This window comes from Cervus canadensis, chromosome 17, assembly GCF_019320065.1.
Source record: "Cervus canadensis isolate Bull #8, Minnesota chromosome 17, ASM1932006v1, whole genome shotgun sequence".
NCBI lineage: Eukaryota > Metazoa > Chordata > Mammalia > Artiodactyla > Cervidae > Cervus > Cervus canadensis.
In genome coordinates, this window is record NC_057402.1 from 2690574 (window position 1) to 2760577 (window position 70004).

The 70004-nt window shown below is 54.2% G+C and overlaps 2 protein-coding genes across 3 annotated transcripts in view; both read left to right on the forward strand.

The window, feature by feature from the left end:
- Window positions 1-1162: 1162 nt before the first annotated feature.
- On the forward strand, window positions 1163-29873 carry LOC122419692 (cholesterol 24-hydroxylase). Its single transcript, XM_043434470.1, has 15 exons — window positions 1163-1537; window positions 8910-8990; window positions 9713-9794; window positions 12467-12540; window positions 13001-13087; window positions 17179-17317; window positions 18057-18167; window positions 20205-20355; window positions 20482-20544; window positions 21740-21812; window positions 25082-25166; window positions 25811-25921; window positions 28127-28215; window positions 28894-28960; window positions 29139-29873. Exons 1-15 carry the CDS (start codon window positions 1371-1373, stop codon window positions 29307-29309), a joined length of 1551 nt encoding a protein of 516 aa, XP_043290405.1. The 5' UTR covers window positions 1163-1370; the 3' UTR covers window positions 29310-29873.
- Window positions 29874-38923: 9050 nt separating this feature from the next.
- EML1 (EMAP like 1) overlaps window positions 38924-70004 on the forward strand; it is a 192849-nt gene continuing 161768 nt past the window's right edge. Inside the window, exon 1 of one of the 2 annotated variants that reach the window (XM_043489494.1) lies at window positions 38924-39108. In XM_043489494.1, coding sequence (XP_043345429.1) covers window positions 39081-39108 — 28 coding nt within the window. In that variant the 5' untranslated portion in view covers window positions 38924-39080. The remainder of the gene's footprint in view (window positions 39109-70004) is intronic. The other variant, XM_043489498.1, reaches the window with a different exon arrangement.

Here is a 70004-nt window from a genome sequence, read left to right on the forward strand (position 1 = left end):
TGGGGGCTCTCCTCTATGCCTGACCCAGCTCTTAAACCTTGACTGTCTCTGGCACCCTGTATCCCACACACCTTGAACACACCCATGTTCACAATTCACATGAATCATGCCCATGGGGGGGACTGTCCGCGGCTGTACCTGGGAAGGAGGTATACCGGCTTTCTCTATTTTTCCCAAATCTGGCACACGAGTGGGGGGGGGGGGAATGCCCTTTTCTCAGAAACCCAGCAACATCTAAACTCTCTGGACGCCTCCTCCCCGGACTGGAAGATCTTTATCTGGAAGAGAACGGGGGCGGGGGCGGGGGGTTGGCGGGGTGGGGAGGCACACCTGGCCCTTTCCATCTATTTCTTTCATCCTGGGTCGCTCCTAAGTATAAAAATCGGGAGCTAAAAAGCCCCAGATGGAAGAGCTGGGCTCTTCTTGTCATACCTGGATCGGTAAGAAGAAACAGGTTATAAAAGGGAAGGAGGTCTTGGTTATTAGTTCAAAGATACCCTTTGGCCACCCTGGGCACACTTTCCGTTCTCCCGCTTGACCGAGACTTTCCGCACGAAGATTTTCAACCACTCCAACTCTAGCTCCTTCGAACCTGGATCAAGGCCTGGGACATTGCACCCGCGGTCCCCCACTGGGGCTTCCCCTTGGTCTGGGTGGCAGCCTCGGGTCCAGCCGTGTGCTCTTCACTCGCAGACACAGGCCTCCCTGTGTGCCCAGGGTCCTCTTCACCTGCCCCGTGAAGGGGACACCCGTTTTGGAGGTTGGGGCTTCCAGAGAGAGGTCTGGGAACAATCGGCATAATATAGAAATTTGGAGGCTGGGATGGGGTTTCCAGGAAGATTTAGGGAGAAAAGAAGGGGCCTGGGACTGCGCGCGGAAGAAGGCCATTATTCGCCAAGGAGGGCGGACAAGCCAGCAGGATTTAGCGCCGCCGCCAGGGCAGCGGGAGAGGAGGAATTAAGGTTGCCAGGGACAACGCGTTCTGGGCGGAGCTGCTGTTGGGGTGGAGCTTGAGGGGTGTGGGCGGAGCCTTGGGAGGCGGGGAGAGGGCGGAGCTGAGGGGGTCTGGGCCAGAAGCTCAGTTGTGATTGGTGAAGACCACGTGCTCTGGGCGTGGCCTAGGAACTGGGCGGGGTAGTGTTGCTGTTGGGGCGGAGCTTAAGGGTGGGCGGGGCAAATCTGGGGCCGGCCCCGAGAGCTGGAACCGGAGGCGGAGACGTGGTTGGCGGGGACCAAACGCCCTGGGAGGGGTCGGAGCTGGCGGGGGCGGAGCCGAGCGGACGGGGGCGGTGCTGGGTCGCGCCGGGCCTGGGGCCGAGGCGGCGCGCGGCTCTGACAGCTGAGTCGGCTCGCGGCCTCCCGCCCCCTCCATGCCCGGCCCCGACCCCGACCCCGGCCAGGCCGGCCCGGGAGCCATGAGCCCCGGGCTGCTGATGCTGCTTGGCAGCGCCGTCCTGGTCGTCTTCGGCCTCTGCTGCACCTTCGTGCACCGCGCTCGCAGCCGCTACGAGCACATCCCCGGGCCGCCGCGGCCCAGGTGAGCGGGGGGGGGGTGGGGGGTGGGGGGTGGGGGCGGGGGCCTGGATGGGGAGCTGGAATGGGGGGGTCGGGGAACCGCGTCCAAGCTGGCATCCGGGATGGGGGTCCAACCTTGCCACTGCGCGCGGCCGCTTGGAAACGGCGGCCAGGAGAGGGGCGCTAACTATTCTTAGTAACAAATTACTCACAGCCGCAGCAGCTGCTCGGCGCCCACCGCGCTCTGCTGGGCCCCGACAACGTGATGGTAGCGACAACCCTGTTAGGTGGGCGCTATTGTTACCCCATCGTTCAGACGAGGAGACTGAGGCGCGCAGAGGCAAAGTCACCTGCCCAAGGTCACACAGTTGGTAAGCCTAGATTTAAACCCAGGTCAGCCTGGCTCTTAAAGTGGGCCCTCTTAACTTTGGGACTTGGATGAGGTCACTCAACCTGGATTGGGATACACTGTACTTTGGTCACATTACCCCTCCTTTTTTTTTTGTCTCCCCTATTTCTGTCCTGGTATCTCCTTTTTGTCTTCTCCTTAGCAGTTCCATTCCATCCTCGGCTCTCACCCCCATTCACGTTCCCTCCCCACTCCCCACCAGAAGCTTACCTTTCAGAAGCTTAAATCAAACGGGTTGTTTCTTTGCTCCAGAAGCTTCCCATCACTTTAGAACTAAATCTAAATCAAGTCCATTCTGTGGCCAGCAAGGCCCCTGCTGAGCTCTCAGAACCTGCTCTCCACTGCTCTCTCCCCTTGCTTGCTCACTGCTGTCCCCAGTCTTTCTGCACCCACCCACCCCAGCTGCATCCCTCCTCCAGGGTCCTCCTGTTCCCCCAAGCCCACCTCCTAGCTCCAGACTACTCAATGGGGCCCTCAACCCCGAACTTACCTCCTTTTCACCTGTTGACTATTCACCTGTTGACTGTCTGTCTCCCCCTTTAGAATGTGAGCCCCAGGAGGGCAGGGATCCTGTGTGTTCACATGTGTATCCCCAGTGCCTGGCACTTTGTGGATGCTCAATAAATATTTGTTGACTGAATGAATAAACCATGGTATTAGAACACCCTTTGGAAAACCTCTGGACATCAACATTCTGGAAGGCACCCACCTCCAGTGCAAAGCGGATGCCCTGCCATGAGAAGCCTGAGTCCCTGTTTGGGGGGGTTCAGGAAAGATCTCTGTGACTGCGGACCCAGGGAGGCAGCTGTTCTCCCTGGCGCCTCTGTCCTCCCAGGTGCCCTCTCCCAGCCTTTTCCCTTACTTCACAGCTGTGTTTTCCCCTCCTTCTAGACGATTCTTCCCCAGCCTTCTAGGCTTGGCTTAAATGCCAACTGTTCAGGGAGGCCCTACCTATTCCCACAGCCAAATACATTATGATCATTTTATAAAGTCACCCAAATGGTGGCAACCTCTTGTTAAGTGTCTGTCTCTCCCATGGGCCTGTGTCTGTCTTGTTCTCTGCTGTGTCCCTGACACCTCACTCAGTAGCACCTGGTCCATGCACAGTAGACCCTGGATAAACTCTGATTCAAGATGGATGGTAAAAGTCTCTTGCCAGTTTGGTTAGGTACACTGTCACCCTTTCAGGTTTTCAAATCAGCCATCAACAGCTTGGAACTGTGAATTTTGCACTCATTCAGATAGGCCTCCTCCTGGCTTGACCTTCTTATAAACCTAAGTGCTTCAAACACTGCAGGCCTGGGCCAGTGTCTGTGTCTTGAGAAGACAGAACTTAAATCAAGCCCCTTTCTGCTACTCTCCCCCCATCAATTTTTTGAAATTGCTATTTTAAAAAATAAAATTAGGTATGCTGTAACATGTACCCCTTTAAAGTGTACAATTCAGTGCTTCTTAGTATAGTGACAGAGTTATGCAACCACCACTGCTAGCTCCAGAACATTTTCATCATCACCGAAAGAAACCCCATACCCGTTAGCTGTCACTCCTCATCCCCCCAAACTCCCTGACAACCACTAATTTGCCTTCTGTCTCCATAGATTTGCCTGTTTTGGACATTTCATATAAATGAACTCATACAATATGTGACCTTTGTGTCTGGCTTCTTTAGCTTAGCAGAATGTTTTCCAGGGTCATCCACGTAGTAACATGTGTCCGTGTTTCTTTCCCCTTTATGCCTGGATTCTCCCTGAGATCTTACACTGCAGAATTGACATGTGACCTACAGGGATGCAGGTGGCTGGGTGGAGGAGTGGGAGGAGGCTGAATATAATGTGGGTTGGGGTCTTTATTCTAATGAGGTCAACTGAACAGTGCATGTGCAAAAGGTTTTGGATTAAAAATAGGTTGCTGGTCAAATACAAAGCTGCACTAAAGGAAAGTTCTGGAACTTCTTTTTAGTACAAATCAGATGCTTTGGCATTGAAAGTTTGGGTCCCTAAGCCATGACTGGCAACATCACGGTTGACAAGAAATCTGTGTGTATTGAGTTTCCAGTAGTGGCATTCGCCCCTTGTGCTTTGGGGCTCTGCCAGCTTGCAGGCAGGGAACCCTCTTCCCTGCAAGAGGCAGCTGCTGTGTTCTCCCAGCCCGACTCCTCATCCTCTTTATTCTGCAGGAGTCACCAGGATGCCCCCTCCTCCACGATGCCCTCCCTGATTGCCCCACTTCTGTGCGCTCATTACAAACAACATCCTACTGCAACAATCCATGTGACATCTGAAAACACAGACCTCATGTTCAGATCCCACAGAGACACTGTAGCTTCTGTATTGTCACTGCTCTGAACTTCCTTATCAGCCCCGCATCCTCCCCACCCCCCAGCCCCCGAGTGTGGGATGAATGTAAACTTGACAATGAAAAGTCTCTCTCTCAGTTTTTATTTTGTAATAATTTTTTTTTCAAAACTCCTGGGCAGCATTGGTTCTCTCTGCCCTGTCCTCCTTGCCAAGGTGCCAGGCGTGGGGGCGGTCTGACAGTTGCTGGAGGGTTCCCGGCAATGGTGGAGACCCATGGCTGGCTCTGTTGGGGGGTGCATCCAGTGGACTTGGGGTGCCCAGCTGAGCACTCACCCCACCCCCATCCCTCTGGCAGGAGGCAAATTCATGGCCCCTCACCCTCACTTCCAGTGGGTGGCCCACCCCTGGACCATTTCGTGGGCTCCCTGCACCCCTCTGGGTGGCCTCACAGTGGGCCCTCCAGATAACTTCTGCTTCAGTAACTGTCCCACACTTTTCTCTGCCCACTGGAAACCTCAGATTCCCACGGTGCCCATCGCGGGATTGTCAGAAACTAGGCTTGTTGGGCACCAGGCGGTGGGGGTGGGGGGTGCCTTTTTGCCCGCCCCTCCCTCCCTCTCTGGGCTGCTCTGCCATATGCCGTCTGCTACCAGAGGCACACAGAGGTGTGTGCCCACCTCTGCTACAGAGGTGGGCTTCTGTCTGCCCGTCCCCGTGCCAGGCGTCTCCCGGCCGCTCTTTCCTTCCTCCTCACCTGCTTGTTTCTAACGCCCGGTCTTAGCGCTCCGTCTTCGCCTCCCCAGCGCCCCCTGTAGGAACAAGGAGGAACGGGCCTTAGACGGACGCCTTCCTTGCCTGGCCGTGGGCACCCCAAGCCACTCCATGCCTTTTACCTTCTTGAGGTGTCGCTCATCTTCCGGCCCAGGTGGCTCTGGACCCTGTTGCTTAGGATAGAGACTCTCAGACAGGTCTGGGGAGGTGAGGAGGGTCTAGACTCTGTTCTCACTCACTGTTTGGGGGGACTCAAAGATGAAAACATTCTCCCCAACATGCCACTTTGGGGAGTGTCCAGGGATGCTGGATTATTCTGGAAATGAAGCCAGTCGTGTGTGATGTCCACAGTCCATCTTGCTGCAGGTGGCATGGTGTAAGTTCAAAGCCACTCACCTCGAGTGGGTTTGGCGGCCCGCTGAACTCCCTTCCGCTCAGCCACTCGCACCGAGTCCTCAGCCCCTCATCTCCCTCCTCCAGCCAACACACACTTAGCCTTTATTCTCGCCTCCTAGTTTCTTGAGCAAATGAGCAGCCTGACCAAACTTCCTTCCAGGGTTCTGCCATCACAGCGGCCTCCTGCCCTGCACCCCCTTCGCTGGGACCCCGATGCTCCTGGCCAAGGGCGCCCTCCACCTCCACCGCTCAGCGACCGCTGCATTGCCCCCCCTCTCATCTCTCATCCCTCTTCCTTCTCTTCTGCATCGTTCCTATTTTTATATAATAGGCTATAAAACAAACTTCTTCCCCCTCATTCCCTCTAGCTGCCGCCCCCTCCCCAGATCCTGGCTTTGCACCCCCGCAGCAACACCCCCTCCAAAGCCTGCCTGTTTAGGGTCCCCCGTTCACCCCTCCCCTTCTCGAATCCCCCACCCCATGGGCTCTGACCCCCACCTCTCCACCCAGTGGGTTCTGGTCAAGGCCCCAGTGACCTCCGTGGAGCTAGGCAGCTCGGTCAGTGCTCGGGGCCCATCTTGCCTGGCCCCTCAGCAGCCCGGGACGGGGCCAGTCCCTTCCTACCTCTTGGATCTTGTCTTCACAGGTTTCCCCTCTCTGTCACTGGCCTCCCCACTTGGCAACTCCTGCCCAGTCTCCCTGGATCATTGTCCCCTTCCTACCTGTCCCCCCAACAGCGGCTCACTCTTGGGGCCTCTTCTCTGCACCCACGGCTTGTGGTCTACCTGTCTGGAAGCCCCACTTCTTTGCTGAGGACTCACACTGACAGCTCTAGCCAGGAGCCCTTCACTCAACTGCAGCCTCAGGGGACTGCCTGCCTGCATCCCTTCCACGTGAGACAGGCAGCGCACACCCAGCAGTTCCAAGGCTGGCTCCCAGTCTCATCCGCTTGTCTCAGGCTGGCTGCCAGATGCCCATCCTGAGACGAGAACTGACATGTAAGCAGTCTGGGGAAGGTGATCCTGGTGGGGTTGGACAGAGAAGGTCAGTTCAGTTCAGTTCAGTCACTCAGTCGTGTCCGACTCTTTGCGACCCCATGAACCGCAGCATGCCAGGCCTCCCTGTCCATCACCATCTCCCGGAGTCCACCCAAACCTGTGTCCATCAAGTTGGTGATGCCATCCAGCCATCTCATCCTCTGTCGTCCCCTTCTTCTCCTGCACTCAGTCTTTCCCAGCATCAGGGTCTTTTCCAATGAGTCAACTCTTTGCATGAGGTGGCCAAAGTACTGGAATTTCAGCTTCAACATCAGTCCTTCCCAGAACACCCAGGACTGATCTCCTTTAGGATGGACTGGTTGGATCTCCTTGCAGTCCAAGGGACTCTCAAGAGTCTTCTCCAACACCACAGCTCAAAAGCATCAATTCTTCAGTGATCAGCTTTCTTCACAGTCCAACTTTCACATCCATACATGACCACTGGAAAAACCATAGCCTTGACTAGACAGACCTTTGTTGGCGAAGTAACGTTTCTGCTTTTTAATATGCTGTCTAGGTTGGTCATAACTTTTCTAAGGTCAGGTCAGAAGCCTAATAAAGCAAGTTACCTCTGGGTGCAACTGAGATGCAACCCCCCTGGGGAACTCTGGGACCCGATGGTCCCTGCCTGGAGGTGGAGGGAGAGGGGGTCACTGATGGAGGGCTGGTTTAGGGGCTGTTGGGCTGGGGTTTCCAGCCTGCCCCTCCCGCAGGCAGAGCCAAGAGAGCACAGAGTAGGGTCTCGGATGCTGGCCTTCTGAAGCCCCCACCTGCAAAAACAAGGGCAGGGGGCAGGCATGCAGTGTTTGCTGCCGCCAGCAGGCCCCACCCCCCAGTCCTCCTCACCTTGGTGAATGGCAGCTCCAGCCAGCCTCCCAGTGGCGCAGGGCAAAAGCCCCAGGGTCGTCCCTGACCCCTCTCTCATGCCCCACGTCCAGTCCATCAGCAGGTCCCCTTGGCTCCACACACCTTCATGCATTCAGCGTCTGACGTCTCATCTCCACTTACAGCCCCTCACTGCTGCCCCTGTGTCCACCTCTGCCTGCCCTGTTTACTCTCCGCCTTGTAGCAGTGAGGATGGTTCATTTAAAACCCAAGCCGGAAAAAAAAAAAAAAAAACCCAAGCCGGATCCCGTCTCTGGTTCTGCTCAAAACCCTCCCGTGGCCTCCACCTCAACAAGGTCAAAGCAAAAGTTTGGATAACAGTCCACAGGGCCGCACATGATCTGAACCCCATCCTTGGCGAGCCCATCGCGTACCACTTTCCCTCAAGCACTCTGCTGCAGCCACACTACCTCCTCGCTGTTCCTTGCGCTCACCAAGCACGCTCCCACCTCAGGGCCTTTGCACCTGCTCTTCCCTTTGCCTGACATGCTCTTCCCCCAGATACCTGTGTGGCTGAGTTCCTCACTCCTTGCAGCTCACATGTCACCTTCTTAAAGTGATGTCACCTGTTTAAAATAACCCTTCTACCTCCATCCCCAGCTCTCTTTATTTCCCCCAACTCTGATTTTTCTCCCAGCTGACTTCCTGTTTACGTACTTATTTGTTTGTTCATTCTGTCTCCCCCACCAGGAGAATGTGAGTTCCATGACCCAGAAAACCCCAATTGCAGTTTTATCGTCACCCATTCTGGAAGCTATAGTAAGTGAGCTTGACGGGAATAAAGTTAAACAGGAAACAGGAAGTCACCGGTACCTTGAAATGTGCCTAAAGCGACACCAAACAGGCCTGTTTACAATCTGGTTATCACACTGCTGAGTTAGCATGCCCAAAATATGCCCTGGTGAGAAGGGCTGTGGGGCACCCGGGTACCAGCCACATACCTGGGGCCAGGTGACTTCCTTTTCCCATGTTCAGTTGCCCTGCCTATTAACTGGGTCAGTAATAGACCTGCTTCTAGGAGGTGTGAGGAGTTCAGATGGGGTCAGGCTCAGCATGGTGCCCGGCATTTAATAAATGCTCAGTGAATGTCTCAGGTTATTTCCCACCGTGATTCAGTTGCTCAGTCGTGTCCGACTGTTTGCGACCCCGTGGACGACAGCATGCCAGGCTTCTCTGTCCTTCACTATCTCCCAGAGTTTGCTCAGATTCATGTCCATTGAGTCAGTGATGCTACCCAACCATCTCATCCCCTGCTGCCTTCTCTTTTTACCTTCAGTCTTTCCCAGCATCAGGGTCTTATCCAATGAGTTGGCTCTTTGCATCAGGTGGCCAAAGTATTATTCCTCATGCCAGCCCCCAACTGCTGCACCAGGGAGATGGTTTTATTCTTCTCCATCTTTCTAAGAAAACTTCTGGAGCCAGTCAGACTGGGATTCGCATCCTGCCTGGTGACCCTGAGCCAGGGCTGTACCTCTCCGTGCCTCAGTCCTCGCATCTGTGAAATGGGTCTGATAACACCGCCTCCACAAGGTCCTATGGGGAAGGGAGCACTCTTTGAAGGTGACTTCCAGAGACCTTAATGTTTCCCATTTCTTCTAGTTTCCTTCTAGGACACCTCCCCTACTTTTGGAAAAAGGATGAGGTTTGTGGCCGCGTGCTCCAAGATGTGTTTTTGGATTGGTGGGTCCTAACTTGGTATTTGTTGCTCCTACCCCAGCCCCCACCCCTCGTGGGCCAGCTCCCCCAAACCCCCAGTCCAGCACACACTCCCCTCCCCGGCCCAGGCCATTCTCACCCCCCACAGTTCCTCTTCTAGGTAGAGAGGCATACAAGGCTGGTTCGGAAGGCAAGCTTCAGGACTTCGCTGGTGGTCCAGTGGTTAAGATTCTGTGCTTCCAACCAAGGGGGCATGGGTTCAATCCCTAGTTGGGGAACTAAAATCCATATGCTATGTGGTATGGCAAAAAAAATGAAGAAGAAGACAAAGAAGGCAAGTTCTGCCTTTAGCCAATTGCTTGGCTTTAGACCAGCCATAAGAAGCTCTCTGAGCCTCAGTTTCTTCATCTGTAAATTGGGTGGGTATGCGACTATGTAATAGTCATTGGTGTTTGGGGTGGGATTTTACATTTCTCAAAGCCATCATATTGCTTGATTACCAGCACAACCTTTTGGGGCAAAGGAGAAGAGTAGAAACCCTGTTTTCATGGATGTGGAAACAGAGGCCAGAGGGGACGCAATTCAGCAGAGTCGGCACCAAGGCAGAACCTAGGCTCCAGACCCCTGTTGAGTGCCCCCCATGCCTGGGATGGGACGCCCTGTTTCCCCAGCTGAGCTTGACTTGATCTGATGATATTCACACCTGTGGTAGCTGACAGCCTCCTTCGCATCACTTTGGATTCCAGGGCTAAGAAGTATGGGCCCGTCGTGCGGGTCAATGTCTTCCACAAAACCTCGGTCATCGTCACAAGCCCCGAGTCGGTCAAGGTAGGAAGCAGCGTGATTTCGAAGGAGAGCCTTCCCCTTCCCTGGTTGGATGCATGAAACGCTACCCCAGGGACTGTGGGAGCAATGTTCCAGAATCACATGAATTTGGGCTGGTTTCCCAAGGATCCCAAAGGGAACAGCATCTTCCTTTCTAACCACCCACCTGTTGTTGGTAGAGGTGGGAGGGGGGCTCCTAAAAGCAGAGCTGTTTCATGTGGACAGTGAGTTGTTAGACTTTTCTGGGTTGGGAACTGGTACACATACGTTTAGTTAGTCCACCTCTCTTAGCAGTTCCTTCCTCTTCAAGGTGGGGCTATAACCCCTCTCTTTTAAGGCTCTGATGAGAATGAAATGTTGATCCATTTATTTGACAAATAAAGGAATAAATAAAGGGTCAAAATTTGCTTCAGCATGCACTTCTGTGTACTTTACAATTATAAACCCACTTAATCGGTAGGGACTCTTTCTGGTCCTCATCTTGGAAGTGAGGAAACAAAAACAGGAAGCGTTAGTTGGCCTGTAGTATGTGCAGGACCACGTCTGCCTCGTTGGTACTAAGAATGGCCATCAGATAGTCTACTTGGAAGTTGGCAGGACCCGGCTCTGCCGCCAACTGGCTGTGGAACCTCGGACAATTTACTTAATCATTCTGGGCCATCGTTTCCTTTTCTATCAAACAGGGATGATGCCGCTCTTGCAGACGGTTGTAAGAATGGAGCTGAAATGATGTATGTGAGCTGTCCAGCCCATGCTTGGCACACAGCAAGTGCTCAGTAAATGATGGGGCTGTTAGTCTCCCAGCGGGTACCAAGCTGACTTGTGGGTGTGGTACGCTGCTTGGAGAGTGGCTGTGGTGATTAAGAGGGATAAAATATAATTCTGTGTCTAGATCATGAGACAAGCTGAATGACCATGATGTCTCTAACAGAATGTTAAAAGTCATTTTATTTTTTATTAAAAAAAAAAAAAACCTCATTGCAAATTCAGACAGAGTTTAAGACTTTTTAAAGCATGCTACCAAAAACCATACACAAGACCTTCATGATGTTCAATGAGAAAAGAAATTGAAAGATATATATTAGTATGATGAATTACATTGACTAGTATTCAAGAGTTAAACCAGCCTTGCATTCCTGGGCATGATACAATTTGTTCCTGGTTACATGGATACAATTTACACATCTTTTGTTAAGAACTTTTGTTTCTATATTTATTCTCTTCTTGATCCCTGACTTTGGAATCAGGTTGATAGGCCTCATAAGATGAGTTGGGGAATGTTTGCTCTCCTGTTTTTTGAAAGAGTTTATATAGGAGTAGTGTTATTTCTTCCTTGAATGTTTGCTAGAACTTACCAGTGAAGCCATCTAGGCTTGTCATTTTGTTTAAGGGAAGCGTTTTCTGTTTTCTTTAAATTATACAATCAATTTTTTAAGATTGATATATGGCCATTCGGATTTTTTACGTTTTCTTGAGTTTTGTGTCCTTCAAGGAACTTGCCTAGTTCTTCTAAATTGTTGAAATTACTGGTATAAAGTTGTCTGCCATATTTATTTATTATCTTTATCATGTATAGTAGCTCTGTGGTATTGTTCTCTTTTGTTCCTGAGAATAGCAATTTCAGTTTTATCTTCTTGAACAGACTAGCAAGAGGTTGTTTTTCTTTTTTCCAATCATGTTAGTTTTATTCCTTTAAAGAGTGCTGGACTTTGTCAAATTGCCTGAATTCAAATCCTGTGTCTGTGACCACAAATTACCATGTCTGTGAGCTTGGGCCAGTTTTTCATCTAGATGTAAGAAGAGCATAGAATGCCCCCACATCTGAGGGATGATTGGGCATTAAATGAACAGCAGCAGGGTGCTGTTGTGTTCTGGCACTTATGGAACACCCGCTATGTGCCAGGTTCTCCATGCTTTCCATGTAGAACTAATTCACTCTCACAGCAACCCTGCCAGGCAGGCGCTCTCCTGATTCCCATCTTATAAAATAAGGAAACAGGGGCAGAGGAGGTGAGTAATTCACCTAGGGTCATAGAGTTAGCAAGCGGTAGAGGAACGATATTTGAGCCCAGATTCAAATTTAAGCCAGCAGTCCACAGCCTGAGCTGTCAAACCCTGGGCGGTGCTGCCTCAAGAGCTGTTTGCTAACGTTACTGTTGCTACCATCCTGCTCTTGGTGAGGAAGTGGACCCTTCTTCCAGGAAGCCTTCCTTGACTTCCATGTTTGGGTTGGCACAAACACCGAATCTTTGCTGAGAGCCTCTCCTGTGTCCTAGAAGCCCTCCCACCAGGCTTTCCCCCTTCCCTATTCTGGTTTCAGAGCAGCCCATGCCTTTTCTTGTTTTAGCCACTGTGCAGGGTGGTGTGGTTTGAGCTCCTGGGTGTGGGCTTCTGAGCATGGGCATTGGAGTGAGGAAGCCCCCTCCCTGACATCATTCCCCAGCTGTGTGACCACAGGAAAAAAAAATCCCTTCACCCCTCTGTGCCCCACTTTCCTCATCCCGGAAAGACAGGACTTCTAGAGGAAGTAGGTGGGATCACACATTCGGGTGTTCCCACTCAGCTCAGGGTGACTTTTTGGAGGTGTGTTTCACAAGAGCCCAGAAAACTGCTGAGTCCTCTGCAGCCTCTCACGGGGGCACAAACTCATGTTGCTTTTTTGGGGGGGTGTTTAGAAGTTCCTGATGTCAACCAAGTACAACAAGGACTCCAAGATGTACCACGCGATCCAGACTGTGTTTGGTGAGAGGTAGGATTTGAGGGGGCGTCTGGGGGGGAGTCTACGAGAGCCTCTGGCTGCAAGTGGAGGGCCCATGGGGTCCAGAATGTTGGATGTGGCATTCAGTCCCAATACCCCGGCCACCTGACACACAACAGGGGCCATCCGTGGTGGCCACCGCTCTTGACGTCAGCACCTTCCCTGTCCTCCTGTCCCCTCCAGGTGGCGGGTGGGAATGTGGGGGGTCATGAGGTTGGGACACGTGGTCGCCCCGTTTCTTATGAATTTGTTATGGTAAAATTCACATCACATGAAGTCTACCTTCTTAACCACACTGGGTTTGGTACACTCTCCATGTGCGTGATTGTCACCACTGTCTGGCTCCAGCACATTCTCATTACCATGAATGAAAGGTGAGCTGACCCCGACAGGCGGTCGGTTCTCATTTCTTCACCCCGTTTCTCCCATCAAGCGTCTGTCTCTCTTGCAGGCTGTTTGGCCAAGGCTTGGTATCCGAATGTGACTATGAGCGCTGGCACAAACAGCGGAGGGTCATGGACCTGGCCTTCAGCCGGAGGTGAGTGTAGCCGCAGATGGGCCCCAGTGGTGTCATGGCTGGTTGCTCAGAGGTGGTGCTGGGCTCCCAGCCTGGGTGGGCTTGGAAAAGGTGCGTCTTCATTTGAAGGGGCCTCACTTGGGGCTGAAGGGAGAGAAGAAGGATGCGGCATTACTGATAGAGAGACAGAAAGGCAGGCAGGCCGGCCTGGGCTTGGTGGGGGCGGGAGGGAGTCGAGAGGCCCCCACGTGGTTTGTGAGCATCAGGAGCTGAATGACCTCAATGCCTGGAGGTGTGGGGGTCCCTGCCCACCAGCCGCTTCCCTGGTTCAGATCTCATCTCTCCTCATCTGGACTTCTTCATTCATTGTTGTTTTCATTTGAGGGTAATTTTTCTTTTTACTTTTACTTTCTATTTTAAAAATCTTTTATTGGCATATATTTGATTGACATTGTGTTAGTTTCAGATGCACGGCAAAGTAGATCAGTTATACATATACACGTATCCACTCTTTTTTAGATTATTTTCCCATATAGGCTGTTACAGAGTATTGAGTAATCCACAATCCATATTCAAATTTTGTCATTTGTGTAATGACAGCTATTTTTTCCTTGTCTAAGATCTAGTCCAGGTTCATGTGTTATGTTTAGTTACCATATCTCTTTAGCCTCCTTTGTTCTAGAACAGTTGTTAGTCTTTCTTTGAATTTCTTGACCTTAAGATTACTGGTCAATTTTGTAGAACTTCCTTCAACTTTGTCTGCTATTTCTTGCTCCATAACTCTCAGGTTGTGCCTTTTTTGGCAGGAATGGCCCAGGAGTGATGTGTCCTCCTCAGGGTTTCATATCGGGAAGCTTGTAGTGATTTGTCCCTTTGTTGAAGATGTTAACTGCTCCCTTGCTTAAGAGGGTGTCCTCCAAGCTTCTGCACTATGAAGTTACTATTTAGTATATAATCTGTGCGACGACCACATAACCTTTTCACTTCGAGTTTTATCACAGCGTCCTCCTTGGCTTCGCAGCCTCCTGTCTCCCTCTTCCGAGGCATCCACCTCACCACCCTGGGGAGATCCTGCTGACTCAGATCTAACCATACCTCTCCCCTGTCCTGAAGCCTTCAGTGGCTCCTTATGATCTGAAAGATGAAGGTCAGACCTCACCCCCCTCAATCTGCTCCCGAGACCCCCGCCCACCTTTGGACCCTCTCTCCTCCAGCTTTCTGGAACTGCTGGGTTCTCCCTGGCATCTCTGCCTTTGTTGCTGCCATCCCCCCGCCTTCTCTGTCACCCCAGGAATTCCTGTGCCTCCTTTGATCCCCAGCTAAGATGTCACTGCTTTGGGGAAGTGTTTCCTGACCTCCTAAGACTGAGGTCATGTCTCCGTCAGGCTCCTATCACATCCGCGGCAATGCCTCTCTTTCAGTCTGCCTCCCTCGCTAGATGTCAGGTCCTTAAAGGCAGAAAGCACACATTGTCACTGGACCCTTGCACCCAGTCTGACACCTGGCCCTTCACAAGCCCTCCAGGAACGTCCATAAAGTGAATGAGTGCATGGAATGGTGCTGGCTTTACTGGAAAATTGGCAGGAATGATAAAAGGAATAGACTTAGGAGGAGGCATTTATTGAACAGATGCCTGTGCTGAGCACCAGGGTTATGAAGGCCAGCCAAGGTGACATAGTCCTGCCCGCAGGAAGCTTTGAGGTCATTGGAGGACAGGGACTCTAATCATATGACCACTTACAGTGCTCATGACATCATTGTCTTGGTGGACTCTCTCTAGCACACTGAACCTCACCTTTGAACTGCACTTTGCATTTTATTAAGTGCTTTCACAGAGATTTTTATTTAAAATGTTTAAAATTGTGGTAAGATACACATAACATCACATGTACCATCTTGTCCATTTTTAGATGTACGGTTCAGTGGTATTAAGTATATTCATGTTGTAGTGCAACCATCTCCACTATTTTTATTTTTTATTTTCATAATAAAGTAGTTGTCTAAGTTACATTTTATTGGAACTGCAAAATTCACAGAGTTGTATGAAAGAAAAGTTGGGTGATTCCTGTGTTTATGAAAGTGTCAGTTACCCTTGGTGAATCTGGATTCACTACTGGGAGTAAAAAGCAGGAACCACTGGAGTTTCATCTCCAGCAATTGTACGCAGAGAATACCATTACATACCTTTGATAAAATTGTGAGAGTAAACTGCCCGTTTCTGCTTTTCCAGGTATTAATTTTGCTGAAAGGCCTTGGTCCCAGTCATTCCATCATAAACAAGGGGTTGGGGCTTTACTGGACGGCTAACATTCCAGTCAGATATTTTGTACGTGCAGTAGCTGTTAGGGGTTCAATACTGGTGTGACAACCATCCCAGGGGACCCAAATGAGTCAATTAGAATGTGACTTTTTTTTTTCAAGAAAAAGACAACTACGAGGAACCTTGCAGATTAATATATACTTGCAAACCACGTAAGTGTTGTGAGAAAAAAATCAAGATTACTTTGGGGGCACATATTGAGGGCTTCCCTGATGGCTCAGTCAGTAAAGAATCCACCTGCAATGCAGGAGACCTGGATTCGATCCCTGGGTTGAAAAGACTCCCTGGAAAAGGGAATGGTAGCCCACTCCAGTATTCTTGCCTGGGAAATCCTATGGACAGAGGAGCCTGGGGGGCTACAGCCCATGGGGTCACAAAGAGTCGGACACGACTGAGTGACTAAACCACCGCCCCCACCATCCAGCTTAGGAGACATTTTCCCGAGGATGTGGCATTTGGGTGTCCATCTGGAGAGAAGCCAGATGTTAAGGTGCTAGTGGAGTGTAGGGGTTGAGGATGGGAGGGGAGAGAGCTCAGGCAGAAGGGACAGCATGTGCAAAGGCCCTGAGACAGGAAGGCACACTGTGCTTTGGAGGAGATGAAAGGCCATTGTAATAGGAAAGCAGTGCAGCAGGTGGGAATGAGCAAGAGCAGACAGCCTCCTGGGCCCAGGTGAGGGATTTCCCCTCCCTCCTGAGAGCAGCAGGATGCTTCGGAGGATTTTAGGTGGGCAAGGATGAGATCAGAGTGGTGCTTTCAGTAAAGTCCTGGACCACAGAGAATAAGATATGCAGCCAGCATGGGACGGGGGCAGTAGTGACCACAAGGATGCCAGGACCTGTGCTAGAGTTGGAAACCAGAATAGAGCTGGCTGATTGGAAATGAAGAATGAATAGTGTTTCCCAACTGAAAAAGTCACTTTTTTTCCCCTCTCTTCCACAATTTTCTCTTTTTACTGGTTTTAAAAACCTCTTATTTGGAAATAATTTCAAATTTCTAGATAAGTTTCAAGAATAAGAATAGGAGAGAAAACATTCTTATGCCCTCTACCCAGATTGCTAACATTAGAAATTACTTTTAATTTCAAAAGCAGCACTTTCTCTTTGTAAAAATTCAGAAATGTGTAATATACAAAGGAGCAATCTCCCCTCTTTCCAATCCCTCAGGGATACCACTTTTGTGAGTTTGGAGAACATCTTCCCATACCTCTTTCTAAACTGTTTGCCAGGCAGACAAGTCAGGTAGCTATCCTGGGGCAGGGACACTGGGGGTTGAGAGTTCTGGGTCTGAAGACTCATTTCTGTTGGGCACCTTGATTGCTCGAGGACAGAGAGTGAAATGGGATGATTAAAGGCTGCGGATGGTGGCCTGGGTAGGGCGGGTAAGGAGAGTGGGCAGTGTGAGCAGAGAGGTCAGAGGGGAAACCTCCTGGACTCTTGGAGGCCCCAGAAGCCTTTCTTCCCTTCCTTCCCACTGTCCTCTGCAGTTTCTACATTGCCACGTCTCCTTGGAGTCAGAGTTGAAGGGCCCAGTGGCAGAAAGGGTACATGTGGAATCATTAAAAGAAGCATAAAGGGACACGGGCCATCCTGAGTGGCGGGGGATTGGGAACCCCATGGCTTAGTTTGATTATTGCAACCCCAACCTGTGAGCTGGGACTCGTGGGGAGACCAGAAAGGTGGGGGAGGCCCCCATCACCACTGCACACTGTCTCCCTCCAGAGAGGGGACTAAGGATGTCCGCAGGTCTGGACTGGCCCCAGTGGCTACTGATGCCTGTGCTGTTTCCCCAGCTCCTTGGTTGGCTTGATGGGAACGTTCAATGAGAAAGCGGAACAGCTGGTGGAGATCCTGGAAGCCCAAGCAGATGGTCAGACCCCCGTGTCCATGCAGGACATGCTGACCTGTGCCACCATGGACATCCTGGCCAAGGTGATGGGAGGATGGCGGGGTGGGGGTGGGGCGGGCCACATGCCAATGGGCTCTTCTTCCCTCCCTTTTCCCTTCCTTGCTTCCCTCCCCTCCCTCCTGCTCCTCCACGCATCAGCCACCCCTTCTCTGGGCTGGGAGGGTCATCTCCTTTATTTTCTTGAACATTCAAAACAACCTGTTGTGAAATTGGAGCTACTAACTCATTCTCTAGAAATGGACCCGAAGAAATGCAGGGACTGGCTCTTGGCTGGTCAGTGGCAGGACCAGGACTGGATCTCAAATCTGCCTGACTCTCAGCCCAAGCCTACCTCCCCCTTGGCAACCCTCCTCCCCCAGTCCCCCTCCTGCCATGGAGTATGGCTTGGCTTTTCATCCCCCCCAGCCCCACCACCCCCGTCGGCCATCTCAGCAAGGGCCCAGATAACTTCAAACCCAGGTAAAACGTGGAGTGCGGCATAGAGAGTGAGGAGTTGTCACCATTCAAAAATTCACTGGGAGGCTGGGTTTAGAATAAAACACTCAAGGAAGGCTGCATTTCAGGGGAAACGCATCTTGTCAAGGAAAGAAGCCTAGGTTCGTTGAGTGGCTATTATGTGCCACTTAATCCTATCACATCCCGCAGGGTCGGGGTTGTCATAGGTTGTTGTAAGGAGTCAATGACAGAATGCACGCAGTGCTTGCCCTGGGTCTTCAATCCTCCCATCCCCTACGTGTGACCTCACCCTTCTGTCTCCCCCAGGCAGCTTTTGGGATGGAGACCAGCATGCTTCTGGGTGCCCAGAAGCCTCTGTCCCGGAAAGTGAAACTGATCCTGGAGGGCATCAGCGCATCCCGGAACACTCTGGCGAAGGTACCAGCCATCATGGCTTGTCTGTCCTCATTTGCTGGAGCACCTCCTCCAGTGATTTTTTTTTTCCAGAATGGGTTTTGAGTTCTGATATGTCTGAAGTGACTTCCGAATCAGTCAGGATTTGCATACATCTCCTAAAATAGAGGTGGAAAATCAAAGTGGTTTAAGAAAATTAGGAGTAAATCTTTCTCTTATGTAAAATGATCCTGAAGCAGGGAACCCAGGATGGCAATGATGACTCCACAATGTCAGATGTTCCTGTATTTTGCTGTCTTTCTGTTCTGCTGTCTTTAGCACACCACCTCATTGTTATAAGATGGCTGCTGCAGCTCCAGCTATCACCTCCTTGTTCCAGGCATGAAGGAAGAAGAAGGGGGAAAGGTGGTACTATTACTGAACCAAATTTGGGTCTGCTTGCCTGCGCACAGTAAAGCCCATTTTATTGATATTGGGTTGTGGTAAAGGAAAGTGCAGTATTTATTGCAGGATACCAAGCAAGGAGCGCAGCTAGTGCTTAAAAAGCCTGAACTCCCCTAAGGCTTTCAGGGAAAGGTTTTAAAAGACAGAGTGAGGGAGAGGAGTTGTGGGATGTGAAATCTGTTCATGGATATTCTTCTGATTGGCTGGTGGTGAGGTAATCAGGAAGCAACATTATCAAACTTCTGGTTCTGTCTGGTCTGGGGTCTACGTGCTTATGGGTAGCATACTGTTAACTTCCTCCACTGGAGGAAGTATCTGCAAAACAACTCAAAAGATAAGGCTCTGAATGTTATTTATAGCCCTTGAGGAGGAACTAAATGTCCTTGACTTTATTTAATGGCTAAACTATTTTTATTTTGTCTTCCTTGGCTGTTTTCCTTTCTTTCTGCATTTTCTCACTTCTCTGATTAAATTTACCCATTGGAACTTGGGGAAGACCTTGGAGGCTAAGGTCTTCCTATAGACAAGAGGCAGGTGGAGGATGGCAGGGGGCAGGAGGGGTGGGGCTCTGCTCTGGGAAGACCCCATAGGGTCGCGCTCAGCTACAGTACTTGAGCTGATTCCCAGACAGATGCCCTCCTGTTCCCTGGGACTTCAGACTCTGTGCTTAGAATCCCCTGATGTCACTGCATCTGTTCAGCAGTTAATTCCACTCCACTTCCCTCTGGCTTCTGTCCACTTTCTGCCTTCAGTGCAATCCTAACTGTATCCATCCTTCAGAAATCCTTAAAATATATATATATATATAATATATATATATGAAATTTATTTTTGGCTATATCACCCTCGACATATGGGATCTTATTAATAGTTTCCTGACCAGAGATTGAGCCTGCACCCCCTGCAGTGGACGAAGCATGGAGTCTTAATCACTGGATCACCAGGGAAGTTTCCCCCAAGAATCCTTTCCTATTTTCCAGGGCTCCATGGATTTTTTAAAAAATAATTAATTTATTTTTAATTAAAGGACAATTGCTTTACAGTATTGTGTAGGTTTCTGCCAAACATCAACATGAATCAGCCATAGGTATACACACGTCTCCTCCCTCTTGAAACTCCCTCCCACCTCCCTCCCCTTCCCACCCCTGGAGGTTGTTTCCGATCCCTGCTTTGAGTTCCCTGGGTCATGCAGCAAATTCCCATTGGCTATCTATTTTACATATGACAATGTATGTTTCCAGATTACTCTCTCCATACATCCCATCATCTTCTTCCTCCCCCCACCCCACTCCCAGCACCACTGCCCCCCACCCCCAACTCCCCATCTGTCCATAAGCCTGTTTTCTATGTCTGTGTCCCCAGTGGTCTGTGGATATTTTAAGGCATCTTTCCCAACATTTCTAGGGATTCAGAGCAGGAAGGGGAAGACAGTGCTTGGGCTTAGCCCACCGTCTTGATGAAATCTCCTGGCTACTTGATCTTTTCTAGAATGTTCCCAGGTTCTTCTGGCTTCCTAGCCTGCTGTGGATTTCTGACGTCGTTTTGGAGCTGGGGGGCCGGGGGAGTCGGGGTGGGGGCGGAGAGGCACGCTGACACGGAGCGGGAACTTTCCTGCAGTTTATGCCGGGGAAGTGGAAGCAGCTTCGTGAGACCCGGGAGAGCGTCCGCTTCCTGCGCCAGGTCGGCAAGGAGTGGGTCCAGCGGCGCCGCGAGGCCCTGCAGAGGGGGGAGGACGTGCCGGCCGACATCCTCACGCAGATCCTCAAAGGTGCGGGGGCTCCGCCGGGCCCCGGGAGGGGGGCGCGGCGGGGGTGCCCCTCCCCCGCCAGGGTGACCCATCACAGGGGAGAGCGGACCAGGCTCCCGGCGCCCTGACATGCGCCTTGTCTTTCAGCTGAAGAGGGGGCCCAGGACGATGAGATCCTGCTGGACAACTTCGTCACCTTCTTCATCGCTGGTCTGTAGCTTCAGCGGCCACCAAGGGTTCCAAGCTTTGCAGGAATGCTGGGGACCGTGGACTGCCTGACTCGGAGGTGGTCTTAGACTGAGCAGAGGTCCACTCTGGGGTGGGCTGGGGTGAGGGGAGCAGACGCCCTTTCTTGCTTCTCGGGGAGGCCCAGGAGGCTCTCTTGGTAGCCCCACAACCTGGTTGTTGTCGTCGTTCAGTCGCTAAGTCATGTCCCGCTTTTTGTGACCCCGTGGACCGTGGCCCGGCAGGCTTTCCTCACCATCTCCTGGAGTTTGCCCAAGTTCAGGTCCACTGAATTGGTGATGCCATCCAACCATCTCATCCTCTGTCGTCCCCTTCTTCTCCTGCCCTTGATCTTTCCCAGCATCAGGGGCTTTCCCAATGAGTCGGTTGCTCGCATCAGCCACCTGGTTAACTCCTTAACCCACCTAGTTAAGGAGCTGGCAATTGCGAAGTTTCGTGAAGCTGCCTTTTGGGGCTCAGGAGAGCTTGGCCACGTGAATGCAAGGCTCTGCCTTACTCAGAGTTTGTGGCGAGGCCTTTGGTAGACTAGCACCAGAAGACGGGCTAAGCATGTTGATTCGTTGGCTCATCAAATACTTCTTGAGCATTGTCCTTCACCTGGAAAACTCCTCCTCACCCTTCAGCGATCCCGCAGGCGTCTCCTCCTCAGAGAAGCCCTCAGGGATTGTCCCAGTTAGAAGCTCTCCGTGGTGCCCAGACAGGAGATGTACCCTCTCTAGACCTCAGGAGCTGGTGCCCACAGCTTAGGCAGGTCACGGGCCTTGGCCCTGAAAACCTTGCTTTACTTGAGTCCCAGCTCTGCCCCTCCTGCTGTGTGACCCAAGAGAGACATATTCCTCTCAGCCTCATCTTGCTCTTCTGCAAAATGGGGACAAATATCCCTCCAGGCCAAGTGAGGCCCAAGGAGGGTTGGAGGAAAGGTCTCCCAGGGTGTGATCCCTGGATGCAGGGGGCAAAGGCTGGTCCTTTGACCGCACGGGGTGGCACCAGGTGTGGAGGTGGCCAGCTGTCTCCTCCGTATCTGTAAGTCTGGCTCAGCCAAGGGGAGCGGTGAGGCCTTGACCTGCCTCTAGGGGCTCAGGGGCTCAGAGGCCCGGTGGGCTGGACCAGCTGCAGCCCGGCAGGCCACATGGGGCTGCCACTCTCTTCCTTCCCGCAGGTCACGAGACTTCTGCCAATCACCTGGCGTTCACGGTGATGGAGCTGTCGCGCCAGCCCGAGATCTTGGCGAGGTATGGGGAGGGGAGGTGGGGGGCCCTGAGGTTGGTGAAGGGGGCTGTTTGACCTCTGGCTCCCAGAGGACCCCCTGCTCCTACCTCCCCCGGCTGAGCCCCCTGGCCCTGCTTCAGTGAGCCCTGCTCCCCTTCACCCCAGGGTCTTTGCACATGCTGTTCTTACTTCTAGAAGCTCCTCTTCCTGCTTTTCTCCTAGAGAACCCCTCCCCCCCCTCCCCTCCCCCCCCTCCCCTCCCCTCCCCCTCTCCTTCCCCTCTGCTCCCCCTCCCCTCCCGCCCCCTTCCCCCCTCCCAAAACCTTTCTGACCCCAAAAGCAGCCACTCTGTTTCCCCTCCTAGCCTGCCCCCAGCTCACACATTCACCTTCTCCCAGGACCATCTGCTTTGAGTCTATTTCAGTCGTGAAACCGGAAGCTCCAGGAGGACAGGGCCTTGGCTCTTTCCCTCCCAAGATATGTGCAGGGCCTGGCCAGGGGCTGGCACTGAGGACTGAACTGAATTCCAAGCAAAGTGCTGAGGGAGACAAAGGCAGGCCTCCCTGGGGAGGTGGCATTTGAGCGGGGCCCTTGGTTTCCTTAAATACAGACAGAGTCCCTCAAGGACTGGGGCCCAGACGGCTGAGCCAAACCCCAAGGACAGGCTGGGGGCTGGGAGCTCTGGGGACGAGGGGAAGGGCCCATTAGGGCAACGGTTGTCATCCCCAGCAGAAAGGGCAGACTGAACGATTGCCTGGGAATAGAAAATAACACAGTGGACCCTTGGACAACAAGGTTTGAACTGTGGGGCCCCCCTACACGTGGATTTCTTCCACTCAGTACTGGTTACAGCCCCACGTGGTCCCCGGTGGGTTGAGTCCAGAGACGTGGAACCACGGACACGGAGGGCTGATGGTCCAAACTCATACTCGGATTTTTGACTCTGCGGAGGGTCAGTGCCCCAACTGGTGTGTTGTGCAAGGGTCAACTGTAGCCTATTGGTGTTTAAAAATACGTAATAAAAATATAATTATAAAAATAAATAAAATGAAGATACATAATAGTATTTATTAAAAATTTGGTATAAACAGAAAAGTTTAATTATTACAATAAATCCAGGGACTTCCCTAGCAGTCCAGTGGTTAAGACTCCACACTCCAGTGCAGGGGGTGTGGGGTCGATCCCTGGTTGGGAAACTGAGATCCCACATGCCGCACAGCATGGGCAAAAATTAACAACAATAAATCCACTTGTGGTGCCCTCATCCACCCAATGACAGTTCAGAGTTAATTCCTGAATTTCGCCATGTGTATTATCAGATTGCCCCACATTTCTGCAACCTCTTCCCAAGTCCATTCATTCTTTTTTCCTTAAACTTTTTATTTTGTATTGGGCTATAGCTGATTAACAATGTGGGAGTTTGAGGTGAACAGTGAAGGTGCTCGGTCATACATATACATGTATCCATTCTCCCCCAAACCGCCCTCCCCCTCATTCTTTTTTAAATATTGTGGCTATGTGTGTGTGTGTGTGTTTGTGTATATGTGTCATATATATTATATCATATATATAATAAAGTTTACCATTTAAACTATTTTCAAGTCTGCAGTCCAATGGCATTGAATACATTCACAGTCAGGCAGCCATCCCCACCATCTATCCCCAGAACGTTCCAGCATCCCAAACAGAAACCGTCCCCATTAAGGACTAATTCCCCACTCCCTGCTTCCCTTCCTCCAGCCCCTGGCCACCACCATTCTATTTCCTGTCTCTGTAAATATGACTCCTCCAGGTACCTCCTACAAGTGGAATCATATAGTATTTGTCCTTTTTGCTTGGCTTCTTTCACTCAGCATAACGTCCTCAAGGTTCAGCCATGTGGCAGCATGCAGTGGGATGCCCTTCCCTTTTATGTCTGAGCAATACTCCATCGTATGGACGGACCACCTCTTGTCTATCCATTCATCCATCAGTGGACACTTGGGTTGCTTCCAGCTTTGGGTTACTGTGAATAGTGTTGCTACAAGCATTGGTGTGCAAATACCTATTTGAGACCCGAGTTTCAGTTGTTTTGGGTCTCAAGCATCAAGCACCAAGAAGTGGGATTACCACCCATGGTAATTCTGTGTTTAGTTTTTTGAGCAGCCTCCGTACCATTTTCCACAGCAGCTGCACGATTTTACATTCTCATCAACAGTGCACAGGGGTTCCAGTTTCTCCGCATCCTCACAACCCTTGTTATTTTCTGCCTCCGGCATGGGTAGGAACTGGTCTAGGTCCACTTGCGCTGCTACATATTATTGTTTAAAATGTATTTATTTTTAATTGGAGGATGATTGCTTTACAGTATTGTGTACGTTTCTGCCATGCATCAACATGCATCAGTCATAGGCATACATACGTCCCTTCCTTCCTGACCCTCTCTCCCACCTCCCACCCCGTCCCACCCCCTCTAGGGTTTGAGCTCCCTGCATCATATAGCAAATCCCCACTGGCTCTCTGTTTTACATACGATAACGTGTATGTTTCAATGCTGCTCTATTTGTCCCACCCTCTCCTTCCCTCACTGTGTCCACGAGTCTGTTCTGTGTCTGCATCTCTATTGCTGCCCCGCATACAGGTTCATCAATGCCATCTTTCTAGATTCCATGTGTATGCGCTAATATATGATAGTTGTTTTTCTCCTCCTGACTTACTTCACTCTGTATAACAGGGTCTACAGTGTGCATCCTAAGGCTGGTACCGGCATCGTTCGCTCTGCTGTTTCCAGCTGCTTTGAGCCTAGCTAAAATAGGCCTCTTGGTGCTCTTTTTCTTTTTTCAAGGTCTAAAGAAAATTCAACTTGCATTTCATAAGGATGGTATCAAATTTATATATTTGAGAGAATGGGATTCTGAGAATAATTCTCATTATAGAGAATTTATAATCCTGAGAGAATGGGCGTCAATATAATATTAAGTCTCCCAAACAAAGATATGGAATTTAATCTCCATTTATACAATAGGCATCTTTGTGCAAAGACCCTGTTCTGAGGTGGTTTACCTCCTGCAGCCGATTCCAAGCAGCACACAATGATGGGTGAATGTTTTGAGGGCTGGAAACGTAGTTCCCAACTGCTTGGGCATCTGCGTTTGGACGCGGCGGTTCCTTCGAGAACAGGGCCCGGGGGGCAGTGTGTGCAGCGGAGGGGGTCCCCAGGCCTCTCTCATCACGCTTCCTGCCATGCCCCCTCTTAACACTCAGGTGGGAACCTCTCCCCTTGGAGACGAACTTGTCTTTGTCTGACCGACAGGCTGCAAGCCGAGGTGGACGAGGTCATTGGGTCCAAGAGGCACCTTGACTGCGAGGACCTGGGGAGACTGCAGTACCTGTCTCAGGTGTGGGGGTGGGAGAGAAGCTTCTGGGCAGAGGTGGGTGGTTGGCTGACCAGGCCTGCTGCCTCCATGGACCCTGTAGGAGAGGGATTCTCCAGTGTCCTGGCACGTGAGAGTCCCCTGGGAGATTAAAGACCTCCCTGTGTCCAGGCTGCTCCAGACCAAGGATATTAAGCTGCTGGGGGCGTGGCTAAGGCTTCCCAGGTGATTCCAATATGGAAATCAGTCCATTAGTCAAAGGTGCTATGTTTGGGCTTCCCAAGGAGCCTGGGTTCCAAAAGTCTCAGACTTACCACCCGGGGGCCAGTCTCAGCCCAAAGAGTCCCCGACACAGCACAGGGGGAGGCCTTCCTCCAGCTGCCCTGGGTCCTCGGAATGGTAGGGGCCCCGGTTTAGAGGGAGGTCTGGCTCCTGGCGCGGTGGCTTTGCTCAACCCCTTCCCTGGGCCTCAGTTTCCCCTTCTGTCACATGAGGGGTTGGACATGCAGATAAAGCTAAACTAGCAGGGGCTCGGGACCCAGTCTGGCTGTGGGCACACACGCAGTGCCTTGAATGGGAGCAGAGAAGGGTCTGGGACATGCTTCTGGCACCTTCTGTGGGGTCTCCTGACATCCGTCTCTCATTATCTGCCCGTGTGGTGTCTGCAGGTCCTCAAAGAGTCGCTGAGGCTGTACCCGCCGGCATGGGGCACCTTCCGTCTGCTGGAGGAGGAGACCTTGATTGATGGGGTCCGAGTCCCCGGCAACACGCCGCTCCTGGTGCGTGGGGGCCCTGCCTGCCCACCCCCGAGCGGCCGGCTGGGGGCTGTCCTCTGAGGTCAGGGGCTCCTCCCTGGCCACCCTGGCCCCTTGAGTCTGACCGTAACCCTGTGATGTGCTTTCTCTCCCCGCCACACTGTCCATCGTGAGATTACAGTGGATGCTCTTAAAACGGAGAGGCCTCATTTACAGCTGAGGCCACTGAGGCTCAGAAAGGTTAGGTTACTTTCCTGAGATCACACAGCTAGCAAGGGGCAGATACGGGGAAGTGCCCAGTTTCTGAGCTGGCTCAAATTTGCCCCAGTTCCTTTTCTGTCCACAGCTCCTGCTCCCTTCCCACTAAGGCTGACTTTCTCCCCCTGTTCTCCTTTGATTTTGTTTCTCTGCCTGTTTCCTCATTCATTCATTCGGGCTCCATTCATGCACAATGACCTCCATAAACTCACTACCCCTCCCCCCAAAAAACTAGAATGTAACCAGCTGTGTACACACGGCTCCTGGTTCCCCCCAGAAGCTGTCACTGTCCCGAATTCTATGCTTGCCACCCGCTCACCTTTGTGTGTGTGTGTGTACCCACACAATAATATGCTCTAGGACTTGCTTTGCAACTCAGCACAACGTCTATTAAGATTGTGCAGATTTCCACGTGTGGCTGTAGGCCGTCCATTTTCACTTCCCTGGAACATGACATCAGTCATTCTGGATTGCTGTGTGCTGTGCTAAGCCGTTTCGGTTGTCTCTGACCCTTTGTGACCCCATGGATCATAGCCCGCCAGACCCCTCTGTCCATGGGATTCTCCAGGCAAGAATACTGGAGTGGGTTGCCATTTCCTCCTCCAGGGGATCTTCCCGACGCTGGGATTGAGCCCGAGTCTCTTAGGTCTCCTGCATTGGCAAGCAGGCTCTTTACCTGGGAAGCACCATATTGGATTAAGGGCCCCAGTGACCTCATTTTCACTTAATTACCTTTTTAAAGAGCCTATCTCTAAATACAGTCACATTCTGAAGTTAACTTCAGCATATGAATTTTAGGGGCACACAATTCAGCCCAAATAGGACCCAGTTTTATTTTCACAAAGAAGAATGATGCGTCCCACCTTTTGAGCAGCTCCCCCTGCCCCAGGGCCCGGCCACACTCACCCCAGCACACACCAAAGCTTCATCCATGCGTGCTTCTTTATCCTGTTTATCTGCGCTTTTAAAAATAACTACCAGCTACTGCAATGACTGTCTCTTCAGAATGCCCTTACATCTGGCAGGGCGAGGCCCCGCGGCTGGCTCTCAACCCCCAAGTCCAACCTGAACCCCATGACCTTGAGTGGGCAGAGCCAGGCTCCAACACCAGGCCTGCTCCCTGCTCTCTGAGCCATCTCAGGCGAGACCCTGGACTTCCGGGCCTCAGTACCATCCTGGCAAGCTGGGGATGCTGGTACCCGAGTCAACAGGATAATGTACATCCTGTGTCTGGCAAAACTCCCTGGCATGTAGTAGGCACCGTTTGCTGCCCCCACACCCCTCCCCGTCTTACGCTCCCACTCCAGCCTTGGGAGCCCTGGGCCCCACACAGAGAAGGAGCAGCGAAGACTTGGAGAGACACTCTGTGCAGAGGCCAGCACCCAGGGCCCGTGGCTGGGGCACAGCGCATCAGCCCCAGTCAGGAGGTGCCGGGTGTGAAGGCGAAAGACCACTGGGGGGTCAGTGGCTCCCCTACCCCCACTCCACTGAAGCAAGTCTTGTACTGAAAACAAACTTTGAATAATAACAGCTCTCAGGAATCGAGAGAAGGATGGCCTTGTCACAGACCTGAGCTTGCATCTCGTTTTGGCCACTTACTTGCCAGGTGACTTCAGGCATGTCATGAACCTCTGAGCCTCAGTTTCCTCATCTGTAAAATAGGGATAATTGTGGCTCCCCCCCCCCAGGGTAAAGCCAAGCATGGGATGATGTAGCGTGCCCAGCCGGTGGACGACACATTGGGTTGCCCTCTTTCTCCCTCTTAGACACTTTTCAGGGGCCAGTGGAATCCTACCCTGGTCCAGATGGGCAGGTGGGGAGGTGGGTGGGTGAGGAGATGGGTGGGGTGGTAGGGATTTGAGGAGGGGGTACTCTGCTCCGAGTCTTCCCACTGGGTGACTGCAGCAGGTGGGGGAGGTGCGAGGGGACCTAGCCTTGGACCCAGAGACAAGCGGATCCTCTGCCCGGCAGTTCAGCACCTACGTCATGGGGCGGATGGACACGTACTTTGAGGACCCTCTGACTTTCAACCCGGATCGCTTCGGCCCCAAAGCACCCAAGTAAGTCTGTCTTCAAGCTGTCAGTGAGTGGAGGCCTGGCGGGAGGACGGCCCCAGCGGCCTCTGGTCTGAGCTGCCGTGACCCCTGACCACTGTGAGGGAACTGGGATCCCCACTCTGCCCCCACTTACAGGGAGGAGATCCCAGCTCAGAGAGGTTAGGAAACTTGCCCAGGGAGGCACAGCCAGCAAGGACTCAGACTGGTTTTAAAGTGTGTGCTTATAACCAGTCTCTTATACTGCAGAGCCCTGTGACTTGGGCAAGTGGCCGAGCCTTCCCCAGGCCAGATGATCCTATCTGAGAAATGGGAATACTGACAGCTCCCTCTAGAGTGACCGCTTTTAAGTACCACAGCTCTGATGGGGTCTATGAGTCCAGACTGGGACTGCCCGGAGCTGGACGTGTGACCGGCTGAGTAAGTGGACCGAGTGACGTAGGACCTTGGGGGAGTGGCTTTGCCTCTCTGAGCCTCAGTGCCTCCATCTGTGAAATGGGACCAATCACAGCCCCTTCCGGAAGGCTCCGTGGAGGATGAAACAAGAAAACACTGACCCAGAGCTCAGCGGAGTCAGCCGGTGACGTCGTTAGCTTGGTCAAAAGCAGCCCCGGCCTGAAGCCGTCATCACAGGGGTGGCCTTGTCACGGCTGTCGCCTCCTGACGCCTCCCTCCCGTTTGCAGGCCCAAGTTCACCTACTTCCCCTTCTCCCTGGGACCCCGCTCCTGCATCGGGCAGCAGTTTGCTCAGGTAGGAGGCCAGCCGTGGGGTTTCGGCCCGGGGGGACCGTGGGGTGGCGTCCAGTCCGGGAAGCACTTCAGAGCCCCCCTGCTCCAGGGTCCCTGGGGCTGGGGGCCCAGGCAGCCATGGCGCCTCATGTCCCGCATCCTCGCCGCTGACTCACCCTCCCCGCCCGCTGCACGCACAGATGGAGGTGAAGGTGGTCATGGCCAAGCTGCTGCAGAGGCTGGAGTTCCGGCTGGTGCCCGGGCAGCGATTCGGGCTGCAGGAGCAGGCCACGCTCAAGCCGCTGGACCCTGTGATCTGCACGCTGCAGCCCCGGGGCTGGCAGCCGGCGCCCCCGCCCCCACCCTGCTGAGGGGCCCAGGCGGGACCACACTCCTTGGCCAGGGCCCTGGGCAGTCTGCTCCCCCACCCCCACCCCAGGGAGCACCCTCCACGCTGGCTCCCAGCGGGCCCTCGGCCCTCCACTGCCTGCTTCACCCCCTCTGAGCTCCCCCTCCCCGCTAACCCCGCCCCCCGCCCACCAGCCCCTGCCTAACCCCCAGGTGTCACCCAGATGTGCTGTTGTCTCTCCCCCCCACTGCCTCTTTGCACAGACCACTCCCTCTGCCAGACACCCTAACTCTTGCTCACTCCCTAAAGCCCTCTTCAGGTGTCACCTCTTCCAGGAAGCCCTCCTGCCATCCCCCGGCTGGGCCAGGGGCCCCTCCTCCGTGCTCCCCCGCCCCCATCACCTGTGCTACCTCTAACACCACACTGACCACACTGTATCGTGAGTGTCCTTTGACGTGACTGACTGCCCTGCCAGGCTCCGAGTGCCTCGAGGGCAGGGCCTGTGTGTGATTCATTTCTGAGCCCCCTGTGCCCACCCAGGGCCTGGCACAGTCGATGCTCAATAAATAAATATGTGTTGACTGCACCAATGAATGGCCAGACTTGGCCAGGGCGCTCTGGCCTCCGTTTGCTCATCTGTAAAATCAGGGCCATGTTGAGACTAATCTCCCTGAGGGCTGACGTAGTTCTGGAAGCTGCCCCTGGGGATGCCCAGACGATGCCACATCAGGAGAAGACTGCCCAAGTTCCCAGGTGGTGTTAGTAGAAGCCCATTCCCTCATGTGGAAGACTGTGCTCCTGGGGTGAGGCTGGGACTATGGGCAGTGTTGGGAGCTTGAATTGAGGGGCTCAGGGGCCCCGGGGCCTTTGTGGTCTAGTCTACTGCCAACAAGGCCACGGACACCCCAGAGGGCCTCCGAGAGGCCGGAGCCCCCAGGACCTCTCTTGGGGGCAGCCTGGTGGAGCTGAGCACGAATGCCCATTGCACCCTCTGCATCTGTTGGCACAGGACTGCCCCTCTGGGGCCCAGGCGGTGAGACTGCAACCCTCCCGGCGGTGGGCAGGTAAGGAAATTTCTCCTTCCTGCTCAGGGCCAAGGGGTGGCCAAGGGGCAGGAAAACCTGGCCCCACCATGTCCTCTGGGTCTGTCCAAGGAAAGGGCCACCCCCAGTGTATCCTTCAGCACTTGGGAGTTTGTCTAGGAAAAAGAAACTGCCCCCAGACTTCCCTGGTGGTACAGTGGGTAAGAATGCGCCTGCCAGTGCAGGGGACACAGGTCCGATCCCTGGTCTGGGATGATTCCACATGCCGCAGAGCAGCTAAGCCCGTGAGCCACAACTACTGAGCCTGTCATCTAGAGCCTGTGCTTTGCAACAACAGAAGCCACCGCAGTGAGAAGCCTGTGTACTGCCTCTAGAGAGCAGTCCCCACTCTCTTCAACTAGAAAAAGCCCACACACAGCAACGGAGAACCAGCACAAACAGAGACACCAGAAATAAGTTAACTAATTAAAAAAGAAAGAAAGAAAGAAACTGTCCTGGGCCCCCTGCCTGGGGTACGTGTCCCAGACAGATTCCCCCCCGCCAATACACCCAGGAGGGCGTGGATTTAGGGTGTCCTTGCTATACATCTGCTCCTCAGCCCTTGCTGCAGTCTCAAATGACAGCTCCCAGGGATCTTCCCATTTATCAGATGAGAAAACTGAGGCTCAGGGGAGGAAGTGACATGCCCGGCACAGATGGGTGCTCTGCACTGGAATAGGGCCACTGGACACGGGAACCTACAGTAAGAGGGGCTGCACCTGGGCCTCTGGGCAGGGCATTGGACCTCCGTGTACGGCTGTGGCTGCAGATTCCTTGCTGAGTGAGGGTCCTATGTTCTCCCAGCCGCCTGCCAGACCTTGAGCTCTCAGCCCTTATCAAGCTACACACCACCCTGTCTATTTACATCTACCTGCCTTGGGTGGGAGCGGGGAGGTCAGGAGCAAGGCCAGAGCCTCTGTGCTTCTGAGATGGCTGTACCAGCTGGGCCAGCCATGGGGTGGGGACCAGAAACTTTTCTTTTTAAGGCCCCCCCATCATAGATCCAAGCTTCCCTGGTGGCTCAGCTGGTAAAGAATCCACCTGCAATGCGGGAGACCTGGGTTCGATCCTTGGGTTGGGAAGATCCTCTGGAGAAGGGAAAGGCTACCCACTCCAGTATCCTGGCATGGAGAATCCCATGGACTGTATAGCCTGTGGGGTCACCAAGAGTCGGACACAAAGTGACTTTCACTTCACAGGAGTCCCCAGGGTGCGCAGGGCTGGTACCAGCCCCTGGGGCCCAGGCAAGATGGACAGGATTAAGACCAAGGTCCTGCAGCCCGACTCCTGGTTTCAAATGCTACCCCATCTGTCACTGGTTGTGGGGCTTGGCCCCCAGCCTCCCCATTGTAAGGGCGGACAGATAACAGTACCCACATTCTAAGGTTTGTGGGAGAGTTAAGAGCGTCCTCCGTGGATGGTGCCCAGCACAGAGTCTTCCACCGTGGGCGATGGCTGCGCACCCACCCGCCGCGGCATCTTGACGGCTGTTCCCTCCAGAGAGGGGAGGAGGCCGGGCGGTGCAGTTCCGAGAAGGGACGCATGGTGGCGCCCCGGCGCAGCGCTCGGATCCGCGTCCGGCCCCCAGCCGTGTGGACTTCGCCTCCCTGCCGCTCCGAGGGTCCGGAGGTCCGGAGGGCGAGGGACTCGAGGCGACGCCAGCAAGCCCAGCCTCCCGGACGAGGAGTCAGGGCGAGAGGGTGCGACGCTGGCCGCCCCCCCGCGGTCAGACGCGGGTGGTCTGGGGCCTCCGGTGACCCTGGGATGGCGGTGGGGAGGCGGGCATCGCGGTCCCCATTTCAGAGCCGGGGCCACTGAGACAGGCTGGAGCGGGGCGGCCGGGGCGCTGCCACGCGCGGGGCTGCGGCGATCGCTCCGTGCTTCCCTCCCCCTCCCCGGTGGGGGGGCCTGGGTCTGGCGGGGGCGATGCTGGCAGGCCCGCGGTGGGACGAACTGGGCCGTCTGGACTCACCCAGAAAGGGCCCGTGGGTGGAGAAACGCCTGAAGCTGAGTCCGGGGTCAGGCTGTTTGCAGCCGCCGCACCAGGCGGCTCTGGTCCCCTCCCTGCCCTGCCGTTCCCTCCCGCAGGACGGCGGGCAGCGACGGTCCTTTCCCGACTCCTGGCCTCTCTGTCAGCCTGGACAAGGTGAGATGGGTCTCCACGCTCACCCTCAGGACGCTTCCCGCCGGCACACTCAGGAGCGCCCCCGATTCCCCAGTGCTGAGCTGCTGCAACACCTCGACTGCATATTAAGCTCCCTGGAGGTCATCTCCCCGTGCCCTGCCCTGCCCTGCGGGTCCGGAGACTTGTGGGGGACGCCCGGGTGTCTCTGGCCAGGCCTCAGGGGCCTAGTCTGCCGGTATGGCCCAGCCCAACCGTGGCCGGTGGCTGATGTCCTGTGTCTGTGCTCCGGGCGCCAGGACGTGTGCTGGCGTGGAGTTGCTGTGCGGGCCTCCGCGGCAGCCCACGTGAGTGAGCAGAGGCCCACAGCGAGCTGCCCCGCCGGGAAGACCCTGGGTGGAGTTCCTGGTGGTCTGGGCCAAGCAGGCCAAGCCTGCTGTCCTCTACCCTGGTCCAGGGTCAGGGAGGTCCAGCCAGGGGGACCCCACAAACAGCATGAGCAATCACTAGAGGGGCTGGCCGCCTGCGGGTGACCTCAGGGCAGGCGCCAGAGGGGACTCAAGCCGGGCCTTGGTCCTGTGTCGCACCCCTGCTGCCCAGATGCTTGCTCTCCTCCGAGGGGAGAATCCAGGGGGCGTCTTCAGGGAGCTTCCTGACCAGTGTGTGACCCCAAGGAGGGTCTCAACCCCCTAAACACACGTCTGCCCAGACCTTACCCTGGGCTCCAGACAGTCCCGGACATCTCTGGCTGGATGTCCAAAAATAAGTCTGGCCGGGGGAGGGCAGACACTGGGGGTATTTCTGGCAGGCGACGGGAGACTTACCCAGGACAGTCATTTCTCCGAATCAGGGAAACGGTGGGGATGAATGGTCTGGGACTTTAAAAACACTCACTTCTCCCAGAACATGGCTCTCCCTCACTTCCTTCTCCCCGGAGGAAATCATGGTTACCTTCCTGGTCTTGCCCACCTTAGGCAGCCTCAGCTGGGGAGCTGGACCCAGCCAGTCAGGCAGAGTGGTCACCCCCCAGAGTGGGGGCCCTGAGGGTCTCTGTGGAGGACAGGGACCAGTGGAGGCCTGAGTCTCCCGCTCTTGGCTGGCTCGGGGGGTGAGCAGCCCCCGCCTGCCATGCCCGGGTCCTAGGCCTGCCTGGGAGGAGGCTCCATGGGCCTCAGGGTGGAGAGGCTGGGCAGGAGGTGGGGACATGGGGGGTCCAGAGCCTTTCATTCAGAAGCCCGGCCTCCCAGGTGGGGTGTGGAGGGCCCCAGAGTCAATGTCAGGCGGGCAGGGACAAAGGCTCGTCTCCTCTCCCCACTCCCTGTCCTTGGGCTCAGCTCTGCTGGTCCAGGATTGGGGGAGGGCAAGGGCGGCGATACATCAGGGGCTGTCTCCTGCCTCCCCCAGCCCAGGGGCAGGGCCTCCGGGCGGCCCCGGGATCCTGGCTGAGGAGGAGTCTGGGATGATGGGGTCGGCTCACCCATCGAGCCCCTGCTGCTTGGCCAGCCCCAGGCCCAGCTGGACTGTGACCCTGGGCCCCTTTCTACAGACAAGGTCCCAGTGGTGGGGCCTCACTGTTCCTGGGGGGCCTCAGCCCTGCTGTGAGCCCAACAGCCTGAGGAGGAGGCCAGCGCCTCCCCACCAGCCCCTTGTGCCCCCAGCCCCCCGCCAAGTGATGGCAGCTCCTTGGCTCCCACCCAGGGGAATGGGGATTGCCCCAGGGAACCCACACACGCCCTCACACCCTGGGGACCCCCAGAGCAGCTCACGGGTCCCTCAGGCTTCTTTCCTGGCCAGGAACCTGGAAACAGGAGGCTCGCCCAAGGCCACCCAGGCGGTCGTCAACTTAAGGGGGCCTTGGATGTGGGAAACCATCTCCCAGGACTACACTGGAGTGTGTGTGTGTGTGTGTGTGTGTGTGTGTGTGTATGCGTGTGTGAGCTGCATGCATATATGTCCATTCATGGGCTTCCCTGGTGGCTCAGATGGTAAAGAATCTGCCTGCAGTGCAAGAGACCCGAGCTCCATCCCTGGGTCAGGAAGATCCCCGGGAGAAGGGAATGGCAACCCACTCCAGTATTCTTGCCTGGAGAATTCCTTGGACAGAGGAGCCTGGCAGACTACAGTCCATGGGGTCACAAAGAGTCGGACAGACTGAGCGACTAACAGTTTCACTTGGTGTCTCTCATGTGTCTCTGTGTGGGGTCTCCCCATCTCTGTGTATCTCTGTCTCTCACAGGTGAGGCTGAGTGTGTGGGTCTCAGCGTCCACGTCTGCATGTCTCGGTCTACATGCATTTGGGTGCGTCTGCTGTGACCTGAGCTGTGAGGAGCTCTGTTTTAAGCTAAGGCAGTGGGCAGACCCGGGAAGTATTACAAGGCCCGCGGGTGTTCGGTGCTTACTAGGCATTGCACACCCTATCCTGAGCCCCACAGGTTAGGTGGCCTGCCCAGGGCCGCGCACGGGGCCGGGCGGGGGCACATCCTCTGTCCTTCTTCAGATCATGGTCACCAACGCCCCAGGTGAGGCTCCTTGTTTGGAAACTTCCTGCCTCTATTTACAGGGGGCCCCAAGGCCCAGGGAGACAGGTCTCCAGCAGTGGGGAGGTGCCGGGACCTCCGAGACCCAGCCAGGGCCCACGGGAAGCTGGACCTCCACCTTGACCCCACCACTCTCCGATGCCCTCCCGCCTCTGATCAGGCCAGCCCTGACCCTCCCACCATCCCAGGTCCCCTCACTCCCAGCACCAGTGCTGGTCACTGAACAGTGGGAACTCGGGGGGCTAGAGGGGGAGCAGGTGCGGGGGTGTGGGGAGGGGCAGAGCTCACGGTCCCCAGGCAAGGTCACTGCGAGGCTGGTGGTCACTCCCCCCCCCCCGGGGAAGGGGAGCGCAGATTCCCCCTGAGACCACACAGTGTCGGGGAGGCCTCGGGAGGACCCCAGCTCAGGGCTACCCCTGCAACCCTTCCAGCACCTCCACTCCGGCCGACTGCCAAGGCCACAGGGGCAGCCCGCCCGCCCCCTCGCCCGTCTCCCGCCTCGTCCGTTCCCCGGGTGCCCCAAGCTCTGGGCCAGGGCTGACCTCCACCCTGAAGCTGACCCTCTTCCTGCCCAGGCGTCGGCTCCCCATCCAGGTGTCTGCCGGCTCCTCCCTGACCCCGCCCTTGCCCCACTGCCCCCAACGTGCCCGTGAGCCCCCCAGGAGGCTGTGCCCCGTCCCACTCAGGCCCCCGCACGAGTGCCCGCGGGTGGCTGAAGTGGCATCAGACATTCATGAGCCAAGACCGCGCCAGCCTGGTTGCTGTCCGACGACAGGGACGCCGATGACCGAGCAGACAGAGGGTGGAGGTGCAAGAGTACACAACGTACACACGCGTGCACACGTGGACCTGCCTCTGCACATGCGGGAATGTACACACACACGCTCCATGCACACAGGTGTGCACCACACCACTGCCGCACACATGCTTGCAGACACGCACGTGGCGGGCCCCTGGCTGCTGCAGTGACCTCGGATCGGAGCGGAGCAATCAAGTTGTTTTTTCCCCAGGACACATTCCCACACTAAAGAAAACAGGAAGGGACTTGGGGCCAGGACAGGAAGAGGAAGTGGCCTGCGCGCAGGGAGCCGGCTCCAGCCGGGTGGACCCTGGGCGGCTGGTTTGGGTGGGACTCAGGAGCAGACAGACAGACAGACGGCTGCAGAGTGGGGAGGTGGAGCGTCCTCCAGGACGTCTCGACCTTGCTGCTGGTCCTCACCGAAGGCCCCTCCCGCTTCCAGGTGAGCAACCGAGGCGGGGCTCAGCTCGTCCCAGTCACCAAGGAGGGCGGGGGGAGCTGGCATGGGACCCCAGCCCCTCTGACGTCACACTCCCCCAGCCCCAGTCCTGCGGCCCCTTGGCAGTGGGCAAGGCGAGGCCTCTGCTTAGGATGCCAGGGGCCTTGGTGGGGCTCTTTCTGTGGCCCCGCGGTTCGTCCAGTGCTGGGCGTGCCTGTGGCACGTGGCCTGGCCTCTGGCAGTCTCGGGGGGCCCTGAGCACGCACTGCAGAACACACACAAAGGAGCCATCAGCCCAGCCTGCAGACACCCCCTCCTCCCCGGGACTGGGTGTGTCTGATGGCAGGGACTCTGTGGGGTCCCTGCCCCCAAGCCTGGCCCAGGGCTGGGTACAGGAGATGCTCGTAAATGCTCCACCGATGAGGCATTGGAGGCACAGAGAGGGATCACGACTGGCCCAAGGCCACACAGCGAGGCCGGTCTGAACCCACTCGAGTCCTCCCGCTGCAGCTCCAGGGGAAAGCAGGGTGGAGGCCTGGGCACATGGTCCCAGCCGGTCCCAGCCCCTCCCTGGGGAGACAGACTGCTGCAGTATCTTGTCAGTCCTCCAGACGCAGCAGGTGAGACTCCCCCCGGCCCTGCAGGTGGGGGGGCCCAGGGGAGCTTCCTGTCCTTGCTGACCTGCCTCCTTTCTTCCCTGCATTCCCTCCCAAGGCACAGGGCAGCTGGGTGTCCTCTTTCCCCTCCAGAATCCCAGTCTTAGAATCACATCTAGCTGGTGTGAAGGAAGGAGGAGGTTGGGGGCAGGGTTAGGGCTTCAGAGACATATTGTCTTGTCTATTTTTTGTTTTCATTTAAAGAAAAATCTTGCTTAGGAGGGACCCAGGATGACCAACAGCCCTGGTTTGCCTGCGATAGAAATTTTGCAGGATGCATGAGGACTTTCAGGGCTAAAACAGGCAGGGGTCCAGGGAGACCAGGACAAGTTACCCTAGAGGGACTCCAGAGACATTTAATCCAAGTCTACCTGATGCTTGAACTCTCCACTGTGTCCCCAGCCAGTGGCTGTCTAGCCCTGCTTACATACCTCCAGTGACAGTGAGCTCATTACCTTTCAGAGGCGCAAGAGCCAACCAAGAGGTAGAAACAGGCAGGACCAGGCAGTGACCACAGTGAGGTCAGAGTTTGCAGAGCAGAATGCAGGGGCCCCTGACCAGCCTTTAGGGGCAATCAGACAGGGCTTCCCAGAGGAGGAGACTGGAGAAGAAGACAGAAAATTCCTGAGCAAGAGAATAGTACAGGCAAAGGCCGAGAGGCCTAGAGCCACCTCCCAGGGAGTGAATTTCTTTGCTGTTCACTCTGACAGCTGATGTGACTCTACAGCCCCCCACTCCACCCCCATCTCTGGAAAGGGGTCCCTCCTGCCTTCACACCCCACCCCACCTCCTCGGTCTCCAGGCTGGGAAAGGTCTCACTGCCAATGGAAGAGCTGCTAGATGACCTGGAATGCCATTCCACCCCTGCCCCCCATTTTCTGAGGCACCAACATCTGCCCCCTCCTCCAAGAAGCCTCCCCTAGCTTCCCCAGCCCCGGATCCCCCACTTCCACCCGGATCAAACTTCTTCTCTCCTAGGGGTCACTACACCTTCAGGGACCCCTGTCACCCTCCAGTTGAGCTTTCCTGCCTCTTACTTTCACACCTACTGGTCTCTCTTCCTGAAATGTCCTCTCATCCCCTGAAAAAATACTTTCTTATCCGTCAAAGATGGAACTCAAATGCCAGCTCTTCCAGGAAGCCCTCCAGTATTTCTCTGACTGGAGTTGATACCAGCCTTCCCTTTCAGTCACTGCACTCCCTCTGTGCTGACCTCGGGCCAGGGTCGGGGATGGGGGTAGGCAGCCACAGGCACCCAGCCCTGGGAACTCAGCCCAAAGCCTTCCATCTGCCTCACTGTCCTGGTCTCTGGTCCTTGTGGGGGACCCAGGAGCAGAAGTGGGTTGGCTCTTAAGGCAAGCACAGAGCAAGTGCATACTCAGGGCTTGCTGAGGTTTGTTCATTCAACCAATATTTCCTGAGCACCCCCTCTGTGTCGGACAGTCACATGGCTGCCCTTGGGGGTCCTTTTCCATCCCCCAGCACACGTGGAGCAGTTAGAACAGTAGGGCCCCTGCTGTCCACGGCTCTCATCTCCCAGGCAAAGGCAAGGGACACACCTTCTGGCCACCTTGGAGCTAGCCGGCTCCAGAGCCCAGCTCCGGTCACACCCCTAACCTGCCGAGGGGCCTTGGATGGGTCATGCCCTCTGTGACCTGGAGGCAATAGGAGTGGCTGCCCGGGAGAGCTGAGAGAGGGGACAAGTGTGGCATCTCTGGGTGGCATCACTCACTCTCATCCTTCTCTAAGGACCCGAAGTGCCCCTCGCTGGGCGGGTGGGACCAGTCCCCAGGAGAGAGCTTGCAGGCATTCTGGGGTCCTAGGCTGACAGAGAGGAGTCTCGCAGCCTGACCGAGTGCCCAGGGGTGCAGCGGTCTCTCCAGCAACCTTCTGAGTCTGCCGGAGAGGCTGGGGGCAGGGGAGGGCAGTGCCCAGATTTATCCACCAATCCCGCAGGCTCCTGGCCCTGGAGCTCGTTATCTGCCCGGCCCAGCATGGGGCGGGGGAGGGGGCGGTGGTGGTGGTGGCTGGGCCTGCCGGGGCGGGACACCGCCTGGGGACTGGACGCAGCCGGGAGCCCCACCAGGTGGGCGACAGCCGCTGAGGTCCCCGAGCGTCCCCACGGGCCGTGGCCGGCTGCCTGCCCATCTCCCGCACCATGTCGGACGGCGAGGGCCCCTCAGCCGGTGAGTGGCAGCGCTATATTTACCCACCGCGGCTCCGGTTGCAGAGCCAAGGCCACTGGTCACCGAGGACGCGGCCCCCCCACCCCCCCACCGCAGGCTGCAGGCAGCTGTGGGGCTGGACCCCCTGGCTCAAGCCCGATGCCTGGGGGGCGGGTGGCTATGTGTCTGGCGGGAGGTGCGTGACTCTCAAAGCTCAGCAGTGCCGCACCCCGGCTTCCCCGTGGGGCGAGAGCAGGAAGCGGTTTCTGCCGCGGACCCTCCCGGCTGTCATCTGGGCCATGGAGCTGACCCACCCCCGGCTGCCGTTGGACCCTGGGTGGGCGCAGGGTGCGGGCTCCTGGAACCGCATGCAAACGAGTGTGTGTAAACATTTACTTGGTGATGGGGGACAGGGGAGCGCACAGCTTCCATTAGACCTCCCAGAGGTCTGAGACCAGGAAGTTCTGAGCTTCTGGTCTGCCTACACAAGATGACCCCCTCCACCCAGGGGCGCCCAAACCCTCTCGGCTGGCAACCAGGCAGGCGGAGGGGTGGTCAGACACTGGGGTCTGCCCGCATGCCCTCTGGCCTGCCCGAGGCGAGGGGCAACGTTGGGGGCTGGCTGCCCATGTCCCTGGCTGGTGGCCCCTGGTTCCGTCCAGCTGAAGACAAGCTCTGATGTGGACGTTACCCTGAACCTGCCTGTGGTGGGGTGAGGTGGGGTGGGGGGTGGCTGGAGACGGCTTAATTCAGGGAACATTTCGGGGACTCTGGAGTCAGGCTGCCCAAGTTCTGATTCCCATTCCTTCACTTCCAGTTCGGGTGACCTTGGGCGAGTGGCTGAACGGCTCGGAGCCTCAGTGGCTCCAGGTGAGGAAGGAGGCAGCGCTAATGAACCCCAGGTGGTTGTTAAGATTGACAGTGAGGATGCATGCAAGCATCCGCAGGTGCGCAGTGAGCGCTTAGCGGTGTCTTTGTGGGAACGGCAAGTGGGGGGGATTCCGGGCTGGCGCCAGAAGCCCTCAGGTCTGGGCAGCCCTTCCAGGCCCCTTCCAGCCGCGCCTCGTCGCCTTAGCCGTGACTGTGGCCCACGGATTCCTTACCCATCAAATGCCACCATGGAGAATCTCCACACGTCAGATTGTGATGGAGAGAGGGCCTCGGGGTGAGCTGGGGGCAACAGTGCGTGGCCCCACCCTGCACGGTGTCTGACGACGGTTCCCCGCCTGGGCCTGGCCGAGTCAGGCATGGGACAGGGTGTGTGTGTGTGTGTGTGTGTGTTTGGGGAGGGGGATACCGACAAAGCTGGCCTGACCTCACCCTCTTCTGCCGGGCGCCAGTGGCCCTGACTGCCAGGAATTGTCCGCCGTGGTTGTAAAGGAGCCAGCATGGGCTGGGGGGGTACAGGGGGTGCAGACAGGCCCTTTTCTGGCTGGCTCTGCCCACACCTGACACCAACCCGGAATAGCTCTCTCCCTCCACCAGGGACACAGCCCTGCTTTTAGCAGCTTGTAAAACCACCCTGCTGTGGGGATGGGTATTTCAGGAAGCCCAGGACAATATTAACCCGTCAGGGCGATGAAATGGGTACTGAGCATGTGTGTGTGTGTGTGGCCTGGAGCCTGGGGGCAGACTGCCTTCCCTGTCAGGATTGGGAGAAGGTCCACTGGATTGGAGGCTGGCGGGCAGCATCCCTGCCCTGCAACTGGGCCGGCGACTCCTGGCTCCCCGCCTGTAGGATACTGTGTGATGGTCTTTGCTGTCTGATGTGCTGGGTTGCGATCACTCCACGTTGGCAGGCGTAAAGACAGCTCCTGGTGCAGGGATGCATGCTTGCTTATGGTGGAGGTAGGGGTCGGGGTGGGGGTGGAATCTCCTAGGGTGTGTCGTCTGCAATTCCAGTCTTTCTCAGACTCCTTCTGTGCTGCAGCAGCTGGGCCAGGCAGGCTGCTGTGAAATATTTCCACCTGTTCTCAGTAACCAGCCTCTGTCCGTGTGAACAGCAGGAAAAGTTCTCAGCTCTGCGCCCACAACCTGTGTAACCTTGGGCGGATTACTCAAGGGCGCAGACCTCAGTTTCCTCATCTGTTAAATGGGGACAAAAATAGGATCTCAGTGCTTTAAGTTCCAGGGAGGATTAAGTGACCAAGAGCATGCAGCACACCGAAAATCATGCCAGGCTGGCTGTCCGCTGAAGTTTTTATTATTCAACCAGTAAATGAGCTGTGACCCAAAAAAGGCAGCAAAGGGACCAAGTGGTCTGCTGTGTCTCGTCTCCCAGCCGTTGTGGATGCACTGTCTGTTTAATCCCTAGAGATCGGTGGCGTGGACTTCCAAGGAAACCAGAGCTCAGAGAGGCAAACAGACTTGTCCAAAGTCACCCAGCTGGCCAGTGGTAGCGCTGGGCTTCAAACCCAGCTTCCTAGGCCCTGTCTGTGCAGAGCTCAGGTCAGATGCCTTTTCTAGGAAGTCCTCCCTCCCTGCTCCCCTGGGGGTGGGGAGTCTGGCCATCTTGCAGGACTTTTTAGCTCTCCTCTGAGCAGTGGCCCTTCTCGTCTGGGAGACTGTTAGCTCAACATCGCCTCCAATGATTCAGAGCCTGTAAAAAAGTGGTGGTACCTTGTTAGGGTTGTCAGGACGGTTCCCCAGCGCAGAAGCGCGGTGGCAGGTGGTCCACGCCAGGGTTTATGGCCCTGAGCCTGGGTAGGGGAGCCTAGAGGCTAAGCTTACCGGGAGTCAGCATCGTATTTATAGCAGGAGCTCACCTGCACGGAGAACTGCCAGCCTGTCACCGGGTCCAGTGAGGGTGCTTCCCCTACAGGCGCCTGGCTCCCAGACCTGGCTCTGCCCTTTGGCGACACAGAGGGCTGGATGGGTCACTTCCGCCCGGAGGCCCAGCTTCCTCATCCGTAAAGTGGGGCCTTGCCACGTCCCTCCCTGGAGACAGGGTCTATAGGTGCCGTCATGGGCCTGGGTGGAGGGGCTCCTCACATCCTGGGTCTGCTGCTTGGTTTTCCCTGCCTCTGACCTCGCAGTACCTCTGACCTCTCAGTTCTGGAGCTCCACAGGAGAAGAGTCCAGCCCCTGTGCCCTCCGATCCTCCCATGTTTGGGAAAGTTTCCAGCAAAAGTATTCCAAGCACCGAAGAACAGGCCACTGGATTTGCAGCAGAGCACCCGAATGCAGGTCCATCAGAGTCCAGAGCTTGAATCCTTGCTCTGCCATTCCCTGGCTCTGTGGCTTTGGGCAAGTCACCTAACCTCTCTGAGCTTCAGTGACAGGTGGACATTTGAACAGCCCCGGAGGCTGTGGCGAGGATGGACACCCCTAGCCCGAGGAGGCACTCAGCCAGTAACATGACCTTCTTCCTCCTCCTGTAAACCATCAATCCCACTGCCCACCCACCCCAACCCCATCCCTGGGGGCTGCAGCCACATTCTTAGCACAGTGGGAGGTGGTTTTTCTGGGGCAGGTGGTGGCTGATGTTAGGATGGCCACCCCGTTTCTCAGTCAGCTCCTGGCATCCCAGAGCCCAGAGACAACCTGCCCCGGCTTCCTGCTCCCGTTCATCACGGCGGGCCCCCTGCCAGGGCGCAGGGAGCCCCCACCTCCCTCCGAGTCATGGGCTGCATTCTGCTCTCCTCTGTGGTTACCGACCGGCCTCAGGGCCTGGGTCTGTGCCGAGCATCTCCAGGAGGAGATAAAAGCAAAATGCTTTTACTATTCAGGCCCCACTCTTGGAGAGAAAGGGTCTTCTCCCAGGAGAGGCGGGCTGGGCCCCGGGGCCTCAGCATCTCTCTGCCTGGCTCCCCTCCTGTCGGTGAGGGCTGCCCCCCACCCCAGACAGGTCACTGGGCTCTGCTTTTATGGACAACAGGGAGCCCGCAAGGTCGTGAACCGGGGAGATGCCTGGATTGCTCCCGTGTAGGGGTGCAGGGTCAGGAGAGACTCCGGAGGCCAGGAGGCCCAGGAGGAGGCTGGTGATGTAGGTCCTGAGCTGAGGGGGTGAGGCCCACTGTGGGGAGAATGGGAGGATCTGGAAAGTCCTGGGGGGGGATGGGGGAGGGAGTGGGGGGAATGCTGAGGCCTGATGCTGCCTCTCCCGCTAGGAGGGTCAGGGGCCTGGGGTGGGGTGGGGTGGGGTGACCTGGCAAAGCCCCAGGGGCCGGTTTGTACATCGTGTTGGAGTCCCTAGAGAATGACTTCCAGGGTCAGGCAGACCTGCCGCCCGGACACAGGCGGGTCCTTCTCCTCTCTGACCGTCAGTCGGCTCATCTGTAAGTGGAGGTGACACCATGACCTCGGGGGGTGTTGGTGGAGTTAGCTAAGATGTCACCTTCAAACTCCTCTGACCCGGGGGCCAGGGGAGGTGTGGGTAGCAGCCGCTCGACCCCAGGAATCAACCTTTAACCCACGGCCCTTGGTAGTCCGGGTGCTGTGCCGACGATGGCAGGAAGGGTTTAACCTGAGGAGCATCTACCAGGCGCAGGAGGCTGGGATCGGGGCAAATGAGGACCTTCCAGACGATGCCCCGTTACCACCCCTCTCAGTTCCCAGCGTCACAGTTCACACCACACTCCCTGTCCACACTTCCCACCTGTGGATCCCCATGTCGTGGAGGGGCACGCTGAGGCCCAAGAGAAAGACTGGCTCAGGGTCACTGGCTAGGGAGTGATGAGCCGGGACTCGATTCCCCAACGCAGGCCCCTCGGCACCCGTGTGCAAGCTTCACACCTTCCCTCCTGCTGCTCGGAGCCGGCCCATCGTCCAACTGGTGGGGTTCTGCCTCCTCCAGGGACCCTTTCCCGGAATCTGCAGCCCCAGGGACCCCACACCCCTGGAGTGCCCCATCCCACCCCACCATCTCTTCCTCTTGTCGAAACAGCTTGACTGGTGCCAGCCTGGCTGCTGCTGTCCCACTCACAGCACCTTGGGTGGCGGGAGATGAGTTGGGGGCTCATTGCTGTGTGACCTGAGACAAGCCTCCTTCTCTTTCTGGTCTCAGAGGTTTTTTCGGTTTGCCTCTATCCCCATAGAATCCTACAGGGGAGCACACAGCTCTCACATGTGTCCCTTGTTGGGACGTCAAGCAGGGCTCAGGAGCCCTGCCACCTCTGTGTCAGCCCTCACCCCGGTCCGAGAATCTCCGAGCAGCAAATGAACAAATCCACGTGGCTCCTGTCCCCACTCCAGCCTCCTGAAGCCCCCGGGAGCTTTTACACTCATGACAAGAAATACAGCTTAGAAGCCATTAGGAATTCCACCTGGAAATAAAAGCTATCCACTTCTGTTCTTTTAAAGTATTGGGACCATTCTAAATGAGCATCCTTGAGATAGCAAGATACATTTTAAATAGTTTGAATTATATTTTTTAAAAGACCCAAAGCTGTTGGTGTCTGCAACCATTTGTCTGCTTTTTTTTTTTTTTGGAAACTATGCATGCAGGGAAAGTAAAGTACAGAAACTGGTGGCTGAGATGGGCCAAAGATATGTTATTATCCATACCTTCGTGTGTGCTAAGTCGCTTCAGTTGTGTCTGACTCTGTGCGACTTAGCACGCAGGAAGATATGAATAACAACATATCTTTGGCCCATCTCAGTCACCAGTTTCTGTGTCTATTGATTTCCAATTTTTGCATGGATCAAGACAGCTGCTTTTGGTTTGTACGGACTATCACTCCGGACAGGCTTGGTATACTATGAAAAACACAAATCAGAGTGGCTTAAAGCAACAAAGATGTATTCCTCACTCATGCAAAGTTTATTGCAGGTCTGGGTTTTTGCAGGTCTGGGTGACTCTCCAGGGCAGGTCACCTATGGGTTGGCTTGGCAGGTGTCATGCCTCCACAGGGACCCAGTTTCCCTGTCATAAGGCAGATAAAGTAAGGGCCGGAGATATCACACAGGTAGTTAAACGCTCCCACCCGGAAGTGATCCATACCATCTCTACTGGCATTTCACTGGCTAAAGCAAGTCTATGGCCACGCCCAATGGCAAGAGGGCAGGTACCAACCTCCAATAGGGAATGGATTAGTAATATCTGCTCCTCTTTTTTTCCCAACTGACTTTTAAAAAATTTCCCTCTTTTTTTTAAATTTGTTTTTTTTTAATTGACATATAATTGCTTTCAGGTGACTCACTAGTAGAAGAATCCAGCTGCCAAGCAGGAGATGCGGGTTCGATCCCTGGGTCAGGAAGATCCCCTGGAGAAGGAAATGGCAACCCACTCCAGTATTCTTGCCTGGGGCATCCCATGGACGGAGGAGCCTGGTGGGCTACAGTCCAGGGGACCTCAAAAGAGTCAGACACGACTTAGAGACTGAAAAACAACAAGAATTGCTTTATGATATTGTTAGTTTCTGCTATACAACAACGTGAATCAGCGATATGTACACATATATCCCCTCCCTCATGAGCCTCCCTCCCACCACCCCCAAATGACTTTTTAAAAAATGGCCTATTTTAATTATGAAATACTCAGAGCATATCTTATGCACTATGGTCAATAAGCATCTGAAATGTATGAGTCTTTCTGATAAGCAGATCTCAAAACCAGGGGCAGGATTTCTCAAAACATGTTCTCTCCCTCCGCTCTGAACTTGCCTTTAAAAGTCCAAAAATAAATTTCTGAAAGATCTGGTCACAGCACCAGCGAGGAAAAGCAGAAGCAAGAGAAACATTTTGCTGCTTGTTGCCAAAAACCTCTCTTGATTTATTATTCCCTCAGGCACAAAAGAAGGAGCTGGGATGGATAGTCCATGAGCCAGATTAATCACTGAGACCGTCGGATAAAAACATAGGATGTGATTTTAGAAGGAAATGGTTATGGAAATGTATTGGAAAATAAAAATTGTGAGTCTGTACTTCATCCTTCTCGGTCAGACCCTGTTTCCTTGATTCTGCAACATCACCAAATACAGCATTGTCAGTTTAATTACAGGCTTTCCCACCTGACTTTAGTATGTTGTTGCTGCTTAGCCACTAAATCGTGTCTCACTCTTTGTGACCCCACGGACTGCAGCCCGCTAGGCTCCTCTCTCCATGGGATTTCCCAGGCAAGGATACTGGAGTGGGCTGCCATTTCCTTCTCCAGGGGGTCTTCCTGACCCAGGGATTGAACTTGCATCTCCTGCAAAGAGGAGGTTGCATCTCCTACAACCTCCTGCAGGAGGTTCTTTACCACTGAGCCACCAGGGGAAGCCCTTTAATAGTATACCACTAAGCAAATTTAAATAAAAACACCCAGCCTAACAGAGGCCTGTGACAATGAACAACACATGCTGTTATGCATGATGAGATCAGACCTGGTTTAAAAATAACGTTTGCAGAGACTGGAGGTGGTCCGAGCCCTGTTCCAGAAGTCGATGATGTCACCCAAATCCAAGACTTAAACCTGGAGTTTGAAGTTGTTGGGCTCCGTGTTGGGGTGCGGACGTGCCTGCGGTTCTGGGCCCCATATTTCAATGTCTAAGCCATACTGTTTAGAGTGCTCTCTACCAGGTTTAAACACATTTCTAGGAATCCTGCCTCATTTATTTCAGGTGGAAAAACATGTCAGAGCACTGGTGCGTTGGCTGAAAACACCCTTCCTGCCACTTCTCGATGGAGGGGTGAGCTCGCGGTCTGAGTGGACCCCTGATTCATATGTCCTGCCAGGTGCTGCGGTGGGAGTGGAGAATTGGGTCTCCTCCCACAGACTTGCCTTCAACAACCCACTTCAGTTTCCTCCCCCACAGTGTTACTAGGCTCAAGTTATGAGAGCACTAGAGGAGAATGTATATAGTAGGCACTACATAAATGCTGCCTCCCCTTCTCCTAGGTCCTCTCACATACCCAATTCTGCATGATTCTCCTTATAACCCTATGTGGTAAACACTGTTGTTCCATTTTACAGATGAGCAAACTGAGGTTTAGAGCCATTGAGTGACTTGCCCCAGAGCACACAGTGGGGGAGATGGGGCCAGGTTGCAGGTGTGCTGGCCCCATCCGGGGCTCCTCTTTTGCACCGAGCAGCTTGCAGCCTGAGGAGGGTCTGGAGGCCTTCAGTCCTTCCCAAAGAAGGCCAGCAGATCAGGGAGCAGGCCTTGGAGAAGGGCTTTTATCAGGAGACAAGACAGCAGATGAGATTCCCTCTGGATTTCTTTGGAAGGCAAAGGTCTGCCAGGGAGAGCACTGGGGTTGAAGACTGAACGCTTGGACCTGAGCTCGGTCCTGATACTAAAGTGCTCAGAGACCTCCAGTCCTTTGCTGTTTCTAGAGAGGTTTCCATGAGAATCTAGGCCTAGGAGTGTCCCGTGAGAAAATCAGTTCTCTTTCCTGTAGCAGAATCTTAGGATGCTCGAGAGGCCTCAAATGGCTCAGCATTTCTCTGGAGCGGTTCCCCACTCACTCGGTGATGGTGAACCAAGCGCTGGCCCCTGGCTCTGCCCCTGGACCAGGGTGGACTCAGCCACATCCTCCACACCCAGGGCCACACGGCATCCCCAAACTGCTGTGGCTGGGTGCTCTGGGCACCTTCATGCCCAAGAAGTGTGGCTGAGGCTGGAACAGGGCCTGGACTGTGGCCAAACCCCTTGGCCATCCCAGCCCTACCCAGTTCCTCCCAGAGAGAAGCACCAAAGACCACGGGCCCGGTTGACTGAGGATCGGCTGTGTGCCCTGCTCTGGGCGGCTCCCTGCCCCTCTCACAGGCCTGGACGCCACTGGATGATGGATTGACACTGAGTTCCAACCCGGAACTTGGAAGCCTGCCGCAGCCGGTGCGCCTTCCTGACACCTGGGGGCGCTGTCCAGGGACCAGGAGGAAATCCAGCGCTCGGGCGCTGTGGGAGGCAGATGGGGGGTGGGGGGGCGTGCTGCAAAAGCCTCATCCCGCGGCCCCCACGGCATTCCTTCCCTTTTCTTTCCATCTGGAAACTTGTTGAGAGAGGAGGAGTCTCAGCCATGACTCCAACCCAGGAGGCAAAGTGCTATAAATAGGTTCCACCAGGACTTTAGCTGAGCCATCAAGAGACTGTTCCAGTCCTGGGTGCTTGGGGGGAGCCCCACTCACCTCCGATCAGCACCCATTAGGGCACACCCCGGGGAGGAGTGGACACAGCTGGGTTTCTCTTGCCTCGTGGGGTCTGGGGGTGGCCTTCACCCAGAAGAGCAGGAGAGGAGGTCATTGCTCAGAGCATGTGGGGGCCCAGGCTCCCGAGCCTGCCCTGAAACTGTGGGATCAGCTGGGGGGTCAGTCCCCCAGGGGAGATGAGCTCAGGCCCCTCTGAGCCTCACAGGGTGACCAGTGACCTTCAGAGCTGCAGACTCTGTGGAGAGTCCTGGGTCGTCACTTTTTAAATCTTTTGGTAACAGCCTTATTGAGATGTAATTTACATACCATACAACTCACCCATTTGACCTGAATTTTATAACCATCTCCACAATCAATTTTAGAACATTTTTATCACCTTCTGGTGATAAAGAAACCCCTGGGCTTCCCTGATGGCTCAGGGGTAAAGAACCTACCTGCCAATGCAGGAGATGCAGGTTCGATCCCTGGGTCAGGAAGATCCCCTGGAAAAGGAAATGGTAACCCACTCCAGTATTCTTAAATGCCTGAGAAATCCCATGGACAGAGGAGCCTGGTGGGCTATGGTCCATGGGATCGAAAAGCGTCAGACACGACTTAACTACTAGATAACAATCAAAGAAACCCCTAACCCATTAGCAGTCAACCCCCAGCCCCTGGCAACCACCACTCTACTTTCCGGCTCTGTCGATTTGCCGATTCTGGACGTTTCACATAAGTGGGATCCTACGCTATGTGGCCTTCTGTGATCAGCTGCTCTCTCTCAGCATCACGCTTTTAGGTTCACTCATGTTTGGATGTGTGTGAGTGCTCTGTTCCCTTTTGTGGACAAATAGTATTCCGCTATACAGATCCAGACCTCATTTTATTCGTCCATTCTTCAGTGGATGAACATTTAGCTTGTTTCTACATTTTGGCTCTTATAGATAACGCCTCAGTGAATGGTCGTGCACGTGTTTCTACGTGAACACGGGTCTTTGTCTCTCCTGGGTTGCTACACACCTGGAAGTGGAATTCCTGGAACCATGTTTGAGTTTTTGAAAAAAAAAGACCAGAATATTTTCCAAAGAGACTGCCCCAGCGGGTGCATCAGTGGTGGAGCATTTGACTGCAAAGAAGTTGCACTGTGTACCTTCCCACCAGCAGTATATGAGGGTCCTGATTTCCCCACATCCTTCTGGAACTTGTTATGATCTTTTTAAAGAGATTTCATCACTCCTGCTTCTTTTATTATTTTTTTAACGTTTATTTTTATTTATTGTTGGCCGTGCTGGGTCTTCGTTGCTGTGCGGGCTTTCTCTTGTTGGGTGAGCAGGGGCTACTCTATAGTTGCATGGGCTTCTCTCGTTGCAGAACACAGGCTCCAGGGCACAGCCTTCAGTTGTTACAGCTCCTGGGCTCTAGAGCTCAGACTCGGTAGTTGTGGCGCATGGGCCTTAGCTGCTCTGTGGCGTGTGGGATCTTCCTGGATCAGACCCAGGTCTCCTGCTTTGGCAGATAGATTCTTTACCACTGAGCCCCCAGGGAAGCCCTGTTATGATCTTTCTGATTCCAGCCTTCCCAGTGGGTGTGAAATGGTGCCTCATTCTGGATTTTTTTTTAATATTTTATTTTATTTATTTATATTTGTCTGCATCAGGTTTCACTTGCAGCACACAGGCTTAATTGTCCTGTGGCAGGTAGGAGCTTAGTTCCCCGACCAGGGTTCGAACCTGCTTCCCCTGCCTTGTAAGAGAGATTCTTAACCACTGGACCACCAGGGAAGTCCCTCCTGGTGGTTTTGATTTGCTTTTTTTCCCTAGTGACTAATGGTGTTGAGCATCTTTTCACTTGCTTCTTGGCCATCACCTCTCGGCTCTGAGACATTATGCCTCAGTTTCCTCGTCTGTAAAATGGGCATAATGACAGCAGGCCCTGCCTCCCAGGCCGTGGGGAGGATTCAGTGAGATAACTCCAGGGTCCTGGTGCCGAGAGGCTGCCAGCAAGCATTGCTTGAAGCTGCAGACTGGGTTCTGAGCCCTTCCTCTGAGGGCTGGTGTGAGGGAGGGACTGGGAGAGAGGTGGAAATCCGGAAGCTTCTGCAAGCTCCAAAGGAAAGGGACAAACATCATCAGAGAAGGTGCTGACTGGCCCTGGCCCAGCCCTGGATGATTTCTTGCCCAGCTTTGAAGCTCTGCTCAGCTGGGCAGACCAAGCAACCTGGCCGCGTCTATGCAGCCTGGTGAAATGCAGACGACGCAGGTGTCCAGACCACATGTGCAGTGAAGACAAGTCGGGCCTGTCATCTGGGTTTCTGGGGAGGGGGGCACCTGTGGTTTTTCTCATCGTGAGTTATTTGGCCTCCTCCCCTTGGCTGCTCACTGGGGTGGGGGGGGTGGCGTTGCCCTTCCTGGACTTACACGCTTGCGTCTGTCAATAGAGAACTCTGGAGCTGGGCCAGGAGCTTCCTCCCACAGGTTGGGCGGGAGCCTGGGGCCTGGCGGAGGTGCCGATGGTCAGGCCGATTGTGTAGCGGAAACCTGAGCCAGGAGCTGGGCGGGAGGTGAGGGAAGGCAGTCAGCTCGTCACGGGTGGAAAATAAGTGCACTTGCGGACAGCGAGCTCATTAGGCCGCCCCGGAGGGAACAATCAAGTTCTCTTCTGGAGCCTACCCTGGAATGTTCAGTTGAGTCTACAATCTGGGAAGGGCGGGTCGTATCCCAGGGGACCCCAGGCCCTGGGGCCAGGGTGGATGCTGCAGCTGGCAGGGGCCCTGCCGCTGGTCCACAGTCACGTGGGGCACAGGTGGGAGGTGGGACAGGGAGTCGGACAGCCCGGGCCTGGCACACGAGCTCTGCCATCCGGTGCTGTGTGGCCTTTAAAAGTCATACAGTCTCCCTGGACCTTTGTCTCCTCGCGTGCAAAACGAGGCTGATGATACATTAGATCAGGGGTCCCCGACCTCTGAGCTCTAATGCCTGATGATCTGAGGTGGGGCTGATGTGATAACAATAGAAATAAAATGCACAATAAATGTAATGTGCTTGAATCATCCCCAAACCATCCCCACCCCACTTTGTTGTTATTCAGTCGCTAGGTTGTGTCCGACTCTTTGCAACCCCGTGGACTGCAGCACACCAGCCTTCCCTGTCCATCACCATCTCCTGGAGTTTGCTCAAACTCATGTCCATGGAGTTGGTGATGCCATTCAACCATCTCATCCTCTGTTGTCCGCTTCTCCTCCCGCCTTCGATCTTTCCCTGCATCAGGGTCTTTTCCAATGAGTCGGCTCTTCGCATCAGGTGGCCAAAGTATTGGAGCTTCAGATTCAGTATCAATCCTTCCAATGAATATTCAGGGTTGATTACCTTTAGGGTTGACTAGTTTGATCTCCTTGGTTTGTGGAAAAATTGTCTTCCACGAATCTGATCCCTGATGCCATAAAGGTTGGGGACCGCTGCCTTATAGAATGGCTGCTAAGTGTGAATGAAACAGTATGCGTGGTCAAGGGCAGAGTGGGGGAATTCTATCAGACAGAAGCAGAGCTTCTAGCCTATGCACGTGGCTTATTGGAAGAGGCTCTTAGGCGAAGGCAGTAAGGAGGGAGGGAAACAGGGTAGGGTATCAGGTGATGTCTAGCCTTCTTTTTTAAAATAATAGTTTAATAAAATAAACAGTAATAATTAATCCAAACTGTCAACTCCATGGGCAGACTTTGGAGAGAAACACATCTGGCTCTCTTTTGTTTGTTGTCTGACACTCCAGTGCGGGCTGCGACCATGCCTTCTCTGTGCCTGATCAGTAAATGTTTGTTGACTGACTGACTGATCGAATCTTGCTGCCTCCTCTCGTTCTGTGTCGGGTCACCCAGGACCTTCCACGTAGCCTGGTCCTGTGAAAGCTCTGGGGTACATGGTGTACCATGTAGTCTGAGACAAGAGGGCCTGGCTTTTGCACCCCAGCTCCCGTGAGTCAGCCTGAAACCAGGTAACTCAGGTTGGGACTTGAACCCACCCAGCCTGGACTTGTGGCTGCATCATTTCCATCTCTGCCTCTGCAGCCACGCTGCCCACTCTGTGCTTCAAAGCGCTGCCTGCTTCCTTCTTATAAGGACACCTGCGGTGGCATTAGGGCCCCACTGTAATCCAGGATAACCTCCCCATCTTGAGGTCCTTCATTTAATCACAGCTGCAAAGACCCCTTTTCCATATGTGTTTGTGTGTGTATGTGTGTGTATGTTAGGTGCTCACACATACAAGAGTCATTGTGTCTGACTCTTTGTGACCCCATGGACTGTAGCCTGCCAGGCTTCTTTGTCCAGGGGATTTCCCAGGCAAGGATACTGGAGTGGGTAGCCATTCCCTTCTCCAGGGGATCTTCCCGACCCAGGGATCAAACCCAGGTCTCCTGCATTGCAGGGAGATGCTTTCCCATCTGAGCCACCAGGGAAGCCCTTTTCATCTATAGTATTCAAAGGGTCCAGGGATTGGGGCCTGATATCTTTGAGGTCCATTTCATCTTCAGCCCACTACAGGCACCAGCATAGGATTCCTCAGAGAAGCTTGTAGCCTCCTGGAGCTCTGGCTGGGGAGCCAGGGTAATGGCCCGAGGGTCTTAGATGACATCAAGTGGCTTTATCCCGAGGGAGAGCCAGCCGGCATCCTCCTTGCCTGTAGCCTCCCCACATTTTCCCTCCCCCTGGTCCCCTCTACTCCCTGCCCTCCCCTCTCGTGTGCTTCAGGCTTTTCTCTTTTATGGAAAGGGAAGTTTCGGGACTCAGACACTCTTAATCTTTCTATGAAAGCTCCAAATCTTTTCTCTCCGGACAGACTCAGTCCGGGCTGAGCATTCCAGCAAGCTCTGGCCTCGGTGCAGGCCGTGAGGCCCGAAGCCATGGCCACCGAAAGTCCCATAGCAGCCGGGGAGGGGGGTGGCATGGGAGGAGACCCCCTGCCCAGCCACTGGTGATTGGTTCAGAGAACATGCTGGACAGGAGTTAGTTCCCATGCCTTCCATCTCCCGGGCCTCTGTTTCCCTGCCTGTGAAATGAACCAGTCTGGAGCCAGTACCTCTGAAGACCTTCCAGTGAAACACCAGGATCTCTGAAGAAGAATTTAAAAAGAAAAGAAAAAGAAATGATGTAAGCCATTGTTTACTTAGCTGCCAATTGTGTCCTGGGCACCAGCTGTTGGTCAGGCCACTGCTGGCTCCTGGGACACAGAGGGCTCTCTGTCATAGCTGGGCAGGGAGACAACTGAGAAGAAGGACATTGAGAGCCCAGAGAGCCACCTGCTGTGACTTGAGTTATGAGGGATAGTCAGGGAAGGCTGCCTGGAGGAGGTGACCCTGAGCTGGGTCTTGAGGGACAAGTGGGAGGTAATAAGGGAGGGAAGGGTCCTCTAGATCAGAGGGCTGTGGGCAGTCAAGAAAACATGGCCATCCAGGTTTGGGGATGAGCCCCCGGGGTGCTGGAGATAGCCTCACACATGCGTCTTCCTATTACAAACCAAGTCCTTGAATCAAGGCCTGCTGCAAGGAAGGTCCTGGGTGACCCAGCACAGAAGCAGAGGAGGCAGCTGCGTTCAGTCAATCAGTCATTCGACAAACATTGGTTGATCAGCTGTAAAGCTTGTGTGGTCCCTGGCCTCCCAGGGCTGATGCTGCTGAGTACAGACAATGAACAAAATAAACTGCCAAAGGATATGCAATGGTGACCAGGGTGATAAAACTGGAGGGCAATGACTCAGGACAGAGAGAGAGAGAGGTCAGGAAGGTCTTTCTAAGAGGGTGACGTTGAGAAGAACCTGGGGGCCTTGAAGGGTGAGTCTAGAAATATCTAAAGGAAGGGAATTCCCAGCAGAAGAAACCACAGGGGCAAAGGCCCTGGGGTGGGGATGCCTGATCTTTACAAATAACACCAGCGAGGGCGCTTTGGGCAGAGTGAAAAGGGCATGGGGGGAGATGAGCCCCTTGAGGGAGGTGGGACAGGAAGGTGGTGGAGGACCTTTTTGCAGTCTAAGAGGGGTCCTTGGCTTTGACCCTCAGTGAGATGGGAGCGAGGAAGGGTTGAGAGCAGGGGAGTGGCGGGACCTCACTCGGGTTTTGCAAGCAAGCGGCAGCAGGTGGAGATGTTAATTTCCAGTGATTCCGAGCCTCAGAAGATAAGAGGTGTCAAAGCCAAGGCCTTCTGCCAGCCCAGGCTGGAGTCGTTAATCACCGCGTCCCAGATGGAGCTGCTCCAGAGGCACTCCTGATGGAGCCGGTAAGTGGCTGAGGTTTAAAATGCCATCAGCCGGCTCTCAGTTCAAACGCTCTGAGAGCTCCGAGCCCTCTGCCTGGAGACAGCACAGGCAGCGCAGCCCAGAGAGACGCATTTCTGCTTCTGTGCCCAGAAAGACGCTCCGAGTTCCAAGTCCTTGTCCCTGGACTCCCCCGCGACGCACACCAGTGCACGCATGCGCAGGCACTCCCTCCTGACTCCGGTGAGCAGCACCGGGGCTACCGGACAGAACTCACGTGTCCCCTTCGATGCGAAGTTTAGATCAACAGCAGGTAATTCTTTAAGTGCAAGTAGAATCCCAGTAGGGGCTTCCCAGGTGGCTCAGATGGGAAAGAATCTGCCTGCACTGCCGGAGACCCGGGTTTGATCCCTGGGTTGGGAAGATCCCCCCCTGGAGAAGGGAATGGCAACCCACTCCAGTGTTCTCGCCTGGAGAATTCCGTGGACAGAGGAGCCTGGTGGGCTACAGCCAATAGGGTAGTAAAGAGTCGGACACGACTGACGACTAACACACACACAGACCCCCAGTAGGGCTCCTTACCGACAGCCAGAGCACCCCCAGGAATCTCTCTCGTGATGCCCACCCGGCACCTCCCAGGCTCACAGGACTGAGGACCCAGCTGGTCTGGCCCTTTGCCCCCAGCACATCCCCGAGCCCTGTGGTTGGAGCCGGTGAGGGTGAGGGCCTCCAAGGTCAGGCTTGCAGTAGCAGAGAGGGTCCTGGTCCCACGGGTCCCAGGCGCAGACGCGGGGCTTGGGGAGGGGGGCTTGTCCCAGGGGAGCAGTGCCTGCTTCAGGGTCTAGCGACTCCTGCATGCCCCTCTGGGCCTCCAGAGCCCAAACCCTTTTGGCTGATGAACCGCAGCCTGTCGAGGGCAATTATCCCGCCATGGTCTCACTGCCCCCTTTAAGAAAGTGATTTATGACTCTGTGAAAATGGGACTGGTGAGAGGCGATGCGCAGGGGGGCTGACTCCAGGACGAATCAGCTGCTGCCTTTTTAAAATTTGTATTAAAAATGCACACTTTTCTCTTTTGTTTTTTACAAGTGTGATAACACATTTACAGGAGACTTGGAAAATACAAAACAAAGTTACATATAGCCCCACTATATATTACAGCTCTTTTTTTAAATAGATAAATTAAGATGTTTAGTTGGAGTTTCAATATTAAACTCTCAAAAATTAGTAGAATGAATATACAGAAGAGTAGAAGGATACAGCAGAACTGAAAAGCACCATGAACCAATTCAGCATAATGAAGATTTATACAATCTTCACACAACAGTAGGATACAAATTCTATTCAAGTTCCCATAGACTGTATAGCCAGGAGACATTGGAACATATCCAGGGACATAAAACAGGTGCAAAAAATTCCTTGGTCTAAAGGTATTGAAGTCATACAGAGTCTGTTCTCATATCACTGTGGAATTATGTTAGAAATGAATATCAAAAGATATTTGAAAATAACCCACATGTTTTCAAGAGCAATGTGACATTTACCAAGAGAGATCGTTGACTAAAAAATGCACATTTTGAAACAGCAGTTTTTTTTAAAGTAGTGAAGCTTGAATTGGGAAATAAACCCATGCAGTTCAGTATGGATGATGGAAGATATACTCCAGGAAGCTGAAAGGCAGCGTCGTGGGGAAGAGCAAGGCCTGGGTGGGAGATGGCCTCGCGGTGACTCCTTGCCCAGTGCTGGCCCTGGCCAAGCCTCAGTTTCCCCATCTCTTACTCAGGGCTCATCTTGGGGTGACCGTGAAGAGGAGGCCGGGAAGGCGGCACCGTGAGCCCCGCCTATCCTGGGGGGGTCCTGCCTGGTGATGCCTTGTCCCCCATGGTATCACCCCACCCCTACCTGCTCTTTCCAGGGGGCAGGGCCTCAGCCCTGCCCAGGGGGCTGGGTGTCCATCAGTAAGTGAGCCCCCTCAGGGAGAATTCCCCGTTGGAGTTGAGTCTGAGCCCTTTGGCCAGGCACACACTGACCCTTGCTGGGGGCCTGACACCGCCGTTCCCCTGGGGCTCCCTACCCAGGACTGCCAGCACCCTGCCCCTCACATCCGGAGTGCAGCCGAGCAGATGGAACTCGCCACACGTTCCAGGCCCTTTCTCTCCTCCCAGTCCTGACCCATGCTGGTCCCTCTTCCTGGAATGCCTTGTCATTCCCAGGCATGCCCTTTTTCCCTCCCACCCGCTCCTTCTCCGGCAGGACGGACCTCCCCTGGGTGCCTCCATCACTCCATGCTTCTCATTAAATGCGAACCTTCTTGAGGGCAATGGTCATGTGTGAGTCATCTTTATGCCCAGCACCTGGCATAGAGCAGGTGCCCAACAAACTGTCTTTTCTTTTTTTCTAATTGAAGGGTGATTGCCTTACAGAATTTTGTTGTTTTCTGCCAACAAACTGTCCTGTTATTTCTCTGATGCTCCTTGTTCCTCCAACAGCTCTTATGAAGCATTTAGGGTTGAGAGCTGTCTGCAAGGCCTTTAACTCTGTTATCTTTTCTCTGCAACCCTGCGGTGGTTGTTGTGTAGTCGCTAAGTCATGTCTGACTCTTGCGACCCCAGGGACTGAACCCGCCAGGTTCCTCTGTCCTTGGGATTCTCCAGGCAAGAATACTGGAGTAGGTTGCCATTTCCTCCTCCAGGGGATCTTCCCGACCCAGGGATTGAACCCACGAGACTCCTGCATTGGCAGATGGGTTCTTTACCACCGAGCTATTAGGCCAGCCTTGCAACCCTGTTAGCTAGGTGTTATTATCACTTCCATTTTATGGACAAGAAAACTGAGGCTCAGAGGCTGTGGATCATCACACGGCTAGTCCAGGTAGGCATGAGGGTTCAATTTCAGGGCTGCTGGGATGCATAGCCAGAGAACTTTCCAAACAATGCCTCCCTTCTTTGAGACCCTCCTCAGTCCTGGGGGCCCATGGATAAATCCCTTCCCCTCTCTGATCCTCAGTTTTATGATATATAAAACAGGTGGAGCTACAGTGGGTGATATTAAAGAGTCTCACCACTTGGGTTGGGAGACACAAGACATTACCTTGCTCTGTTCTTGTCCAGGTGTCCCTGGAGTGCCTGTCGATCTTCTGAAGATAATACTTTGTCCCAACACTAGGTGACTTCTTGTGACATCACCTTGATTCTGCGTGGGTAGCAGTGTCATCAGTTTGATGGGGTCTGTCGGAGCGGGGAGGGACCCATCTACTAGCCTGGAAGGCCACCCATCTACTAGCCTGGAAGGGACCCATCTACTAGCCTGGAAGGCCACTTCACCCCTGTTCCCCCCCGCCCCCGGTGGCACTCAGAGACCACGGGCATTCATTAAGCCAGGAGCTCCCGCAGACCCCTGGCCGGGGGCTGTAATTCACTCCCAGGCCAGCTACAGGGTGACCCTCCGGGACTCCCCTTGGTGGTCTGGAATTTTTATTTTCTCATGACAATTTCTGCTTGATGCAAGTATCGGTTTAGACCCAGAGGTGTGGGTGGGCAGGGCTCACTCATACATGAGTTCACTTCTTCCGAGTCTTGTTTGGAGGACAAAATGAGTCAGCCTGGCACCCAGCATGGGGCAGGGAGCCCCAGCAAAGCCATCCACCAGCTGTGTGGTCTGAGCGCGCCTCGGGTTCTTCACCTCTAATACAGTACTCGAAGCACCGGCCTTGCAAAGAGCTGCTTGGGCTTCATGGGCTTCATGTGAAGCCAGGTTCCTGGGAGCCAAGGCAGCCCCGCCCGAGACCCCGCAGCAGGCAGGCACCCACTCCTTGTGCCCATGCAGGGTTACAGGAGAGAACAGGTGGCCCCCAGGAAAAGCCGTAACTCTAGCCCTGTAATCCTGCTGACGGCTGGTCTGCCTTTCAGGAGAGGGCGGTCCTGCCTCCTGCGCTCGGCCAGGAACAACAGGCCGTCGTGTTCTTCGGGGAAATCGAGATGGAGCGCAAAGGAGGACGAGTCAGGTGTCCACGCCTTATCTTTCCTGGCAAAGCAGGGGCCCTCTGGGCCAGGTCCCTGCTGGCAAACAGAGACGTGAATAATAGAAGTGCTGGCCTGGGCTCCCCGCCACCTGGGCTGTGTCAGGGAGCCAAGGGAGGACCCACGGGAGCTACGCAGCCTCGGGTGGGGTGGGAGCCCCAGAGGCCCAGGGGGGCTCGGGGCTAGGCTGACGCTGCTTAGAGAGGCAAGGTGTCCCTGCGAAGGCCCGGGTTTTCAATCTCGGGTCTCACAAGCTGTGTGTCCTCGGGCAGGACGCCTAACCTCTCTGAGCCCTCATTGCCTCATCTGTGATATCCCTGCCTACCTCTTATGACCATTTCAGAGGCTCCAGAGGCAAGCCTGCAGGGTGCCTGGTACACCATAGGTGTTTGGCAGTGGCAGCTATGGAAGAAAGCATTTAATGGGGCGGGGGCAGCAGAAAATGTTCCGTGACGGCTTCAGGCTGGGGGTGTGGTGCTGGGTCAGCCTCCTCCCCATGCTGGGGCCACTTCCCTCCTGGGAAACAGGGGGCCCCTCCTGGTCCCCCCCGCCCAAAGCTTGAGGACCTTCACCGGGGGAACTCCATCCCTCACCACCACGGGGCAGGGATGGGAAACTAAGATGCTTCTGGGGGTCTGAGAGGTGCAGGGGCTGCCTGGAGGAGGTGTGGCCTGAGGGAGGCGGGGCCGGCCCCAGGGACGGGGCTGTTTCACAGGGGAGGGAACTGAAGCTTGGCGAGCTCACGGGGGTGCCCGGAGGCAGCAGCAGCCTGCTACCCTGCAGCCCCTCTCCCAGCCGTGATGAGCTCAGCAAGCGGGAAGTGTCTTGACCTGGGATGGTTTTCAGTGAGTTGGAGCCTGGGCATGGAGTTATTCTGGTGGGGTCACCAGGTGCCACCAGGGCCCCAGGCGGGTACAATGAGGACCTTCCCTGGGCTTCTCGAGGTGGCATCTCTGATGGCACCAGCTTCCATTGACCAATGCCAATCACTGGTGCTTTAGGGGGAGTCTCAGTGTGTGGAGGGGTCAGGCCAGGAACACGGGTAAGGACAGGCACTGATGAACAGGGCCCGCTCTAGGACCCACGCTGATAAACCCAAGTCACAGCAGGGGCAGCCATGGCCCCACCCTGCCGACGCAGGGGCGTGGGCGGGGAGGGCTGGTGGTCAAGGCCACTCTGTCCTGCCCGGGCATGAGTCACCGCCTGGCTCAGGGCCCAGGACGCCGAGGGAGGCTCTGGGCGGGGTTCCCCGTGGTAAGAAGCCTCCTGGCTCCTTGGCATTGCTGGTGAGCTGCTGGCCCTTTGGGAACCTGAACTCAGATGATGAAGTGGACGGTGAGATGGTTTTGAGCTGCAGGAGGTTCTAAACACATCCTTAAAGCATGCTGCTGGGTCACGGCCTTGACTTTCAGTGCCTAAAACCTACGGCTGGTGGTTCTCAAACTGTCTGTAGTCACCTCGAGGGAGGGCCTCTCTGAAGTCCTGCATTCCTGAGGCACACTCAGGGCCCTGGAATCTGCATCTGAAGCTTCCATGTGGGCTGTGGGCCGCGCTCTCCGGCCCCCTCTGGCACGCGGTGGCCCCCTCGCATCCACTTTCCCAGTTCCCCACTGCACACGTCCTCACACAGGCCTGCACCCCATCTGTATGGACTCACGCCCACACAGACGTGCAGACACGCACATGTACACCCAGGCTGGTTACCCAATTCTCCAGGCCTGGTGCACAACGAACGTGTGTGTCCCTGCTCAAGCTTTACTAAGAATTTCAAGCAGAACATTAAAGCGAGCACAGGGCCCTAGGTGACAGCACAGGTCATGTGTCAACAAAGCCAGCCCGGCAGGCTCTGTGTGGTACACCCTGGGGTCCTCCAGGGTGGACTCACCCCAGGGCACACACACGCACATATGAATATACACTCATGGGCGCACATGCTCAGGTGCAGGGAGGCTTCCAAAATGACTTTTATTGGGATGAGGAAGTGTGCTGGTTAATGTTTAATAGCAAAATCAAAGTTGAGTCACATGTGAGTTGCTTGTAAGCAAGAAATGCCAGCCAGAATACAAAATGAATCACTGTCTTGGGGTTCGTGAGTAACATGCTAATTGGGTTGTGACTCGTTTAGGAAAACTTTTCAACTCTCCCACCCCAAGTCCAAATTCAACTGGTGCTTAATTAAAGCTTCAAAGGCCACGAAGCTCCCTGAATACAACTGTGAATTTACAGGAGCTTCATGAACCGATTTTCAATCAGATAGCGATAAGTGGGGCTGCCCTGTCACCCTAGGACTGAGAAGAGGAGGAAACTCACGTTTATTGAGCACCTTCTATGTGCCAGCCCTTGTGCTCAGTGATGGGCCCCGTGCTTGGCATACAGTAGGTGCTTAGTAAATGGTAGCTTACTGCTGTATTTCATCAGAGCCTCAGTTCAGTTCTGGTCAGTCGCTCAGTGGTGTCTGACTCTTTGCGACCCCAATGGACTACAGCATGCCAGGCCTCCCTGTCCATCACCAACTCCTGGAGTTTACTCAAACTCATGTCCATTGAGTCGGTGATGCCATCCAACCATCTCATCCTCTGTCGTCCCCTTCTCCTCCCGCCTTCAATCTTTCCCAGCATCAGGGTCTTTTCCAATGAGTCAGTTCTTCACATCAGGTGGCCAAAGTATTGGAGTTTCAGCTTCAACATCAGTCCTTCCAATGAATATTCAGGACTGATCTCCTTTGGGATGGAAATCAGCGCCATCAGCGCTTAGGATGCACTAATTGTGTGTGCATGCTAAGTCGCCTCAGTCATGCCTGCCTCTTTTCAGCCCTGTAGACTGTAGCTCTCCAGGCTCCTCTGTCTGTGGGATTCTCCAGGCAAGAATACTGGAGTGGATTGTTGTTTCCTTCTCCAGGGGATCATTGCAACCCAGGGATCAAACCTGCATCTCTTGCGTCTCCTGCTTTGGCAGGTGGGTTCTTTACCACTAGCGCTACTGATTATAACACACATGTTTTCTCCCAGACCACTAAGAAAGAGGAAACCCTGCCATTCAAATGCTGACCCCAGTCAAGACATTGATGGCAGGGCACACTTCTGTCTCCAAGGTGCTTACATGTGAAAAGTGTGTTTCAGAGTCGATGGAAGGAGGGATTAGCCTCCCCAGTCAACAGATGGGAAAGACGGAGGCCCGGAAAGGATGGTAACTGGCCAGAGGGCATTTCAGGCTCTTGCTAGTCTGTGATCAGAGGCTTGGGAGGACTTGGTCTCGAGTCCCACCTGCTGGGTATGCAGGGCTGCTCTGGGGAATGGAGACCTGCCTCCGTTTCCCTGAAATGCTGCTGGTGCACCCTGCTCTCTGCAGCCTGGGGGTTTAGGTGTTCCCTGTGGTGGAGCCTCCCTTCCCTGCACCCCGCCGCCTTCATTTGTGCATTGGTTTAGGTGTGGATGTTCTCTGCTGCAGAGGGACAGACAGCGTGTGGTTGCAAACTTCTTGTCTGTCCTTCCTGAGCTGTGGCGCGTGAGGGGCGATTCATTAAGGTCATGCATGCAGGCTAAGTCTCTTCAGTCGTGTCTGACTCTGTGTCACCCTATGGATCGCAGCCCGCCAGGCTCCTCTGTACGTGGGATTCTCCGGGCAAGAATCCTGGAGTGGGTTGCCATGCCCTCCTCCAGGGGATCTTCCCAGCCCTGAAATCGAACCCGCGTCTCTTATGTCTCCTGCATTGGCAAGGGGGTTCTTTACCACCAGCACCTCTTGGGATGCCCCCCTCCCCTCATTTGACCAAAGGCAGGCACAGTTGGAAGCATTTTCTTCAAAGCAAGCTTTAGTGACTGTAGTAATCTTGAGGACTGGGGGCCTGCCCTCGGCTTCCACAGCTCTTTCATGCAATAATTCATTACGGGAGGATTTTTCACAGACAGCCACTGGCCTTGGAAGGCAGCGAGCTCATAAATATGCATAAGCTCCTCCTCATAAATTATGCATTTGATACGGAGGTTTCCTGGGGAGGCTGAGGAGGCTGGGACTGGCTCAGTCCTGCCTTACTCCTGAGGACTTCTTGTAAAGCACGTATTCCGCCTCCCTCCTTCCCCATCACAATGAACTTGCAGAATGCCTCTCTAGCTCCGTTAAAATACAGCACCTTGGTTTTCAGAGTTCACATGCCTGATGCTTCTCTGACGGCAAGTTTGGCAGGTCTAGAGGGGCCATCAGGGTCAGAGCAGGCCTGCGCTCGCCTGGGAGACTTGCTTCAGGCCCATACATCTTGGACTTTGAACTTGGACTTTACTGGGGCCCCAGAAACTGAGAAGCTGACGCCCAATTGTGTAATTTACCTGTCGTTGAAAGCACTCACGCTCCTCCGGATCGGAGTGAGCTCAGGGCAGGTGGCACCAGCTTCCCGCAATAAGCACTGGGCCAGGACTCAGGGTGGGCCCAGGTTTCCCCAGCAGGAAGGGGGAAAGGAGCTCTGCTTCCCCCAGCGCAGGCCCTCACCCCCAGAGCCCGTCTCGGCCTCCCAAGGCAATGCGGTGCATTGCCAACCACGGCTCTGCCGGCCTTGCATGTCTGGACCAGGAGGTTTCTCTTCTGAGCGATCATTCTGTGACTGCCAGCCCCTGTCCTGCAGCACGGCCACCACGTGTGACCATTCCATTCATCTGAGCCTCCCAGCGGCCTGGGCAGGAACCTGGAGCCCATCATATGGTCCAGGCCTCAGACAGAGAGGCAAGGGCCTGTCCCGGGCCTCAGCTGAGAGTGGGCACTGCAGGTCTGGAGGACGCCCGCCCGCACTGGGTCACTGCTTCCAGCCCAGCTGAGCCTCAACCATCTTCATGGGCTGCAGAGCCAGGGCCAACCCCTGAAAAACACTATCATCGTTCATGGACCAGGAGCTAAGGGGCTGGGCTTAAACCAGTCCAGTTTTTCAAAGAGTCAACTTCCAAATGTGTATAAGAAACGAAACCATGTACCGATGAACCTGTGCACAGGGCAGGAATAGGACGCAGGCACGGAGAATCGGCTTGTGGGCACAGTGGGGAAGGAGAGGGTGGGACGGACTGAGACAGCTGCCCTGAAACATACATCACCATGTGTGAAATAGGTAACTGATGGGAAGCTGTGTATAACACAGGGAGCTCAAGCCGGTGCTCCGTGACAACCTCGAGGGTGGGATGGGCTGGCGCTGGGGGGAAGGAGCAGGAAGGAGGGGATATATGTAGACTTGTGGATGATTCACCTTGTCGTGCGGCAGAAACCAACACAATATTGTGAAGCAATTACCCTCCAATTAAAAATAAACTTTAAAAAAAAAAGAAAGAAAAGAAATAAAGCCTCTACAAAGAAAATTCATTAAATGAAGAAAAAAAAAAAAAAGAAAATGAAATCTGCTCTAGTCCCTTTATTTGGAAGCCCAGCGCTGCCGGCCACATGGGCCTCCCGTCTCTCCCTCCCGCTCTGAGAAGGGCTGTCAGTCAAGCGGCCCCTGGAATGGCATCTCCTGGCCCTTCCCCTCAGCGCTGGGCTGAGGTTCCCACTTCGCTGTGTTCTGTCCACAGTCACTGCTTCTAATGACTGCAAAACGTTATGTGTGAAATCAGTCCATTATGCCGGGCATTACCGTGCAGGATTTTAAACGTCACTGTTCAGAGGAAATGACTTAGAGCCTTTCGTTAATTTACTCCATACATTGTGTGGCTAATGGATGACCGTCTAGCCACCGTCCCTCCTTCACCCCCACTAGCCTCCAGCAGCACGAAACGGGTTTCTCTCCCCGGGCCCCCCGGTAAAGACCTTGAAGACGGGATTCGCACCCACTCAGCTCCCGAGCACACGCTGACGGCCGCCCATTTAACCTTGGCCTCACGGAGCAAGCCCCGATCCTGGGCCGATGGTCCCTGTGTGGAGCCGCCCTGCATCCATCTTAGGCTGGGCAGAAGTGTCTTGCTCAGCCAGTAAGCACAGAGCTGGGATTCAAACACATCTAGCCCGGGTGCCTGGGGTGCGAGTCTCACTCTTTTCTGCCCGAAGGCCACAGAAACGACCAAGGCTTGACCCTGGGGCAAGCAGGAAATGGAGACATGAGGAATCACAAGCGACGCCAGCCACAGCTTATGAGGACTTTTTCTGCAGGAAGAGCCCTGCAGTCGCTAACCCACCCAATCCTCATCACGCCACTTGGGGCACTATTATTAACAGATGAGGAAGCAGGCTCAGAGAGGCTGAGTAACTTGGGCAGAGTCACCCAAACTTTGAGGGGCAGGGGCAGGATTTGAGCACAGGCTGGGAGCTTCCTTGGAGGCTCAGATGGTAAAGAATCTGCCTGCAATGCAGGACACGACTGAATGACTAACACTGTGTCTGGCTCCAGAGTTCAAAGTCAATCACTTTGCTGCTGTGAGCTCCCGAGACGCCAAGTTCAGTCCAGCTCTCTATCCCTACCATGGCCTGCATAGGGCCTTCCCGTAGGAGGTGCTGGGTCAATATTTGTCAATGGAGGACTGTTTGCCTGATAGCGCGCTGGCAGATAATTCGGGAGAAGGCAGGCTGGCGGAGACAAGGGTGGGTGTCAGACACCGACCAGCATGGGACGCTGAGTCCATGGCAGTCTGGCCAGAGTTCTCATTGGATGTTATGGGACCGGGCGCCCCTTCCCAGACAGAGTAAGATCCCCAACGTTTGTAGGAGGGCCTGGAAGGACACTTGGAAGGCACGCTTATCAAATCCACGTGCGATACTGAGCCTATGGCTGGGAGGTGGCCTGGGAGACCAGAGAATGAGTATTCACAGTGATCACACTGGGTTAGAATCGAGGGCAAACTTAGCATGAAATTTGAGGGTGACAAAATCCAGCCTGAAGAGTATCATGAACGGAAACTGGTGACCAGCTAGAGAAACACCGTGGAGGTAGAAATGATGCACTTACGGAACAGATGTGGGGATGCGCCAGGAAAGAGGCTTCATGTAAATTGACTGTGACGGTGAACTCAGCACCAGGTCATGACCTTGATCTTCAGCATCTTCGTCTCTAAAAGAGGGACAATAATGACCCCTGTGCCCCAGATAGTTTTTAAGTTTACTTTTTTCCATAAACTTTTTTTTTTCTAATTATTATATATGTAATCAAAATGGCAGATTGCAAAATCCTTATTGCAAAATTCAGACTTAAATTGAAGAAAGTAGGGAAAACCACTAGGCCATTCAGGTATAACTGAAATCAAATCCCTAATGATTACACAGTAGAAGTGACAAATAGATTCAAGGGATTAGATCTGATAGACAGAGTGCCTGAAGAACGATGGACAGAGGTTCATAACATTGTAGAGGAGGTGGTGATCAAAACCATTCCCCCCCCAAAAATATGCAAAAAGCAAAATGGTTGTCTGAGGAGGTCTTACAAATAGCTGAGAAATAAGAGAAGCAAAAGGCAAAGGAGAAAAGGAAAGATATACCTATCTGAATGCAGAGTTCCAAAGAATAGCAAGGAGAGTTAAGAAAGCCTTCCTAAGTGAATGATGCAAAGAAATAGAGGAAAACAATAGAATGGGAAAGTCTAGAGAGCTCTTCAAGAAAATCAGAGATTTCAAGGGAACATTTAATGCAAAGATGGGCTCAATAAAGGAAAGAAACAGTATGGATCTAACAGAAGCAGAAGATATTAAGAAGTGGCAAGAATACACAGAAGAACTAAACAGAAAACATCTTAATGACCCAGATAACCCTGATGCTGTGATCACTCACCTAGAGCCAGACATCCTAGAGTGTGAAGTCAGGTGGGCATTAGGAAGCATCACTACAAACAAAGCTAGTGGTGGTGATAGAATTCCAGCTGAGCTATTTCAAACCCTAAAAGATGGTGCTGTTAAAGTGCTGCACTCAATATGCCAGCAAATTTGGAGAACTCAGCAGTGGCCGCAAAACTGGAAAAGATCAGTTTTCATTCCAATCCCAAAGAAGGGCAATGCCAAAGAATGTTGAAACTACCACACAATTGCACTCATTTCACATGCTAGCAAAGTAAAGCTCAAAGTCCTCCAAGCTAGACTTCAAAAGTATGTGAACCAAGAACTTCCAGATGTTCAAGCTGGATTTAGAAAAGGCAGAGGAACCAGAGATGATATTGCCAACATCCATTGGGTCATAGAAAAAGCAAGAGAGTTCCAGAAAAACATGTACTTCTGCTTCATTGACTACTCTAAAGCCTTTGATGGTGTGGATCATAACAAACTGTGGAAAATTCTTGAAGAAATGGGACTATCAGACTACCTTACCTGCCTCCTGAGAAACCTGTATGCAGGTCAAGAAGCAACAGTTAGAACTGGACATGGAACAACGGACTGATTCCAAATAGGGAAAGGAGTACATCAAGGCTGTATATTGTCACCCTGCTTATTTAACTTACATGCAGAGTACATCATGTGAAATGCTGGGCTGGATGAAGCATGAGCTGGAATCAAGACTGCCGGGAGAAATATCAATAACCTCAGATATGCAAATGATACCACCCTTGTGGAAGAAAGTGAAGAGGAACTAAAGAGCCTCTTGATGAAGGAGAAAGAGGAGAGTGAAAAAACTGACTTAAACTCAACATTCAAAAAATGAAGATCATGGCATCTGGTCCCATCACTTCATGACAAATAGAGAAACAGTGGAGACAGTGAGAGACTATTTTCTTGGGCTCCAAAATCACTGCAGATGGTGACTGCAGTCATGAAATTAAAAGATGTTTGCTCCTTGGAAGAAAAGCTATGACCAACCTAGACAGCATATTAAAAAGCAGAGACATTACTTTGCCAACAATGCTCTGTGTAGTCAAAGCTATGGTTTTTCCAGTAGTCACATATGGATGTGAGAATTGAACCATAAAGAAAGTTGAGCACAAAAGAATTGATGCTTTTGCACTGTGGTGTTGGAGAATCTCTTGAGAATCCCTTGCACTGCAAGGAGATCAAAACAGTCAATTCCAAAGGAAATCAATGCTGAATATTCATTGGAAGGACTGATACTGAAGCTGAAGCTCCAATATTTTGGCCACTTCATGTGAAGAGCCGACTCATTAGACAAGACCCTGATGCTGGGAAAGATTGAAGGCAGGAAGAGAAGGGGATGACGGAGGATGAGATTGTTGGATGGCATCACTGACACAATGGACATGAGTTAGAGCAAGCTCTGGGAGATGATGAAGGACAAGGAAGCCTGGCGTGCTGCAGTCCACGGGGTCGCAAAGGGTCGGATGCAACTGAACGCCTGAACAACAGCAATGAACTTTTTAACTGACATTGACCACTGCACACAGAAAAGTGTACAGATTGTGAAAACACAGCTTGACACTGTGAAAACACACCCTTGTAACCAGTACCTGACCCCTGATCCAGAGACAGAGCGTTGCAGCCCCTGAATGCCCCTGGCACCCCGTCCAGTCACCACCCCCCAGAGGCAAACGCAGTCAGACTTCTCACTCTAGATGAGCTTGGCTTGTTTAAGACATTGAGTGGAAATGCAAGTACTGGCAAAGCTCTGGAGCTGCTGGAACTCACGCCTGGTGCTGGTAGAGTGCGGCCTTTTGGAGGCATTTTGAAGGACTGAGATTATCTGCTCAAGCTGCATTCACTCCTGGGTATGTATGCATGATGTATGCACATGTATGTAAGTAGGGGTGTGTGTGTGTGTGTGTGTGTGTGTGTGTGTTAGAAGAGAGACGTAAATACACGTATTCACTGTAAGACAAGAATGTTCACAGCAGCACCCTTATTTTATTTTTTTTTTATTTTCTTTTTAAAATTTTTATTTATTTTTGACTGCACGGGGTCTTCTTGCAGGGCTCGGGGGTCTTCTCTAATTGCAGAGCACAGGCTCCGGCACACATAGCCGCGGCCCACAGGCTTAGTTCTCTGCAGCCTGCAGGATCTTAGTTCCCCGACCGGGAGTTGAATCTGAGTCCCCTGCCCTGGAAGGCAGATTCTTAACCACTGGGCCACCAGGGACGTCCCGGCAGCACTTTTATGATGACATCAAACTGGAAGCTGCCCAGATGTCCATCCACAATATAACTGACCCACAGTCAGTACTTTCGTGCAACAGACTGCTATTCAACCATAAAAAGGAAGGAAAGGTGGACGCCCAGATGGGTCTCAGAGGCTGAAGGAGGCAGACCCCAGGCACACCCACAGCTGGGCTCCCCATGTTGTTCTGGGAAAGCACCAAGGCCAAGGCCACGCCCCACCCCCCACTCCAGGGATGTGCTGGGAGCAGCGCCCGTGGCCACCGAGGGCCCAGGGGGCGGAGCAGGTGTCCTCTGGACGACCCTCAGGCTGGGGTTTCTCTCCTGATCCTCCACTAAGCTGCACAGATGTTTCAACTGATTTTAGCATTTACTAGGGCTTCCCTGATAGCTCAGTTGGTCAAGAATCCACCTGCGATGCAGGAGAAAGTGAAAGTGAAGTTGCTCAGTCGTGTCTGACTCTTTTCGACCCCGTGAACTGTAGCCTACCAGGCTCCTCCCTCCATGGGATTTTCCAGGCAAGAATACTGGAGTGGGTTGCCATTTCCTTCTCCAGTGGATCTTCTTGACCCAGGGATCGAACCTGGGTCTCCTGCATTGCAGGCAGACACTTACCTCTGAATCACCAGGGAAGCCCTTCAGGGAAGCGATGCAAGAGACCCTGCTTCAATTCCTGGGTTGGGAAGATCCCCTGGAGAAGGGAAAGGCTACCCACTCCAGTATTCTTGGACTTTCCTTGTGTCTCAGCTGGTAAAGAATCCGCTTGCAATGCGGGAGACCTGGGTTCAATCTCTGGGTTGGGAAGATCCCCTGGACAAGGGAAAGGCTACCCACTCCAGTATTCTGGCCTGGAGAATTTCATGGGCTGCATAGTCCACAGGGTCACATAGAGTTGGACACGACTGAGTGACTTGCACTTTCACTTTCATTCACATTTCTTGGGCTTCCCTGGTGGTCCTAGTGGCAAAGAGCCCACCTGTCAATGCAGGAGAGGAAGGAGATGTGGATTCAATCCCTGGGTCGGGAAGATCCCCTGGAGGAGGGCATGGCAACCCACTCCAGTATTCTTGCCTGGAGAATCCCAGAGGAGCCTGGTGGGCTACAGTCCATGGGGTCGTAGAGCTGGACATTATTGAAGCGGCTTAGCGTGCACACACGCGTTCACATTGCTTAGCCCCCGGGGGCTTCAGCAGAGCTGTACATCACACATGAGCGTGGAGAGTGATGTGAGGGCCGCTTAGAGCAGTGGGGGACACCGAGGACCCGAGACATCGCTGCCCGCCCTTCACACAAATCCACCGGGTGGGGAGGGGCCGGGCAAGGGAGGCTTTGGCTCTGGGAGGCTGCTGACCCTGGAGGCTCTCCCTGGAGGGCAGGGCTTCCCCGTACATCGTGCCAACATCACGGGTCAACTGAGGGCCTTAGATGCTTCCTCCAGGAGGAGACGGCCGGCAGCTGGGCAAGGAGAGCCCAGGGGTTAGTCAGGGTTCTCTAGAGAAATCAACAGGGTTATAGAGAAGGAAATAGGAGATTTCCAACAGGGATGGGCTCAGCTGGTTACGGAGTCAAGGAGTCCTGTGATCTGCCATCAGTGAGGTTCAGAAGCAGGAGAGTTGGGCCCGTCA

Coding starts and splice junctions, on each gene's coding strand:
- LOC122419692 (XM_043434470.1), top strand. CDS start 1,371: ATGCCCGGCCCCGACCCCGACCCCGGCCAGGCCGGCCCGGGAGCCATG. Junction 20,356..20,481: donor CCTCACGCAGATCCTCAAAG/GTGCGGGGGCTC, acceptor CTTGTCTTTCAG/CTGAAGAGGGGGCCCAGGAC. Junction 28,216..28,893: donor TTCGGCCCCAAAGCACCCAA/GTAAGTCTGTCT, acceptor TCCCGTTTGCAG/GCCCAAGTTCACCTACTTCC.